The sequence below is a fragment of the Protopterus annectens genome, chromosome 8.part0 (assembly GCF_019279795.1).
Source record: "Protopterus annectens isolate FY-2018-M chromosome 8.part0, PAN1.0, whole genome shotgun sequence".
NCBI classification, from domain to species: domain Eukaryota; kingdom Metazoa; phylum Chordata; order Ceratodontiformes; family Protopteridae; genus Protopterus; species Protopterus annectens.
Window position 1 is genome coordinate 444,961,548 of NC_056741.1, and position 72,089 is coordinate 445,033,636.

Genomic DNA, 72,089 nt, shown 5'->3' on the forward strand with positions numbered 1-72,089 from the left:
TTGGCAAGTCTAATGATGGCAGCATCCTAGAAATATAGCAGGAGAAATGAAAACACCCAGTAAAGCATATAGCGCGTTGTGTTAATGCGTATCTCTGTAGTATCATAACATAGGTAGGGGTTTGAATCCTGCAATTGCTGTGTGTGTGTGTGGGGGGGGGGTATATGTGTGTGTGTGATTTCTTGTGAGGTGAGAGGAGTGCCCTTTTTGGAGACTAGGATAGCACATGAAAAGAGGTAGATTCTTCCTTGGCAAGTCTGATGATGTCAGCATCCTAGAAATATAGCACGAGAAATGAAAACACCCAGTAAAGCATATAGAGCATCATGTTAATGCGTATCTCTGTAGTATCATAATATAGTTAGGTAGGGGTTTGAATCCTGCAATCACTGAGTGTATATATGTGGGGGGGGGGGTATGTGTGTGTGTGATTTCCTTTGAGAGGAATGCCCTTTTTGGAGCCTGTGAAAACACATTCAAAGAGGTAATCTCCTCTTTGGCATGTCTGATGATCTCAGTATCCCAGAAATACAGCAGTGGAAATGAAAACTTCCAGTAAAACATATAGCGCGTTGTGTTAATGCGAATCTCTCTAGTATCATAACATAGTTAGGTAGGGGTTTGAATCCTGCAATTGTTGTGTGCGTGTGTGTGACACTGTTGGTTAATGTGTTGTGGGTTTTGCTTTTACAACTGTATGACATATCAGTAAAACAACAGTATGTGCATTGCATACTTCCAGTATCTGTGTGGCACATACATATATGTACACATGACCACAATTGTTATCTGTGTGGCAAATACATATATGTACATGTGACCTCAGTGAGTTCATAGGTGTGAAGCCTGCTTTCTACACGAATACATCTGTTACCATTGACAGTCTGTGCTGCTGCTTCTCAGACCTTAGGTCACATATGTATGTATGTGTCAAGGCCAGCCAATGTAATGATCTGTGGCCTAGGTCATCTGTGTCACACACACCCGTGACAGTTTCTATAGAATAGTGTGAGTGAGGGTTCATGCCTGGGATATATGTCAGACATGTTCAAACACAACACAGTCTGTCAGTAATGGCCATTCATTACAGGTGTACAAAACCTCCATGGATATGCATACAGACCCCTTCATGCTTATGTGATGCACTGAGGGACACCAGCATACCTTTGGAAATGTGAATACCAAAGGACAGATGACATAACATGTGGCTGTATGTACACGTTGGTACCCCTGCTACAAATTGTGGGCTACTAACAATGTGGTACTGTCAGGATACTATGTATTGTAAATGTGGATGACTATGCTATAGTTGGCTTATAGCTTTATAGCATGTGTTGGTCAACAGGTATCTGTCTGTATGATACCCTTGTGGAGGATAAGTGTCTCATCTGGAGAATGCATTGTAGGCCACTGCATGCATTACCAGATCTGGATGGAGATATCCCTAGTATGTTTGTTTGTACCTGGGATGTCTACATGCCAAACAGGAGTGGTCCCAGGAATGTGTGGCAGCCAATACCACTGGTTACTGGTATAGTACCGGAAGGACTCAAATGCTACTGTGTATTCTACATCTGTGTGTCAGTTGTCAAGACATCAGCTAACGATTGGGTAAAGTCAGGCTGTTGAGGTTATGTATACTACCAGTATGCAAAACAATGACTGATATAAACAGTATCACCCACAGCATAGTTTCAAACCATGTCATACACACATGTGTACCCAAGTCGTAACATATGTGTAGTAAAATGCATACTGGCCACCAATAGGAAATATAAAGTGTTAACACTGTGTAATACAGGGCATGCCACCCTTCCCATGTGTCCACTATGCACATACATGCAGATGGTGCACCTCCACCATGTTCACAAATGTACACCTGCAAATCTGTACTGCACACATCACCCACGTACCATCCACTCACCAACACATGCTGCCAGTACCGCACACGTCAGCCAAGTGGCACATGGGCGGACAATACAGTATTGGAATTAACACTGGTGTAAACAGTACTACATTGATAATCATAGCTTTAATGCATCATGCCTGCTCAGATATACCTACAAGGATATCAGTACACCTTGCTGTTGACAACATGCTAACATTGTTACACTGCTATTAGGTCACCCTGTGCATCAGCACCATGTAAGCCTGTTCCTGCATCATTGTCACAGATGACAGGGGGTGGCACAGTTTCATCATATGCACAGGGTGTGTTCTGCCAGAGCCCGACAATGACCCATCCAGTTGACATGTGTGTGTGTGTGTGTGTGTGTGTGTGTGTGTGTGTGTGTGAAGGACAACAGTACAGTATGGGTCAATGTTGGTGTAATGTGTGTGTGTATGTGTTAGCCCTAGGGGTTTGGTTTATGTGTGTGTGTCTGCATGCACAGAGTTCCACCTTGTGGCTGCCACATATGGGTGATTGTGGGACAGCCACGGACTGTACCTGCCAGGCTGTACAGATCACTGTCTCCGGCCACGGACAAAGTACCTGTGCCTGCCAGGGGTGCCACGGACAGTATCGGGTACCACGCCAGACTGGGTACTATAGTCAGAGGCAGAGGGATGTCGACTGGACCCATGTCCCTGCTGGGACTGGCCAGAGCCACGTGCACGTGGTTGTCTAGGACGGTCTATTGACAGGCCAGCCCCAACATTGCTGGGGCTGGTACTGCCACTACGGGAGTGGCTGGGACTTGTGTGTCGTCCGTGACGAGTGCCAGCTGATGATGTTGCTGGCATACGTCCACATTGACGTCTCAGCCGTCCTGCACTGTCCTGGCACATAGACATTACATTGCGGAGGACATCTAGTGTCTCCCCCCCAACGTCTATCAATGACTTCGGTGTAATTACGGATGGCAACGGCAAGGTCACAGATACTGTCATTGATAGCGGTGTTGTGAGCCCTCTGTGCCCTTAGTCCCTGCCCGGTGTACTGTTCCATACATGCCTGTGCCTGCATTACAGACCAGAACATAGCTGAGGTTGTGAGACCTGTGGGGGCACGTCTTCCAGGGGCATTATGACCAGCAGTGCTCCCACGAGCACCCCTGGACATATGCCTATGTGGTACCATTCCAGGTGTGTGGGTATGGCTGCTGTGTGGGGTTGCATGTGCCATAGATACCACACTATCCTGGTCGATGCCTACTGTATGCTGTTCCTCTGCTAAGGCCATTGGTGTTGAGGGATGTATCGGCAGTATGAATGTGAGCATAGATGGGGTGGACAGCTGTGTACTGTCGATTGGTGGACCAACGACAGACCCTGACAACCCTGCCTGTGCCACTACACATGTGTCATCATGCCCACTATTTGTGGCAGTGACCTCAGGTTCCCTGCTGCACTCTTCCAATACCTCAGCACCTATGAAAGGAAGACAGGAAACACACTTCACAATCTGTACAGGATGTTAGCGCACATGCACACATGAACACATGCACACATACACTACTCAGTCAAGTTGACACACACACACACACACACACACACACACACACACACACACACACACACACACCAACAGCAATACGGAACATATCCATTAGTGGTTGATGGTGCAGTACAGTATCACAAGCCAAAGAGTCCTATCACATGTGTCAGCATGCAGGATGTGTGTTGCTTAACAGCATGCAGTGCGAGTGTGGAGAGTCCTTGTTGATAACAGTATACATGTCTTTGATGCATGTGTGTTGTTCAATGATTGGCCTCACCTTGGAACACAACATGTACATGGACACAACATTGCTGTGCAAGTCTGGAATGCTTTCCAATGCCCTGTGCACCATCACTCATAGGTATACATACCATGGCCGGATGCACACAACTGTCAGGTGTATAGCAATGAATGCTATGTGCAGTACTGTAGTTACTGCAACTGGATGTAGTGTAGTACCATGAGCCATCATCAGGCAGCATCATGTGGTCACTCAAGGCCACTAATGTATGTCACACTGGCAACTATCTTGCTGTACCTGACCTGCACCACTTTGGCTACATTAACCATTTCACAGACAGTTGTTACATGGGTATGTAAGGTGTTCAATAGGCAGCATTGCCTCACATGAATGTGTTGTGTGTTGAAGCATGTCACACCACCCCATGATAGTCCTCTACCCCCAGCTATAATATGTGTGCTGTGTTGTTGACATTTGGGATACTGGAGTATGACCTTACAGCAGGTGTCTACATATGCCATGTGTATCAAATTAACACTAACTGCATATGACAAAGTGGTGTATGTTGTGTGCATGTGTATTGACTCTGCCTATACAGTCTCCACTACAGTGTACCACAATTGGTTGGGATGCTCTGTGTATTGCATGTGTTTGAGGTGGATACCCATGTTACTGGGATGTGCATAGTCCCACAGAGAACATGCAGAGCATGCATTACGTGTAGGTGTTTTACATGTATATCTGGCCTACAACTCTCCTATGACATGCACATGTTATATGCTGTATTAAATGTAGAACACTCACCAGCATGGGTCTGCTGTCTTGCTATCACACCAGAGGGACCTACAAGGATATGAGACAGTTTGTCATTGTCAACAACTATGGCATTGCTGCTGTGTGTTTGCAATTCCACAGTAGTACAAGAGGTGACAGTCACAGGCATACAAATTATGTTCCAAATTATCAGTATTGCATGACACCAGGCTCCACATCTTCTGAATACACAGTACACATCTGGTAAATGCATGTTCTAACAATTGATCTAACAGTAGTCTACAGATATGCCATGTTACCTGCACGCTCTGCATCTACGTGCTGGGTGACTCTGGCCTCCATGATAACGCATGTATGTTGTACTGGTTGGCCAGGAACCACCACGCTGAGGAGCAGCTCTTCCACTCTGGTGAGGGAAGGGATTTGTTGATGCACTACCACCTGTGGCAAGCTGTTGTCTGTGGACATCGGAGGCATGCTGCTGGACATGTCTGATTAAATCACTGCAGTGATGGCGTACCTGCTCATAAGTCCGGTTATGCATGCCTACATCATTCACCCGATGGATAACATCCTGCCACAGTGCAGTGCGTCCATGCTGGTCCTGGCTAGATCTGGAGAACAGCAGGTTGTAATGCTGTACCAGGGCATCAAAGATGACCTACTCCTCAGGGGAATAGGCAGGCTTCCTGTTGTGATACATATTCCTGTAAGACAATAAAACAGTAATTGTGAGCAAGTCATGTGGCACACTTAACATGCTAAAGTACAAACATCAGTGAAATGCCATATATAGCAACCTATTGGCTGTCAGTAGATACACACCTTTAATACCACATAGGACTGCTCAGCCCACAACTGCCTGACAGTGCCTGGCACATACTATATTCCAAAACATGTTCTGCACAGCAACAAAGTGGAACCAGTATGTAAGACTATACAACAGTACATGGCACACTCTATGTGACACAATGCACCACCTAGCCACAGGGGGTGTGTATGAAGCTAATGCATGCAGACATTTGTCATCCATTGAAATGAATGTTAAGTACAGTTTAAGTACTGTCCGTACACAGTGCTACTTGTTGATAGCAAACCCCTCAGTAACAAATGTGCACATTCATCACTATAGGTGGTATACTGCTGTAATACAGTACACGTTACTAGATATGCACATATATCCTGTGACGCACATACCACCAAGGCCATGTTACAGGCATACCCACACACACATCAGACATACCTACAGGACACAAAGGTATGGCAACCCAGATCAGTTTTACCTGTGTAACATACAGTACTGTGTGTCAGCACCTACAAAACCTCATGCCTGAGGTTTGTAATGTGTGAGGACTACAGGTAACAAACAAAACAGTGTGTCCAAGCAATGTGGTTATAAACCATACTGTGCTGTTTAGGCCTACAGCTTCAGGTAGTGCTACTGTTCATACAGGATTTGTATTCACTAGTGTTACCAATCAATAAGCATACATGTACTGCTTAAGCCTACAATGGCACACTCCGGTCAACACCATGGGACTACATCACACCGTATGCCTTACTGCTTTTCCTGCCTAGCAATAGCATACTTATCCTTTGCTGGGATTTGAGCTACAACACTACATACCATGATATACACAGTTTCCCACTTGGCTGTCACACATATACACAACTTTGACACATTCGCCTACACATTCACCATCACACCCAGTCAACTTCACATAGCAAGTAATGCAACAAGTAAATGCGTGTGTGCACTGGATCCTAGGTAGCTAATAGGCTATTATCCATAGGGCCTATGGAAGCCTAGCCATATGGTACCCTGCCCTTCCACACCCATGTAATGTAGGTTCATGTGCCCCTGTCATGCAGAGCCACAGTGGTGACTCCCGGGTTGTGTTTCCTATCTCACACCCACTCATCATGATTATTCATGACAACTGCTAATGAGGACCTTCATTTGCTATTGATAGGTGGTTAGTTCCAGAGTATGGTATGTGTCTGAGATGATAATGTACCACTCCATCATGTTCTGCTTTTTCACATTACAGGGTTTAGATCAGTACAGTGTGTAGCTTGTATGGAGTTTAATCTGTATATATGGAGCATGTCCAACACCTGTGGGTTTGGCATAGCTTTGTATGTTAGGCAGAGGTTGCCTCTGGGTAGGTGGTATGTGACACAGTGTAGCTGTGGTTTTGTAAGACAGTCTGCATAGGGCATCTGTTTGAGTCTGGTAATACTCTTTGTGAGGTATGTGTCTGGTGTCTACTGTCGCTGTGGATGTCTTCTGAGGTACATACCGACAGGGCCAATGTACTCTATGATGGGTGTTATGAATGATGAGTACAGTGGAACACTGACCTCTTATTCCATGGATGACACACCTTTTCTGATGACATGTGGACCGTACTCAGTTTACATGACTAGTGTGGCACTGTGATTATCAATAGGGACACTACTGTCCACCTTTGTCCCGTAGTCTCTCATCACACTTTCGGTGTTGAGTAGACCACCACCTATGTGGTAGTTCATGGGTACAGGGTTTTTAACAAGAGGAATGGCAATACGTTTGCAACATTGAGCTTGGGCGTACATATGAACATCCATTGGTGTACATATAGATATACATATAGGCACATATACAGTCCACCTTTCATGGTAGGAATATCAATTTTGCAAAGGTTGAGAGGGATGCAGTTATGTAATGATATTGCACAATCCTGTGCAGAATGCATGGAAGGTAGTCTCAGCCCATGTACCTTTAGCAGGACCCCCTATCTGGAAGAATAAAACCTGAGGAATCATACCCACGGTGTGTAAACACCACATGTCATATGCCAGCACTGTATGCTGTCTTGTTTTCCACACACTACCACCTACATATGAAAATGCACATAACATCCTGCAACAACATATAATTGTCCACCCTTCACAAACAGTTGCAGTATGTCCCTTGCTTTATGCACATGTTCAGATGCTAATTTATCAGACACATACATATCTCTCCATATGTGTGTGCCATACACACACAGGGTCCACAGTGTTGTAAGTCCGTACACCTCACGGATGACTTGTTGGGCCTTGCTTCAACATGGACAGTTGTCACATGTGTGCATACAGTAATAGTACAGGGAGTATATATAGCTGCAAATGCTAACATTACTATACTAGCCTGGTACAGCAATTGCCAATGCTAAGCTACAAATTATGTTACTAGCATGCATGTCATACTGTGTCACATCCAAGTTTATATAGGTGTTTGCACTACTCCCCCAAACTGCCATTATACACAGTACTGTACAGACCATAGATAACATGTTCAGATGTTCGACATATAATGCTGAGATACATATGTCACAGTTATGTCCCACTGCACACAGCTACACACTAATTTGTCCATGGCAGTAGTTATGCATGGCATCACTGCATACATACCTATTGCTGCCACTTATGCATGTTTCTGAGTATGTACAGTACTATTCATAAACATCTACTACTTGCCGGTAACTACATATCTGTTACATACCTGTTACTCACTGTCAGGTCCGTCTGTGTATGCTTTTCAAGGTTTTGTTTTATTTATTAAGTAAAGTTTTTTACTTATTTGTTATTATTGGTTATTAATTAAGTTTTTTTTTTCTTAATTAATATATTTCGGTTTTACAGGAGTAAATATATTTACTTAAGTAAGGTTTCTTTATTAAGTAATAAAGTTTGTCAGTAGTTGCTGACATGTGCAATGTAATGATTGCATGTGGGGATAGCAAGTACAATCTGCTTTTATGGGTATCTGGGCATGTGCATGTGATGCCCTCTGCACCAATTGGTGCCCAGTATTTGGTAAATGCATACAGCCTGCTGTGTGGTAATTGCAGTACTCACTGTCATAGCAACCCAATGCTATAAATTGCTAAGGTATGTAGGCGTAGCCCTTTCAGATTTCCAGAGTGGGGCCCATGCTTGTTTGTTGTGGACACTGTTGTGTAAGTCAGAAGGTTGGTATACTTCTTATATCTGAAGCTAGAGGTGTAGACAGTGATGTACATGTTGTACTCAGGCCTGACTGTTGCCACTTGCAGTACAGAGCTATCAGTGTAGAGTTTAACTCACCCCTACAAATGCTTACAGAACATTTATGTGACTATGTAGTTTCTTTTCTACTCATATAATTAACTGCCATACAAACGTAGTTATTGAGAAGTATTCTTTTAGCACATGAACTTTTTGTGAACTGTTATACTGTGAATATTAATGTACTCACTTCTGCAGAGTTTGTGTTTTTATTGTTGACATTAGCACAGGGTTCACAGGACAACTGGACAATTCCAGTACTGTGTATGCCCACCTACATCCTTGGTAGACCCTAAACACACAAGTGTATTTAAAGTGTGTGGGGGGGATGCTGACATACAGAGAGCATTTTGTATTATTGTGTGAATGTTATCTTACTGGACTTAAAGGATTGGTGTGTACCTGCTGGTTTATCAAGGCAGGTGGTCTGTCTGCAGAGTTTCCAACCGTGAACCTATCCAGATGGTAGTCAAATATTATACTGTTATTCTTTGTCTGTGCAACCCACAGGTGTTTTCATCACTAGTACAATGGCATTGTTACAGTCAGTTGCTACCAGTACATGGCTACATCCTTTGGTATTTCTGTGGTGTACTCCTACATAAGGGTATGCTTGTGGAAGTCCTACCACAGCTGTTTGCAGAGTGTGTAACAGCAGGATAGCTGCTATGCCTGTGTGTTTGTGCCTCTGCCAGGCCTATGAAACACTCAGATACATCTTTGCATGGAGTCAGGGATAGGTAGTTAAATGTGAAGTACACCTTACACATAATAGAGACAGTAAAAGTCTAGACTTGTGTGAAGCAGTGCATATGGATTCATACTCCTTTTATGAAGTACAAGCAGTGTCTACTGTTATTATTGTCAGTATTCATTTTGTAATACCCCACCTTTCTGACTGACGTCAGTACTTTTTAGAGGGATTCAGAGGGACACAGCTTAAATATCTTTCACAATCAGGGACATCCCTGTAAAGTAGTAACAGTTAGGTAGTATGGCCTCTGCCCTAATCAGATTTGCCACTGTTTGTCCTGCTATGATACTGTGTGGGGGTTGTAAAGTGCCTCTGTAACTTTATTTGCTGGTAGAATGGCTGCTTCTCATATCACACTCATGTAATGCATTTCACAACAATTGCTGGTAAAGATCCACAAAACAAGCTTTGTGTTATGGCCTTCCTATTTTTCCTTTACATTCAGTCATTGAAATGCATGATGTAGTTATTTGAGTGCCAGATTATTGTATATCTGCTGTGGCTTAGTGGTAATTCATGCAATCTATTGTGTCAATGGTCTGAGGTTCACGACTGGCAGAGGTATTTTCTTTTGCTGCTGAGCAGAACAAGGGCCCTGACATAGAGTGACTAAGGCACTTTTAAGCAGTTGTAAGCGGGTTTGCTCAACGCTTAGCTAAGCGCACACATGAGCACACTCACTTAAACCCGCTTACTACTGCTTAAAAGTGCTTACTCCCGCTAACCCCCGTGCTAATTTCTTTGAAAGAAAAGAAAATGGGGAGATAGGAAAGTGGTGAAAAAGGGGGCACAAAGAGGGAAAGACAGTAGGAAAACAAGCTTGGGATGTTTAGGACGGGTGTAAGGAAGGTCCATAGCTGCCCATTTCTTTACCAGCAACAGCTGTGCATATGCAATACATTTGGAGTGACATTTGAAACCTTCCACCCCTGGGAGAGGGGTGAGGAAAACAAAGTATGTTGTACTGCCAATTATAATTATCAGTTTACATGTCCAGCAGACATGTGTGCAAAATGGACAGCTATGTATGGGGCATAATTTTTTTGTGGGCACAGATTGCCCTTTTTTTTTTTTTCAGGTGAGAGTGGAAAGTGAGGTAGAGGATGTAGGTGTGTTTGGGGAGGTAGGTTGGGGAGGTAAACAGACAAGACAAACAAGACACATACAGGGGCGGTGTATGACACATGGGGTGGGTGAACACAATTGACGGGGACGGATATTTGGAAATCGCAAGCCCATGAGCCCACAGATGGTAACAGTGGAACTGAGATCCCCACCCATGGGCAGTCACCACTCCACCTTCACAGCCCTGAGGGTGGCTGTGCTGGGGGCTGCGTAGGATGGGCAGGCTCACCCGTGAGACGTGCCACTCTCGCTTCGAGCTGGCGTAGGGGATCAGTGACTGAATGCTGGATCTCTCTATGCACCACAACCCAGACCCTTCGAAGGGTGACAGGTGGCCCTTCTCCACCTATGCTTGCATGGGGGGGGACGAGCCCCATCCCCTGCAGCACTTCCACCTGAAGGTGGCACAGGACCAACGGAGGAGGGAAGCCCGGGCTGGGCACCAGACCTGCTGGTGCCAGGTGCACTCGCCAGCTGAGGAGGGACAGGTGGGTCCGCTGGGACCGGCCTTCCCATATGTTCTGTGATTAGGTGTGTTTAATTACAACATAAAGAACAGCATTCCAAATTAGTTGTAACAGCATGCAGTAATATTCCCGTTAACCCAACACACCAAAGTTCCAACAGTTGAACAGCAAGCATAACACATGCATATATTGAACAACAGTGGGCATTCCAACAGCATGCAGGGATGATTGGTAGCAACAGGCCACCATGATTGTGGTATTTGAACAGGGCACCTGCATCAAAGTGAATGCAGATATTTATAGAACAATAGGACATATGTCCCAACAAATGTTTGATATTACCCATACCCATTGAGGTGTGGAATTGCATGGTTTATGCACATACAGTAGGGTGTAGAAAGAAACCTCAATTAACATCTTATAAGTACTTTTAGTCTACACTACATTCCTAATGACTGCAGGTGTATATCCCCTACATGTATTATTACACTTGCCAACATGTATTAGGTTGTGTAATGGGTTTGGCTAGTTCATTATATACCTGACCTATATCTGACATACTAACTGTCCAAGATGCAGATGTTACTGCTACATATTTCTTGGTTTTATTTATATTTCTTTTAACTACATATCTGGATGTGTTCACATGGCATTTTCAGTTCAGTTTGTACAGAACCCTGCATTTCTTGTAGTACACTCACATTTCTGGGGAACAAATTAACAAGCTACTCGTGTGCCAGATTTACTTATGCATGCCAGCCAGTAACTGACTGTTGAGGACTGTATATATGCTTCACAGTTACTAGCACTTCTATCACCCACTTTAGATGGGACTGCCCAACTGTGGGTTGCCAGCACTTATTAAAACAGTACTATTTGTATAATGCAAGGGTACAACAACATTTCAAAGTAAGTGACACAGACACACTCCAGGTTTTATACCTTTATTAATTACGTTACACACTTTTGCAAAGTCTTTCTCCTTTATGTGATATTACAGTGCATATGGAAGACATATTCAAGATATATTATACCTTTATTAATAGGTTAGAACACTCTTTTTCTGGCTCGCTCACTTATTTTATATGACAGTACCTGCAGAGATATTATTCCGGACATATTTTACCTTTCTTAATGGGTTACTACACTCTTTTTCTGGCTTTCTGACTTCTTTTACATAACAGTACATGCAGATGACTTATTCAGGGTATTTTATGGCTGTATTATTGGACTACAACACTTTCTTTCAGGCTCTCTCCCCTATTTTATATAACAATACATGCAGAATAATCACTAACCTGCCTGGTGGCACAGCCTTAGCAACCTATCTGCATAGGGTTGCTGATTCGCAGCACGGTCACCTGCAGCTGTGAAGTAAATGAAGGGATATTGAGACATACCTATCCATTATACAAAATCAATTATCATTTCTTACATACTGCATTCCATGGCTACCTACTCAGTTGTGGGGCATCTTGCATCCCACGGGCCTCCTGTATCCATTGGTTCAGTAGGTCCTGCTTCCGTCTCTTCAGGTCTGCATGGTGGTGACAGACTTGCTCACCAGTCCGAGGAACACCTGTGACGCTGGTGAGGTCATGAGCTAACCGGTTCCAAGCCTCTGCCTTGTACTCCGTCCCTTGGAACTGGCCCTGCAGGAGTCTTGACTCATGATGGTGGACAAGGAGCCAAACAATGTATTTCGACTCCTCGATGTCCCAACGTTACGCTCGGAAGCATGTACCCTCTCCAGCACCAGCCATTCTAACTGCAGATGGGAGCTACAATCAGTTATGGCGAGTATTCCCGCCTATGGGGCTTAAATATGCCGCATTTCCCACACTTTTTTGTGATTGGCCGTTTTTGAAAATTCTCGGCTGACTGCAGGCCTGCTTAGTAATGGTTATTCTCCCATTTATAAGTATATGTATGTTGACAGTGGCTGTTTATCCTAAGCTGTCATAGCTTAGTGGTTCAGTACTTTGATTATGGTGCACAGAGTCCTGGGTTCGAACCTTGTCATTCATTTTATTTTACTACTGTCCAGACAGGCTAGGGGGTGTGGCTGTGTTTAAGCAACTTTGCTCAAAGTTGCTCCACGTTGCCCTATGGTGCACTGGTTGGTGCGGCGCTCACCTCCATGCAAACCGATTGCTCTGGGTAAAGCACTATTTAGCTATGGGCAACACTATTGCGCTGGGTAAAGCGCTATTTAGCTATGGGCAACTCTATTGCGCTGGGTAAAGCACTATTTAGCTATGGGCAACTCTATTGCACTGGGTAAAGCGCGGGCAATTATATGTCAGGATCCTTTGTAAATATATATTTTGTTCACTGATACATAGGCCATTTCAATGGTTTTTAGTAAAAGTTTAATCATATATGTCAGGAGTTATTTCATATACTACTTGAGAACATAAATAGGAAGGTGAGTGGTGGGACTCGAACCATGAATGCCTCCTCTTTGTGCGAACACTCTACAATTACGCTATTGCTATTTGGCATAATTTGCATAAACATTCCTTCTTATGCTCTTCCATGTCGGGATTGCTAACTGCAGTTAAGCAATGGGCACATACGCGCAAATATGGGCAGCTATTTCGGGAATTAGAAAAAATAAAATGAATGTTTTACTTTTTATAACTGTGCTGGGGGTTTACAATGTCAGGGAGTGTGGTGTTGGGTACATGGACATTTGAGTGGACTCGCTCTTGTATGTTTACATTTTGCATTTCGGACACTTGCAGGGGCGTGGGCATTTAGACTGCTTGGCAGTCGGACACGATCCCTGCTTTCCTGCACGGTCCGTGTTAGACTTGCAGTTGGGTCAGCATGCCCTCATGAATATTCATGGCACGCTGACATCATACCATTCAACTGCAGCCTCTGAGTAAGACTTATTTAGTCTTACACGGAGGGTACGTGAATCTGGGGGTATGTCTCAATTGGAGCCTTCAGCGCTTACCACTACCAAGCTGGATCTGGTATCTGGCTCTATCATGGTACCTCCAGCAAGACTCCACATTAGAAAAAACCAGTGGTACCCTTAGTATGCATAGTCCCAACCTCAACATCCCCTTGACTTTTCACATTTCAGTTTTGGAGTTTGTGAAGAGGGAATTATTTTGGTGGAGATACCAAGTTTTTCAGAATTCAGGTCTTCCATTCTCCCTCTCAGCTCCAGTACAATTGGTCACGACAGACTTGTCAGACTTTGCTTGGGGAACAGTGTCTATGTGAATAAAGATGCAGGGTCTTTGGAACAGAAAAGATGGACAAAAACATATAAACATAAAAGAGATGGCACTTATAAATGCTCTCAGTTTCTCTCAATCCTCTATGATCTGTAGGACCCATTTAGGGGTTTACAGATAACACCACAGTTATGTGGTATAAAACAAGCAAAGGGAACCAGATCTTTACTCTTTGTACAGACTATGGTAGCCTGGGCTATAGTTTTTCAGCTAAATATCACTCTACAGGCATTTTGCATACCATCAGAGCAAAACTGTTTGGCAGACAAACTGAGCAGGACCAGGACAAACCCTCATGAACAGAAGTTAAATCTGAAGATCTTCCAGGAATTTCTCTGTGGGAAACACCTCAAATAGATCTTGCCTCCAATCACAATTAGTTGGTGAAATCCTGCTCCAGACTTCCATGCACGAAAGTCTGGAAAACAGATATCTTTTCTTCTCTATGGACAGGACTGTTTCTGTATGCTTTTCCACCCTTTCTACTAATATCCATGATAATGCTGAATATTCAGAGGACCCTCAAAGGTTGTTGTGGTAACTCCCTCCTTGCCCATGAAACAGTGGTTCTCTCCTCATTGGGAAATAATCAGGGGCAGTTACCACAAGCTTCCTCACACACTAGATCTGGTGTTTTTGATACTTCCCAACCCAAAACAGCTACAATCTGCCTGGATGACAGATCCTTAATACCTTTTTTGCACCTTTTTTCTGAAGATGTATCACAGGTATTGAAGGAGGCAATAAAACCTACTTCTAGAAATTCGTACATTAGTAAATAGAAAAGGTTTTCTAGTTGGTGCCAAGAAAAGAACCAGCACCCATTCAGGGCTAATGTTTCTCTGGTTCTAAATTAATGGTGTGATTTACTATCCTCTGGCCAGCCTTACTCTTCAGTCAAGATTCATTTGTCCTTCTTTTACAATGCAGACTCATGTCAGAATGTTTTTGGGGTGTTGCACACAAAGCTTCCTAGAAAACATGTGGCTCCTCCATGGGATCTTAATTTTGTATTAGAAAACCTAACTCATGCTCCATTTGAATCAGTTCATCAGGTTGACTTGAGGGTCTTAACATAAAAAAACAGTGTTACAATTTGCTCTAACCTCTGCAAGAAGTGTATCTGAGTTGGAGGCTGTTATTCTGTGCCAACCTTATCTCATCTTCCCCAAAAGTAGGGTTTCTTTAAAAACTAATCTTTAATTTATGCCTAAAATAGTATCCACGTTTACCTTGAGCCAAGCTATTCATCTTTCAGTCTTCTTTCCAAAGCCTAAAAAATAAGGGAGAAAGAATACCCCATACCATCGATGTCCACAGATAATGTATTTATTTATTTATTTATTTTCAGTTTGATGACAGGGGAGGTCCACTGGCTCAAAGAGCCCATTTTCAGTGGAGGCCCAGGGAGAAAAGCTCCATATTACATAGTAAAAATAAGCAAAAAGTAATATTATATAGTAAAACTTAGCAAAGTATAATCATAAAATAGAAGAACATACTTACATACTAGATTAGAGAACAAGTTGTACAGAGGTAGAAGATCATGTGTACATGGTTATAAAAACTAACATTTGTAAGATTGCATTAATTTATTTATTTTTATTTATTTTACATATATTGACCGGGAATGTCTGACTGAGCTGAAGCCCTTTTTCAGCAGAGACCCAGGGAGAAAAGCTCCAGTAAATAGATATAACATTTAGTCATTATTACAGGTATTATACAGGTGGAATAAGGCAATCAGCTAGCAGACTACAAGACCATTTTTGAGAGTACACAGATTACATTTTGTCATAAATACTAGTATTATATATAGAAACATGTAAAAAAACAGGTAGATAATAGTCAGAGCATTTTTAAAAGTAGTACTTAGTATAAAAGAGCAACAACATAGGAGTAGAATGTTAATTTTACAATTTAATCAAACAGGATGCAATAAAAGTATCAGAGAGAAGGGAAAGCTATTGATTAGTGGAGTGAAGCAGAGGGTTTTCAAGGTGGGTTTGAGCATTGGCAGATTCATTTCCTGTTGAAATATTCTTTTAGAGTTAGTTTAAATTGTTTGGGATGTGTGAGTGTTCGAATTTCGAGGGGAAGTTTGTTCCATATGATAGAGGTATGATAGCTGTATAGGCTACACCCTGTTTTGATTTTGGCGTATAGATTTTTAAGAGGTCTTGGGAGGAGCTTCGGAGGCTTCTTGTAGGAGTATAGTGAGAGATGATTGTGTGTAAGGCTGGACAGAAAGATGGTTGATACAGAATTGCATCTATGGTTTGGAGCTGGGAGATAAGGAGTAGGTGGGGCAACTCAAGCCACTTTAAATATCTTAGAGAGAGACAGTGGTGAGATATATAGGATAGCTGAGTTGCACATCTCGCTACATTATGGTATGCGGCCTCAAGTCTAGTGAGGAGAGAGGAGTTTAGGTTAGTAAGGATTTGTGAACAATATGTTAGGCAGGGAAGAAGGTAGACATGAGTGAGGGCTATTCTAGCTTCCTGGGTGAGAAATCTTTTATTTCTATAAAGTAGGCCTAATTTAAAGTGAGTATTCCTGATGCAGTTGTTTATGTGGAGGTCGAATTTTAGTTGATCATTGATTGTGATTCCAAGGAGTTTTGAGCTAGATTCAACTATAATAGGAGTGTTATTGAGTGACTGGATAGTAAAAGAGGATTTTATATGGTTGGATGTTTTAGGAAGAAAAAGTAGGAGCTTTGTTTTCTTAGGGTTGAGGATGAGTTTGTTGTTTGAGAGCCATGTTTCAACTGAATTAAAGGATGTTTGGGTAACTGATAAGAGTTCAGAGGGAGAGTTAGCTATTGTAATGACTGTAGAGTCATCAGCGTATTGGATAACAGCGGAAAGTGAGCAGGGGGTACAGAGCAGGTTAGTGAAGATGTTGAAAAGCAGTGGCCCTAGAATGGATCCTTGTGGGACTCCCATTTGTATTGGAAGGGGAGTAGATAAAGCAGTGTCCCATTTTACTGATTGAAATCTTTTAGGTAGCTTTCAAACCAAGCCACTGGATCAGGAGAGAAGTTAAGGTTAGACAGTTTGTTTAATAGTAGAGAGTGAGCAACAGTATCAAAGGCCTTTGAGAGATCGAGGAAGAGAAAGGAGATAAGTTTATGGTCATCTCTGGCCAGGGAAATAGTATTGAGAAAGGATAGAAGTGCAGTATATGTGCTATGCTTTGGTCGGAAACCATGTTGTGTTGGTGTAAGTAGGTTTTCCTGAGAGAGAGATGATCCATGACTTGAGTATGTATGCACTTTTCAAGAACTTTTGACAGAGGGGAGATGATGGCAATAGGTCTAAAGTTAGAGATTTCAGTGGAGTTACCACCGTTGTGGATAAGCAGGGTGTAGAAATGTTTCCAGATGGATGGTACTTTGGATTCAGAGATTGAGCGGTTTATGATGATAGAGATGGGAAGGGCAAGTGAGTGGGCAGCTGTCTGAAGAAAGTATGATGGGATGTTATCAGCAGATACTGAGAATGGTTTTAGTTTGGGGAGTAGGGTTTAAATGTATGTTGTGGAGATGGGCTTCAGGGGGAAGATTTTGGGAGGGGTAGTTGTTGAGGAAGCTTGGTTTATGGGGTTAGTTGTAGTGGAGCTATTGGAGTTAGAGTTTGGATATTGATTCAACAAAGTAAGAATTGAAGGTGTTAGCAGTTTCTTCTGGTGTCTTTTCTGGGGTAGGGTTTGGTAAGGTAGAGTTTCCAGGATGAAGTATTTGATTGATAGCATTCCAGAATTTTTTGGGGTTAGATTTTAGAGTAGAAGGGGGTTGGAATAGAATTCTTTTTTGTCTTTATTGATTAGTCTTTTGGCCAGGTTTCTTTGTTCTTTATATCTTTGTAGGTCATTTGGGTCTTTAGTTTGAAGAAAGGGGAGTTTTCTCCAGAAAGGGGAGAATAATGGTGGAAAGTACATTATTTACTATGTATACATTCATGATATTGATGTATTCAGAGAGAGGCAGTTGTAAAATAGAAAAAGTGGAGTGCATACATTACATTTTAGGTTATGGATGCATTGCTGTTCTTTGTTAAATAGCATCAAAATTTATATGTTGGCAGTAGTGAGAATATTTCCCAGAAGGGGGGGAGAGAGAAGACAGATAGTATATATTTGTAATATATACATTGAAGATATAGATGTTAGATTAATTTATATTCAGAGTGTGGCAGCTGTTTAGGAAATCAATATGGAGTAGAGTTACTTGTAGTAGAGTCATTAGCAGGTTAGGTGGGTAGAGTGCAATTGCATTTCCAATTATGGGAGAGGTGGGAATGGAGCTGGGTTTTAAAGTGTTCAAAGTTTTCAGAAATTCTTAGACAGGGAGGAAGAGAATTCCATTATTTGGCTAAGGAAAAGGATAGGAGAAGCTGACCAGCGGGACGGTTTGGTTTGTGTACAGAAATTAGAGTTTGGTGGGCAGATCTTAGAGTTCTGTGAGGGGGTTTATGATTGTAAGATGTTTGTTAGTGCTGGGCATTTAGTTGGTTTAAAAATTAGTTTGTGGGCTGTAGTCAGTTGGAGGTAGTCAAGGTAGTTGGGAAATTATAGCCAATTTAGCAGGTGGAGAGATGTACAGTGGTGGGAGGAGTATTTGGATTTAGTGGCAAATTTTGAGATTTTGTTGTAACAGATTTCCAGTTTGGAAGAGATGGAGGAAGATAGGTTGGTTAGAAGGGGAGCACCATACAATAGTGATGGTAGTAAGTAGGTAGTGGTGAGTGTCTGTCTTGTAGAACGAGAGAGAAAGTGGGAGTTTCTGTACAGCATGCCAAGTTTCTGATGTGTTTTCTTTAATATTTAGCTGTATATGAGTATCAGATTTTAGGTGTTCATCAATAGTAACCCCAATAAGTTTAGCAAAAGGAACAACTTCTATGGTGGAGTTGGCATGGCTGATAATATTGAGATTGTGTTTGTTGAGAGGAAGGGATTTTGAGGGAGAGAAAAATAGAATTTTGGATTTGTTGGCATTCAGAGAGAGGTGGTTTTGAAGCATCCAGTTTTCAGTAGTTGAAAAGGCAATTTGAGTTTTTGTTTGGAGCTCTGGGAGGTTAAAAGTGGAGCAGACTAAAGTTGAGTTGTCTGCATATCGTACTATCTTAGTGTTAGGAATGGCTGCATGGAAATCATTAATAAATATATTAAAGAGTACTGGACCGAGTATGGATCCCTGGGGTACTCTGGTTGGGGTAGGTAGGAAGGCTGAGGTGCCAGTTTGTTTCACGGCCTGAGATCTGTCAGAGAGGTAGCTGCTGAACCAGATTAGGGTATTTTGAGAGAGATTACAGTTAGAAAGGTGGTTCAGGAGGTGGGTATGGGAGACTGTGTCAAATGCCTTGGAGAAATCTAGAAGGACTGTAGATACAATTTCTCCAGAGTCACGGGCGTGGTTTACTATGTCTAGGAAAGAGAGAAGAGCAGTTATTGTGCTATGGCCAGGACGGAAGCCATATTGTGTAGGGATGAGGAGTTGATTATTGGTAAGGAAAGGCATGAGCTGGAGGTGGATGCATTTTTCAAGAATTTTTGAGATTGGGGAGAGAATGGCTATAGGTCGGAAGTTTGAGATGTTATTATTTTTGCCTCCTTTGTGGAGGGGTAGGATAAAGGCTGCACACCACAGTTTGGGGACATGCAATTCCTGTATGGATCTATTAATGAGAATGCTAATGGGGATGGTGATACCGTCTGCTGCATATTTTAGAAAGAGTGAGGGGATATTGTCGGGGGCGTTGGGGCATGGCTTAAGTTTAGAGAGAAGTTTTTCTATGTATGAGGTGGAGATGGGTTTGAGATTAAATATGGGAGGACTGTTAGGCATGGAAGGTTAGGCAAAGGTTAGGGAAGAGGGTTTGAGTTGAGGGGAGGGGGTTGTGATTTGGGAAGGTCTTGGTGAGTTCTGCTATAGCACTGGTAAAGAAGGAGTTGAATAGGGTGCCTATTTCTAGGGCAGTTTTGCTGGTGTCAGGCCAAGGATTGTTTTTGGTACCTGGGTTCAGAAGAGAATTGATGGAGTTCCAGAATTGTTTGGGGTTTTTGGAATGATTAGACTGGAGTTTAGTATAGTAAGATTCTTTATCTTTTATAATTTGTTTTTTGGCTAGGTTGCAGAGTTGCTTATATTTAAGAAGGGTGTCAGGGTGCTTATTGTGATGTTAATGTTTCCAGGTCTTGTCTCTGTTGCATAAGTGTTTTAGTATCTTTAGTTAGCCATGGGGCGGAGTTGGGTTTTATTTGTTTTGTTCTTGGTGGGGCTTGGGAGTTCAGGGTATCTAAGAAGGTTGAGTTGAAAAATTCTATGGCGTTATCTAGAGGAAGAGTTTTTAGATTGTCCCAGTTTGTTAGTTTGAGGGTATTGGAGAAAGTTGTAGGGTTAAAGTTTGTAAGGTTTAGAGTATGGCTATATTGGTGTAGGTGAGGGGTGGAGGGGGTTGCTCGATGGATGAAGGCTGGCAAGTGGTCACTCATGGAGTCTGATAAGATGCCTTTGTGTGAGATTTTATTTGGTTGGGAGACTAGGATCCAGTCAAGAGTGGAGCCTGGGGTTGGTTGTTTTTATTGGGTCTGGTAATGGCATTTGTAAGTTGAGTGAAATTGAATAGATTGATAGATATGGAGGGATTATTGGTATTAATTTTGTTCCAGTCAATGTTCACATCCCCTAATATGTATGTCTCAAGCTTAATATTAGTTGTGGCCCATAGCAGAATTTCTTCAAGTGTAGTGGTATTGTTTCCAGGGGGGATATAGAGGGCCATAACACAAATGCTTTTATAGTTATTCATTTTGAGTATTCCTATGACTAGTTAGTTCAGCATTGTTGAACTGAGGAATGGGGTTTTGGTAGGGAATGATGGAGAGTAAGCTAGAGTAAATTAAGGCTACTCTTCCTTCTTTCCTATTTTGGCGGTCATATCTGAGTGCTTGAAACCCAGGGGGTAGGATTTCAGAGTCAGTAATGTGGGGTTTTAGCCATGGGAACTATCTTGATGGAATCTACCTTACAGTAAATGTTTGCATAGAAGACCAAGCTACTGTTTCTAGAATACTTCTAAAATCCAACCATTTCCAAAAAGCCACAGATAAATCCAAGGCCCTGGTAGAATAAGCCTTGACCATGCCTGGAACGGTTTTGCTGTGGTGGGTATAGCAGAAGGTAATAGCATGAGACAACCCTTTGGAAATGATCTGCATTGACACAGGTTGTCTTTTTTTCCTTACCTTCACAGGAAATGAACAGCTGATCAAAATTCCTAAAAGATTTATTCAGAGCTACACAGTTAAGGCTGCTATATATAGCACAAGCAGAAACCTATAATTCAAAGTGGAAAGGGATGATGATGCAATGGGGGGACGTTCTAGAAACAGGGATAAACTAAAATTTTGGATGCAAATCCTTAAGGAGAATAACAATAACCATGCAGAATATTATATTCATAAACTAGAAAGTATTTTAAGAACTAAGCCAGCATGGGAATGGAGAAAAGAGATTCTTTCAATAGGCACAACTGCAATTAGGAATACACACAACAGGCAAGTGGGAGCTGGAATTTATTGGAGAAAATTGTCAAAAGAACCCAAGGTATTGGGAGCAAATAATCAGAGATGGAAAGGTAATAGAATGGAAAGAGGCCAAGAATTTATTTGGACTGCAAGTTAGAGATTGCCTTCCTTATCAAGGATTGATATCAAAGTATAGGTAAAGAGAAAGAAATAGGGGGATCCTAGGCGGGAGACCAGCACTGGTATAGTTTTTAATATAATATAGAACAGAAGCTGATGTTAAAAAAGGCATAATTAGTAAAGCATATAAAACATTGCATAATAACTATAACAATCAATCAGAGGAGGTTAGAAAGAACTGGAAAGAGAGATCAGATAAGCAGTTCACAAAGAAACAATGGGGGATATAAGTATGTCAGCCAAATATGCAGCAAAGTCAAGAAGATTTAGGGCCCTTGCTTGGAAGTGTTTACATAGGTATTGTTATACCCTAAGTAGACTCCAGGTAAATAGCAAGTGTTGGAGGTGTGATGGGGAGAAAGAGGTAATGAGGAACATATTTTCTGGGAGTGTAATGAGTTGGCATACTTTACATATTCCCTGCAGACTACTCTGTCAGAGATACTGGGTGACCAAATTGGTGTAACTAAGGACATTATTTTTTTAACAAGAAACATCTTTATTAAATGATCACTTATGACATAGGCAATCATACTTTTATATAAATGAAAAAAACATATTGATATGATTTTAGTTTCAAACATTATACATCACAAACATATTGACTTAATTGTAGTTGCAAACATTATACATCACTTATAATGTATCCAGTCATTGCCAGACAAATATTACATAGCTCATTCAGACGCTGCCTTCTTTTAAACCTCATTCCTCCTCTGCATGTATTGTTCCCACAATTCCAATTTTTTTCTTTGTAATTTGCTCCTACCCTTTTGTAAAGATCCCAATTCCAGTTGTTTTTTTCTGTTACTATATTCAATGCTTCTAGTAATGTTAGTTTAGACTTTGATTTACATTTGCTAGTAATTGCTTTTTTGGCAGCCGCCATAATTAGATTCAGCAAAGCATTACTATGTCTTGGCAATTCTGATTCTGTATCATAGCTCTAAAAATAATTTGCTCACCCATTATTAAATATTAAAGTTTGCCAATTCATTACACTCCAAAAAATATGTTCCCAATTACCTCTCTTTCTTCCCCATCACACCTCCAACATTTGCAGTCTACCTGAGGAAAATATTCTTTGGAGTCTACTTGGAGTTTAAAATACATATGCAAACACTTCCAAGCAAAGATCTTAAATCTTCTAGACTTTGTTGCATATTTGGGAGACATGCACATATCCCCCATTGTTTCTTTGTGAATTGCTTATCCAATCTTTTTTCCCAATTCTATAAAACTCCCAGGATTGATTCTTACAGTCATCATGCAATGCTTTGTATGCTCTAATTATACATTTTTTTAACAACAGCTTCTGTTCTAGATTCTATTAAAAATTCTACCAGTGCTAGTCTTTCACTTAGGATCCCCCTATTTCTCTCTTTGCCTATCCTCTGATATCAATCCTTGATAGGGAAGGCAATGTTTATCCTGAAGTCTTCCTATTCTATTACCTTTCCCTCTCTAATTATTTGCTCCCAATACCTTGGCTCTTTTACTAGTTTTCTCCAATAAATTCCAGCCCCTTCTTCCCTATTTTCTGTATCCCTAATTGCAGTCATCCCTATTGGCAGAATCTCCTTTCTCCATTCCTATGTTGGCTTAGTTCTTAAAATACTTTCTGCTACTTTATGAATATAATATTCTGCATGGTTATTATTATTCTCCTTAAGGATCTGCATCCAAAATCCCAGTCTCTCCTTGTTTCTTGAGCTTCCCCCGTTTCATCATTATCAATCCTTTACACTTTGAGTTATATGTTTCTGCTTGTGCTATGCATAGGAGCCTTAACTAAGTAGCTCTGAAATACTCCTTCAAATCAGGAGTCCCACACCTCCCTGTTCAATTGGAAGAATCAGTTTGTCCCACTTGACTGTTGCCATTTTCTCCTCCCGGGTAAAATCCTTCAGCTCTTTATTAATTGCTGACCATAACATCTCCTCTGGTTTATAATAATATACCTGACCTGTGTATAAAACTAAAGGGACTAAAACATTTTAACTGCCTGTATCTTGCTATCCATTATATCTATATCTATATATATATATATATATATATATATATATATATATATATATATATATATATATATATATAAATATATATATATGGTTTACTATTGTTTGTGCGAATGACATTCTATCGGCTGCAATGTGCCGAAAAACGGAATGTCGAATGCACAAGCACTTTTGCACCAGATAGTCGACTCCACTTATGCGAATGCACAACTGCATTTGCATAAGTGAAAATCGACTATCTGCACGGAGATCGCGGTACAGTGGGGAGTGGAAATTCATCTACATCCCCACTGTAGTACGATCTTGGAGTTAGAATATATAAGTTGGGGGTGTGTGGGGGCAAAGCCTCCCCACATGGGGGTGCAGGGGGTCTTGCCTCCCTGCAAAAACATGATAGCTGTATAGGAGTTTGATTTACATCAGCTCCTATATAGCTATCACGTGGTGGTTTCGACAACAATGTCGAGTCAAATGCGTCGAGCATTGGGTTTGACATTGTGAAAGGCATTTTTTTTTTACTTTCGGTATTACCATTTGTTTATTTGAATGGAAAATGTTTTTCCGTTCAAATAAACAATAGTAAACCTATATATATATATATATATATATATATATATATATATATATACATATATAAAACAGTTTTTGTTATTATCTTTTATTTAGTATGTTGCCACATATCCTTAGCTGCCACACCAGATTCTGGTTTATTCCATACTACTACTTCATTTTATCATGCCCCCCATAAATATGGATATTTCTGAATCAAATGGTATATGGGGACATGATTTACAGCTATTCCGTTAATTTTAGATTCATTCATTTTGTATCCTGAAAAGATCTGAAACTGCTTCAAAAATGTTCCACAGCACTGAAATGTCCTTTTCTGGATTTATCAGGTATAAAATAATATCATCTGCAAACACAGCCAGCTTTTCTTGACTACCATACCAATTATATCCTTGAATTTCTGAGTCACTTACTTTCTTTGCTAGTGGTTCTAAATATAGTGCAAATAACAAAGGAGAAAGAGTACACCCCTGCCTGGTTCCACTGCTCAAACAGAAATTATCAGAGAGGAACCCACCTACTTCAGTTTTTGCTTTCAATCATATATCCTCCTAATCAACATTATAATTTTATCAGGGAAATGCAAATGCTTCCACTGCCCTGCTCATAAACTACCAGCTTAATCTGTCAAATGCTTTCTTTGCATCGGGACCCACCAACATCAGTGGTATTTTCTTACATTCAGCTTCCATCTGGATCATCAATATTCTGTTAATGTTGTCAAATGTTTGCTTCCCCTCCACAAAACCACATTTATTTTTATTTTATTTTATTTATTTTATTTGCCATTTTTTAACCAGATTGGTCTGGCTGGGCTGGTACCCTTTTTTAGCAGTGACCCAAGGAGAAAACTCCATTACAGTAAATCATTTTTACAAAGCATTTACACATATAATCAAAACAGCCTTTGAACATAACAATTAAGAAAAGTACCATAATAGCATAGAATGTTTTACAATTTTATAATAGCATAGAATTTTTTTTACAATTGATAAAGTATTTACATATAAAATCAAAATAGCATTTAAACATACAATCAAGAGGAGGTAAATGCTGCAAGAATAGATTACATTTTTTAAACATAGAATATACTATTGTATGCTTTACAAACACAGGATGAATGTTGAAAATCAGTACATTGGAAAGGTAAATTATTAACCTATGTGCAAGTTTGTTGAGGCGTGCAGGTGTCAAATGTGTCATATCTGTCAATCTTGCCATCACTACTGCTATTTCTTAAGCCGTTATAGACATAAACACTTTATAATCATGGTTTAGGATTGAAATGGGCCTGTATGAAGCTGGATCTGATGGGTCTTTACCCTCTTTAGGTATTACAGCTACCAATGCTTTCTTCCAGGATGTTGGTGTTTCTCCTCCTCTTAAAATACTGTTAAACAAAACCTTCCAGATCTTTATCATTTTTCCCTCATAGCTTCCTAACTTCGACAGGAATACCATCTATTCATGGGGACATTTCTGTTGATTGGTTATACATCACCATTTTTTATCTTATTTCCTCCTATCCTAACTATTAGTACTTGAGCCTCATTTACTTCTGACGTTGGCATAGTGAATTATTCCATAAACATTTTCATTTGTACCTTTTCTTGATCTCCATGTTTCTCTGCTTTATACATATTTATCTGAAATATTTGTAATACCTCTACTGGATCTATTGTTATCTTCCTTGTTATAGGCTCCAAAATCTTGGTGACAACCCTTTCTGCTTACTGTTGCATAAGTCATTGCGCTAAAAGTTTTTGTGCTCTTGCATTATTATACAAAAAAAAAGTTACTTAACAGCAATCTTTCTAAACTCATGCATATTATCAAGGTATTCCTTTATTTTCTGCTTAGCATTCTGCAATTACTCCTCTTCTTGTTCTGTGAGATTCCCCCTATTCTGCAATACTTTAACTTTTGTCAGTCCCTCTAAATAATTCTTGTTACTATTTAATCATATCTTTCTTTCTTTTATTTCCATCCTATTTTTAAACTCCACTTTAATTTTATCCCACTCACTGGCTATATTGTCAGAAGAAATTTCTGTCCTCTCTAATAACTCCTGAATATTTTCTACTACCCATTCCTTAAATTTCTCTCATTTCAACAGATAGGTGGGGATGCGTCACTGTCTCATTTTTATTTCATTCCCCTGCATTTTTATTTTAGTTATTATTGGCACGTTATCCAAAATAGTTATTGGATGTGTATCAAAACTTTCAATTAAATGCACATGTTCCTTTGAAATATAAGTTCTGTGTAGCCTAGCCCAGTTTTCGTATCTTGGGGAATAATATGTAACTTTACTCTGAACTCCTACTACTGAATTCACAATGTTCATGCCAAATATTTTCATAAATTTCTTTAAAAGTCTACCCTCCTTTGTTATACTTTTTCTTCTGGGCTCCCAAGACACATCTTCCTTGCTGCAAACCAAATTCCAGTCCCCACCTATAAGTAATAGTCCCTGCTGAAATTATTATTTCTCCCAGATTTTTCTTAAGCTCCATTATAGCAGTTTTAGGTGGAATAGAAATACATGTCAGTGTAATACTTCTCCCTTGCCAGTAGCCCCTTAGTACTACATATCTACCATTATTATCTTTTTTATCCTCTTTTAATATTATTGGAGCTCCTCTTGCAATTAATGTCAGTACTCATGGTTTCCTTTCATCCAGGTATTCTGCTGAATAACTGTCCTGAAAACCTTTCTTTATTAGATTCACATATTCAGTTCTTTCCAAATGTTTCTCCTGTAGAATACCTATTTGCACTCTACATTTTTACTATAGTTCACTACTCATTCATTTTTGTATATATCTGTGAGACCATTAACATTTAAAGATAATACAAAAAGGGTCATTATGTTAAATAGTTATTATTCCCATATTTTATTTGTAACAACTTTTTTAAGTATCCAGTTTCAGCTTTTGTGTTACATGCACACACTAATGTTTGTCTGGTTGACCTTTTATACATTTGTTTCTTGTCATATCTACTTGAGCCAATGTCACATCTTACAAAACATTTTTGTTTTATTGAAAGCCCTCAGGAAAATAACACCCCAATACACTCCAACAGCCTATTGGCATAATATTAACACACTATGTATATCTTCAAATATTGAAGTTTTACCTTCCTAATAGGAACAATTGTCCCAAACTGACAGCCATACTTACAGACTTGGGCTGGTCTAAATAGAAGATTATCCATGCTAAGATGTACGGTACAATATGTGATTCTACTAAGTGCTTTCTGGTTTTGCTTTATCCTTATTGCTCTCCCAGAAAGAGAAAACAGTTGAATGCTTTCAGAAAACATTATCTTCTAGCCATTGAAAGAAAGCCATTAAAAAAAAAGTATTCTATTTTTATTGCTCTTTATCATATTGTCTCCATGGAGACATGAGAACCAGATACAGAATTGCTTCTACACGTATTTATTTATTTGCTAAATAAAGGAGAGCTTTATTATATTCAGTGTTCTGTTTTATGTATTTGCTTTCTCTTAAAACTTGTTACTAGATAAACCCAAAGATCTTGATCCAGTCACTGACCTATGCAAGAATGAGAAAAAGCACATCATTTTTTCTTGTGTCATACTCTTCACCAGACTTTTCTTCTTTTTTACATTGCAGTGCCTACATTTCTTAAACCTGAACAAAGAGAAAGAGAAAATAATGGAAAAAAACAGGGGCATCTGTTTACTTTAGTGTCCCCATTACACTTGAAAATAACTGAGAAAACTTTACTCTAGCATGCAGATATCATGGACTATTCAAATATTACTGCTAAGAACAAATGTTTTCTTTTACTTACAGTTAACTCTTTCCTTTCTCTTCCCCTCACATAAGCGTTCCAAGAAACATTAATGACATGAAGTAGGGCATATTCTTTCGAGTCCCCTGCAAGTTTAACAAAGTCAAAAAAGTCCAATATTTCCAGGTTTTCTTCTTCTGTCATGCTTTACAAATATAATCAATGCTTTATAATCCCACATTTATTTGTCAATTTCTGAGTTGTTGGTTTTATTCCTGTTTATCTCCATCTCCCAAATCCAGTCTCTGCTTCCATTCCAACATACTTTCAGTTCATCTAGTAAAGTCTTGTGGGTTTTTTTCTGTCTCTCAAGCTTATTCCCTTGAAACACTGGAAAATGTTTCACTGGCACAGTCTCTGTGTGGTCTTTATTACCAGAAGAACAAGAAGCAGAGTCTCATTTTGTTTCACAGCTCACTTTTTGTTGGACAAACTTTTGTTTTCCTCCTTAGCATGTTCTACATCAAAAAAACACTTCAAGGCTGGTCAAACAGGACAATGCACTTATGCATCTCCATGTTCAAATTACTGTAGGCAAAATCCAATACCACTTCCTTGCAAGCTATAAGTCCCCCTCTATGGCCCAGGAAACCCATACCATGTATTTAAACATGTTTGAAACACTAACCATGTAACCCAATACCATATTCATGGATAACTTTAATTACCCCACTTTTAACTGGGAATTCTGTAGGACACCAAATGTACATGCAAAGTGTTTCCTGGATTTTGTAAACACAAACTCCCTGGGCCAGATAGTCAGTACACCAACCAGGGATGCAACCATACCGGATCTGGTCCGCACTAATATGGGAGAGTGCTACATACCCCCTACTGTAATGTCTTCCTTGGTAAGGTCAGACCACAAAATGGTCTCCTTTGAAGTAAAAATAAAACCTGGGCCCCCAGCTAAACCTGGGATATTCAGGAACTACTCTAAGGCTAACCTCCTGCTATTAAGTGATAACCTGGCAAAATTTCAAGCCCCCATAAACCTGGGAACACTGCTGCCTATGCTGAACTGTTCACAAAAACACTGTACATGTATGTTAATATCTGCATAGAGGCAACTGTACTCACCAGGAAGAAGTACAGAAATAACTAAAAAAACAAGCCACCCTGGTGAAATCACAAAATCAATAGGCTGTATAACAGAAGGAAGAAAATCATAGCAAAAACTAGGAGGTGCAGCACCCAGAGGATGAAGGCACTTTCATCAAACAACTCAGAAGACAAATAAAGTCTACCAAATCCAAATTTGAGGTAAGGTTAGCCTCCCTGGCCAAGAACAACCACAAAACATTATTTAGCTGTGCCTGCAACCTCAAAGGCAATACACAATTGTGTACAGAGCTCATTGTAAATGGACCCACCTATACTAAGCCAGAAGACATAGCAAACCTCCTAGCTGATAAGTTCAGCTTCAACTTTACCCCTCTCTCCCCCTCAACCTTCCCTCAGGAAATATAACTCTCCCTACTATTACTAGGGAATGTGTCCTTAATGCTCTCTGTAAGACCAAGAACACTGCATCAATGGGCCCAGACAATATCCCAGGATGCCTTCTAAATAGCATGAAACATGACATATCTGGGCCTCTGGAATTACTATTTAACTGTAGCCTCCCACAGGCTGTGTGCCTCATGAATAGAGAATGGCAACAGTCATACCTCTGCACAAAGGTGGGCCATCTACAGACCCTGGAAACTACAGACCCATAAGTCTCACTAGTCTTATATGTAAAGGAATGGAAACAAATTATCATGGAGATGATCAGTAGTGATATACTAAACCTCCAGACACTAGATCCAAGCCAGTTTGGTTTCATCAAGGGCAGATCGTGCCTACTCAACCTGGTGGACTTATTTGAGAAGTTAACCAAAGCAATGGATGAGGAAAAAATGGTTCACACTGCCTACCTTGATCTGGTCAAGGCATTTGATGCAATACCCACTTGGGTATTGTTGACAAACTCAAGAGGTTAGGTACAAACTCATATGTCACCTGGTGGATAGCCAACTGGCTCACAGACAGGACCCAGGAAGTTAGAATTGGGGAGTCCATCTGTATAAAAAGGCCAGTCACAAGTGCAGTCCCTCAGGGATCAGTCTTTAGACTGCTCCTTTTTGGCATTTACTTCTCAGAAGTCAAGGCCAATGTCATTGGTCTCTGGCTGACTAAATGTGCAGAAGATTGCAAATTAGGAGCTGTCATTGAGTCCCACACTGACACAAATGTTCTCCAGGAGGGGTTGACACAGACAAACAGCTGGTGTCAGAGCCATGGACTAAAAGTAAGTGTCAAGAAATGCATAATAGTATCCTTTGGGAAGTCATCCATCCCTGGTAACTCTCATATTGACAACACACCCCTTAGAGTTGACCCAGTAGTCAGGGACTTCGGGGCACATATAGATAATAATCTAGCCTTTGACCATCACGTGTCTACAGTAATGAGGACATAATTTTATGTTGTGCAACTTATAAACAGAGGTATGGTATCTAAGTTCAAGGAAGTTATTGTTCCACTGTATTCAGCATTCATCAGACCTATCATTGAGTACAATGCCCCCTTCGGTATGTATCTAACCAGGCATCCAACAATTGGAACATCTACATAGGTTCTTCACTAAAAGACTACAAGGCATAAGTAAAATGTCCTATGTAGACTGCCTCAAGGTCCTACCCCTGTATTCTGCCTTCTACAGGCTTTTGAAGGATGTTCTATGCCTGGCATACAGGGCATTGTCAGACCCTACTCTGATGGACCTCCTGCATATCCAGAAAACAAACAGCACCAGAATTGACCATTCTAAAGACTTAAACCTTGCCTGTGATATAAATAGGACCTGCTGGAGAGACATGTATGTATCCCAAAGACAACCCCATCTATGGAACAAGCTTCCCAGAGTTCAATCCTAACCCAATTTAAGTGCAACTTGGAAAATTGGATGGGGAACCGGAAATTCATTCCAGGTTTGGCACCTATTTCTCTAATGAACACAGGCAGCCTGTAAATGGTCCATCTCCCAGGCTCCTGCTTACACTTATCAAGGGTATAAGAACTTATCAGAGATTTGGGATGCATGACTAGGCTTAAAAAGGCCCTTGTGGTTGTTAGCCTAGTAAACACCTATGAACTTATAAAAATGATTTTGTCCCTCCAGGAAAGAATATTCTGAAGATAGCTGGATATAGCAGTTTGAATGTCACACCTACGTCTGAACATTCTCTGATTAGTGGTATAAATGTATTCATCTTCTGCTTGGTATACAGCGAGTAATCATTTTCCACAAACTCTACTGTCTCCCACTATTAGTACTTTGTCCTTCTGTCTCAGTTTTGTCAGAATCAACTTCTTCTACTGGTAGAATTGCATCTTTACTATTAAAGGTCTAGCTTGCTTTCTCATGACCAGGTTTGGAGCATGCACATGATGTGCCCTTTCAATTAACAACTCTTATTGTCAAATACCAATCCAGTTGTTTACTTATGCTTTCATAAAATTAATATAATTTGTTCTTCCAGCTTCTCTGGTACAGCAGAAAATCTCAGGTTTTCCCTGCATGCTCTGTCTTCTAATGCTGTTATTTTTTGAAACATCTCTTCTTAAGCATTCTCATATTCAGCCAGCCTCTCCTTCATTTCAGCCTCTGATTTTTGCAATTTGATCAACTCATCTGAATATCTGTTTAAAGCTTCTTCCATTTTTTCCAGCCTTTTTTATTTGAGTTGATATATATATTTATTTATTTTTATTTTACATTTGTTAACTGGGAGAGTCCGACTGGATATAAATCCATTTTCAGTGGAGGCCCGGGGAGAAAAGCTCCAACAGATACGTTTTTATAGTTAATAGACAATACAGACAGTACATTAAATGCTAGTAAAAGGCAGGTTACACAAATGTTAGCATATGACAATCATATGGTACTTACTTTGAGATACAGTAGAGCAAAACGGAAGGGAGTACATTGAACAACATTCATGAGATACATTTCTTTCACCTCTAGAGAAGCTGGAAGTACAATTAGTCCTGCAGTGTAAAGTTAAGACAACACTACTGATTTTATGAACATTATATGTCTGTAGCTAAAATGAGTCTGGTTGATAATAGCACTATAGTGTGTACTAGCCAGGGGTCAGACAGGAGCATAGTCTGTTATTCATGAAGTGATTTGTAAGTAGTTTCTTGAATTGGGTTGATGAGTTGTTGCCTGTTTTATGGGGATGAAGGGGGTTCCAGATTTTAGAAATATAGTGGCTGTAGATGGATTTTTCTGCCTCATTGTTAAATTTGGTAATCTTAAGGAGGTTTTGGATGCTAGATCTTAAGGTTCTGGTGGTGGTGTAGGGTTGAAGTAGTTGTTGTAGCACGGGGGTGTTGTCAGAGTAATGTAATAATTTGTGTGCAAGTGATAGTTGATTGAATTGAAGTATCAGCTGGAGTTCTAACCAAATGAGTTTTTTGAGGCATTCACAGTGATGTGTTCTAAAGGAAGAATCTGTAGCAAATCTAGCTATCTTATTATAACAGCTGTCAAGTTTGTTTAGGTCAGTTTTGCGGAGACTGGTAAGCACAGGGGAGGCATAGAGTAAGGTGGATAATAGGTGTGTGCTGGCTGTTGTTATTTTGGAGTGGTTGGAGAGACATTGTTTGTTTCAATAGAGTAGATGAAGTTTTTTATGAACTCTTTTTATGGTTAGGGAAATGTGTAGGTCAAATCTAAGGTGACTGTCAATTTCCATGCCTAGCAATTTGGTGTGATTGGTAGAGGTAATGGTGGCATTGTTATATGAGGAGATTATAAAGCTATCTGGGGGTATGGATCTGTGGTAGTGAAAGAGGAATAATTTTGTTTTAGCTGGGTTAAGAATGAGGTTTTGATTGGTGATCCAAGTTTCGGCTAGGGAAAAGCATTCTTGTGTTTGGGAGAGGAGGAGGTCTAGTGTCTTGGCTGTGCATATTATGGTGGTATCATCTGCATATTGCACTATTGAGGCTTTGGGAATGTTGGATGGGAGTTGAATAGTAAATAGGGAGAAGAGCAAGGGACCCAGGCTGGAGCCTTGGGGAACCCCTAGGAAGACAGGCAATAAGGGAGAGAGTTGGTTTTGCCATATTACAGCTTGCTGCCGACCACCTAGATAGCTCTTAAACCAAGAAATAGCAGAGATACTAAGGTTTAGGGAGGATAGTGAGTGAAGGAGCTTTGCGTGGTTGACCATGTCAAAAGCTTTGGATAAATCTAAGAATGTAGCAGATATGAGCAGTCCATTATTTCTGTAATTATTGACGGTATTAGTAAATGAGTTAAGTGTGGTGGGGGTGCTGTGGAAGGGTCTAAAGCCATGCTGCTGTGTGGATAGTAGTTTGTTTTCTAGGAAGTACTTCATCAATTGCATGTGTACTACTCTCTTGAGAAGTTTTGATAAGGGGGGGTATATCTTTAGGGTGATAGTTATTGAGTTCAAGAGAGCTACCTCCTTTGTGCAGTGGAATTATATATGAGATATTTTCCCAAGCTGGTGTACTTTACACTCAGAGATGGATTTGTTTATTAGGATATGTTATAGCCTCTGCGCCTAGTTGCAGGTATTCAGTGGGTACTTTATCAGTGGCTAGGGTGGTCGGTTTGAGTTTTAGGAGTAGTTTTTGTACAGTCTTGGTAGGTACTAGGTTGAAGCTGAAGTTGAGGCCATTGATTAATATTTCTGGTGGAGAGAGTGTTGTTAAAGTGGGGTTGTTGGGGTTAGGTTGGTTATTTGCAAGGGCTTGGATCATTTCTGTAAAGAATTTGTTGAACTGTGTGTGTGTGTGTGTGTGTGTGTGTGTGTGTGTGTGTGTGTGTGTGTGTGTGTGTGTGTGTGTGTGTGTGTGTCTGTGTGTCTGTGTGTGTGTGTCTGTCTGTGTGTGTGTCTGTGTGTGTGTGAAGTTTGTCCAGGCTTTGTTTCTATTTTTGAGGAATGTTTTAGTATCTAAAGTTAGCCAGGAGGCATGTTTGGTTTTAATTCCAGTGGTTCTGGGGGGGGGGGGGTGATGGTTAAGTATATTTGTAAAGGTTGTATTGAAGTACAGTACTGCTTCATCGAGGTCTACATTTTTAGGGGGGGTCCAGTTACACCTTTTTAGGTCATTGTTAAAGTTAGATAGGTTAAAATGCTTTTTGTTCCTAATTTCTCACACAGTTACTTGGGTCAGTTGGGGTGTTTTACTTCTTAGTAGAAATGTAGCTTGGTGGTCACTGAGGGTGTCTGGTAGACACCCTGGTAGGGATATTTGTGAAGGATGGGATACAAGTATCCAGTCCAGTATGGATTGATGTTTGGTTCTTTTGTCCATTCTAGTGGGGGAAGTTATAAGTTGGGTTAGTCCATGTAGGTTGATGTGGGAGAGTGGGTTTTGAATGGAGCAGTTGTTCCAGTCAATGTTAAGGTCAGCTAATAGGATTTCTTGGGGGAGGGAGTTAGATATCCATTCTAGCAGAATTTCTGTAATGGAAATATTGTTGCCTGGAGGGATATAGAACTGTATATTTTGGTTAAGTTTTAGTTTAGTGAGGGTGAGTTCAACGTTTTCTAGGTCTGGGGTTGTGATGTCTAGTTATTCTAGGCTGAGGTGATTTTTGTAAAGTATGGCTACTCCCCCACCCCTTTTTTTGGTAGGAGCAAGTTACATAGAAAAAATATGGGAATTGTGAGAACAATACGTGCAGAGGAGGAACGAGGCTTAAAAGAGGGCAGGATTTAAATGATCTATGTAATGTTTGACTGATAATGACTGGATAGATTATAAATGATGTATAATGTTTGCAACTAAAATTATGACAATATGGTTTGTGGGGATGTTCTTCGTTCCACATTGCTGCAGTCCTTACTATTGGGTAGTCCGCTGTCCAGTCGGCCCGAATACCAGAGTATATGGCTGACGTCGGTCAGGGCGCATTAGACTGACGTCAGTACGTCAGGGTACTAATGCGCATGACCGACGTCATATCCTCAGTCTTTTTTGCCGCATGGTCCGATGCAGAAGCAGTTTTGCGAGTGCAGGTTGGCGTTCTGAAATATTTCCGAAACCGGAGTTTCAGACCGAATCAGAGTTGGCTAAGTACCCCGTTGGGGAACATTTTGGTTTTTTCTTGCCTCAGTATTTAACCGGATGTCAGAAAAAGTGAATAACTGTATTTCTTGTGGGAAACAGATACCTCATAGGGATTACCATACCTTGTGTATACCTTGTTTAGGGCCTGAGCACGACGTTGTTGGATGCCGCTCTTGTGCTAGGTTTAACAAACGCACTATTAAGAGGAGGTTAGACTGTGCCAGGTTAGTGTTTGGAAAGCGTTGCAATTATAAAATGCCGTCGGATGCTCCGACGCCCGCTTCCAAGAAGCGCAAGGACAAAACAGCGAAGCCTAGGGTTGATGAACCGGCAGTCCCGGACGTCGGTTCTTTAGAAGGCTCAGTGGAGCCAGAGGTATTGCCAGGAGTTTCTTTGGAGTCTCAGGCAGAGTCTTTACTGTTACAGGATGTGCCTTCTCAGGAGGTAGGCCAGGCTGAGGGGGCTTCTCAGGTAACTGTTCTTCCCTCTCTTCCCAAGGTAGTTAGAGCCTCTCCTTCTGTTGCCAAAACTTCTTTGAGAGGTAGGCCAAGTTTAGCTTCAGTGGGGGCTTCTCCTAGCACTTCAGGTTCTGTGCCTAAGAAACATATGCTTAAAATGGCAGAAGATTTGATTACTATGATTAAAGGTTCTATGCCCCCTCCTGATAAGAGGCCTAGGGTGGAACCTGAGTTTGAGTGTTTGGAACAGTATTCAGAGGCTTCAGAGTCTTCTGCGGAAGATTTGCAGGAGTTTCCACCTTATTCTGATTCTGATGTGGATGATTCCACTCCTACAGCTTCTCCTCCTGAGGATTTCTCATTTTCAGAGACTCTGCATTCCATGGGAGAACACTTTAAATGGGAAGGCCAAGATTACTCTGATTCCAGGAAAAGGCTTAGGGAATTCTTATTTTTACCCCAACATAGGCCCTTAGCTATACCTCCTGTGTTGTATGTGGTGGAAGATGTTTTTGCAGAGGCTTCCCTGAACCCTGACTCTTTGCCTCCTGCTCCTGTTAAACCTGATAGGTACTATAGGGTGCCCGAAGCTCATAAGTATTTGTTTAAGAGTCCTAGGGCGGATCCAGAAACTGTTTCTCAGGGGCCTAAAGGTGTTAAGGCCTCTGTGGTTAAAAATCCTGTTCCCACTGATAAAGAGGCAAGGGCTTTGGATAGGTGGGGAAAGAAAGTGTATACTTCTTCCACTCTAGCCATTAGAGCGTTGAATTGTCAGTTTCACATGCTAAAATATCAAAATTATCTCCTTTCACAATTGAAATCTAAGGTGGATGCTTTAGCGGAAGGTATTGAGTGTAAAGAGTTGCTGGATTTAGTTCATGTGTCTGAACAAGTAGGTAAGCATTCTTTGCAATGTGGTTTTGATGCTGTACAGGCCTCTTCGAGGGTGGCTGCTACTAGTTCTGTTCTTCGCAGGCATGCCTGGTTGAGGGATCAGAATTTAGCTGAGCATGTTAAGATAAGGATTTTGGATGCTCCTTTACAGTCTGATGTGTTGTTTGGTTCGCCTGTGGAAGCAGTTTTAAAGAAAATGGAGGACAAAGCTAAGTCTATGCAAACTGTTAAAGATTTTTTGCAGGTGCAGCCGAAGTTTAGTAGAAATTGGCCTGCTAAGGGGTGGACATATCCTGCTTATGACTCCCAGTCTAGGGGTAGGTCTAGACGTGGTAGGGGCAGAGCTCAAAGTTCTTTTAGGCCTAGAACAGGGAGCTCACCTGCTCAGACTTCTGGTGAAGGCAGGGGTCAGTCCTTTCGTAAACAGACCCAATGACCTGCCTTTTCAGCTGCCAGAAGATTCTCGTCTGGCAGCTCCTTTGGGAGGAAGACTGTCTCTTTTCAAAGAAAATTGGGATTTAATTACTCAAGACAGATGGGTGTTGGATATCATTCACCACGGTTACAGGTTTTATTTCCATACATTGCCCCCTTTCAAAGGCATGCCAGACGTTCCTCCTCCACAAAGAAAAGAGGCTCACAAGCAAATTTCTCAGTTACTCCAGATGGGGGCCATTCAGCCAGTCCCTGTATCAGAAAGGGGCCTAGGATTTTATTCTCGCCTGTTCCTAGTACCAAAGAAGGGGAACACGTGGAGACCAATTTTGGATTTATCTCTCCTCAACACTTATCTGGACATTCCAAAGTTCAAGATGTTGACGTTACAACAGCTTTTACCTCTGCTGGGCAAAGATCACTGGATGGTAACTTTAGATCTCAAGGAGGCTTATCTTCATGTGCCTATAAGGCTAAGTTGCAGGAAGTATCTGCGGTTTCGAGCTGGAAATTCTCATTATCAGTTCTCTGCATTGCCCTTTGGCTTATCTACTGCGCCCAGAGTATTCACAAAGGTTCTGGCTCCAGTGATAGCTTACTTCAGGCTACAAGGAATTCAAATCTATCCTTACTTGGACGACTGCCTGATTCTGGCTCAAGAAAAGGAAGACCTTCTACAGCATCTGGAATATGTTATAGCAGTGCTAAGATGCCTAGGGTATTCTGTGAACGAAATAAAGTCCAGTCTAGTACCCTCTCAAGACATGTGCTTTCTGGGTGTGAGACTGAATACAGCAGCCCAGATGGCCTTTTAACCCCGGACAAACAAAAGAGTCTATCACATTACTTCCATCAACTATCTCATCAGTCCGTGCTGACTGCAAGGACAGTCCTTCAAGCATTAGGGTTCATGGCATCTTGTATTCTGGTGCTTCCCAATGCCAAACTGCATATGAGGAAGCTACAATGGTATCTCAAAAATGTATGGACACAGCACTGCCAGGATTTGGACACTGTCATTCAAATAATACCTTGCCTTCAAAAAGAATTTTTGTGGTGGGCTCAGGAATGTCACCTAAACAAGGGACTCTCTGTGACCCGGCCAGAGGCGAGTCAGATTTTAACGACAGATGCCTCGGACATTGCTTGGGGAGCTCATCTAAATGGAAAGTGGATACAAGACAAGTGGCCTGCCAGACTACAGCATCTACATATCAACATGAAGGAGATGTTAGCAGTCCAGTTTGCATTAATGGCTTTCAAGGAGTTACTTCTTCCAGGGCAGGTGTTGATTCTAACAGACAACACAACTGTCATGTGGTACATCAACAAACAAGGGGGAACACATTCTTACCCATTGTGCAGGCAAGCAATGATTTTATGGGAGACTGCGCTCAGCTTGCAACTAACTCTTCAGGCAAGGTTTCTGCCGGGAGCACAGAACTCCTTAGCAGATGTGTTAAGCAGACAAATCATGGATCCCCAAGAGTGGAAACTGGATCTTCATGTATTTCAAAGGTTGACAGTGTCCTGGGAACTCCAGACATAGATCTGTTCGCTTCTCCACTAAACCACCAGCTGCCAAAGTTTTGCACAAAGAGGTTACATCACACAGCTTGGAAAGTGGATGCTCTCTCTTTCAGTTGGGAAAATCTTCATGTGTATGCGTTTCCACCTCTTCCTCTTCTTCCAAAGGTGCTTCTAAAGGTCAGACAAGACAAGCCAAGGATGATTTTAATAGCTCCAGATTGGCCTCGGCAGCACTGGTACCCATTACTGAGGAGTCTCGTAAAGAAGCCTCCATGGCCTTTACCCTTGATTCCGCACCTGTTGTCTCAGAGAGAAGGCCACCTGCTCAATGTCAAGCTTCGCTCTCTTCATCTAACAGCATGGCATATTCTGTTTTGAGAGACAGCCGGTCTCAACTTCCTCAACAAGTTTTAAATGTGATTATGGAAGCTAGAAGACCTAGTACAAGGAAAGTGTACGCAGAAAAATGGAAGAGATTTTTATTTTGGAGTGCAGCAAGGAATTTGGATATTTCTGAGCCTAATTTGAGTGTGGCTCTTCAATATCTTACTGAGTTATTGGACAAAGGTTTGTCCTTCTCTTCCATTAAGATTCATGCTGCAGCAATTTCAGCTCACTATGATTGTGACCCACCATTGTTTTCGCATCTTTGTTCAAGCAGTTTCTCAGAGGGGCAAAGAATATAAGACCCCCACGTAGAGCTCCTACTCCTGCTTGGGATCTCAATTTTGTGTTGGAAAAACTTACTCTACAACCTTTTGAGCCTCATGGTACTGCTGATTTGAAATATTTGTCATGGAAGACTGCTTTTTTGTTGGCTATTACTTCTGCAAGAAGGGTTTCTGAGTTGCAGGCCCTTATGGCAGTAGAGCCCTTTCTGATTTTCCATAAGGATAGGGTATCATTACGTACTAATCCTTCCTTTATGCCTAAGGTGGTTTCTAGTGTGGCTTTAAACCAAACTATTCATTTGCCCACTTTCTATGCAGATCCCCAAAATAAAGGGGAAAAGATTTTGCACACTTTAGATGTACATAGGCAGTTGCGTTATTATTTAAACAGGACTAAGGACTTCAGGCAGTCTCAGCAGTTGTTTGTTTCTTTTGCTTTGAGTTCTCAGGGCAAGCCTGTGTCTAAGCAAACTATTTCTAAGTGGATTGGGTTTTGCGTTTCATTTTGTTATTCCCATCATGGCAAGGAGATTCCAGCTGGGATTAGGCCTCATTCCACTAGGGCTACTGCCACTTCAACAGCATTTCTAAGGGGGGTGGCAACTAAGGATATTTTGGAGGCAGCTACATGGAGTTCAGTGCATACTTTCTCTAAGCATTATCACCTTCCTCTCTACTCTAAGTCTAGGGCTGGTTTTGCCACAGCTATTTTGCAAGGCATGTTGTCAGCTCCTGCTTCTTTATGATTTGCCAGCCTCCCTTACCTCTGCTTTGAGATTCTACCCAATAGTAAGGACTGCAGCAATGTGGAACGAAGAACATAGTACAGTTTTGTACCTACCATAAATGTAGATGTTCGAGGATCCACATTGCTGCAGTCCAATTTACCCTCCCTCCTTCCCCTCTGTGCTTAGGGGTGGTTGTGTAGGTGAGGTTATATGTTGATATTTTTGTATATATTTCTGTATATATTGTACATATTTTTGGTGCAGGTATTTTGGGCCTTGTCTTTTTAGGGTCTTCTGACATCTGGGGCAAGAAAAGACTGAGGATATGACGTCGGTCATGCGCATTAGTACCCTGACGTACTGACGTCAGTCTAATGCGCCCTGACCGACGTCAGCCATATACTCTGGTATTCGGGCCGACTGGACAGCGGACTACCCAATAGTAAGGACTGCAGCAATGTGGATCCTCGAACATCTACATTTATGGTAGGTACAAAACTGTACTTTTCTATTAGATGACCGAAGACACATTCTTTCGAATGCATCTTGGTCGAACTTGAAAAGACGAAAAGGCAAAATGACGAAGTGGCATAAAAGCAAATTGTTTCCCTAGGGTGTCCATTACTTTGTTGTTTTCATCACTGTAGTGCGATCTCGGAACTGGTATATTTAAGTAGGGGGTTGTGGGGGATGAAGCCCCCCCCCCACACTTTATGTTATGTTTTAATTGTTTTTTTTTTTTTTGGAACAGCGATTTGTTTCTCTTGGAAAAAAAATCGCTGTTCTAAGTGTTCAAGTTTGTAAGCTTTCGCTTACATGGGGTCGATAAATCATTGTTTGCTTTTCTAAATGTTAGATGATTTAATATAGACCTGGTTTGTGATGTACAATGTTTGCAACTAAAATTATGTCAATATGGTTTGTTTTCATTTATATAAATGTATGATTACCTATGTCATACATGATAAGTTAATAAAGATGTTTCTTGTTTAACAAAAAAGAAAAATCCTGAAAGATTGTGTTCCTTCTCCAGGGGTGGAGCAGGCTTTGCTTTTGACCATTCTCAGGAGCTTTTGAACCCTCTTCTTTCATCTTCCCAGCCAGTTAAAGCTATGGTATTCTACTCATATAGATAAGGCTACTGCAGTAGCAATCAAATGATGAACATACTATATTTGTGTAAGTCAATCATCAATTCCAACGCTTTGGATCAGCTTATCCACACCCCCACCAGAGGCAGCAATATCCTAGACCTGGTCATCACCAACATGGGTGACCAGTGTTCCACACCAGAGGTCAGCTCCTTGTTGGACAGATCCGACCACAAGCTAATCACCCTAGACATCCACATCCCGCTCCTACCCCCCATTAGGAAAACAACTGTAAAAAAATTCTCCAAAGCCAACTTCACGCTTCTTAAGACAGAAGTGGCAAACTTCATGACACCCATGCAGATGGACAATAGAGGTACAACTGCTGAATCCTACATAAATGCACTTTATAAGCACTTGCACGAGTGCATGGATCGTGCTATCCCTGACAGAACCAAGATGCTATCCTCCAAAAAAAGGAAGCCAATCTGGTGGTCTTCTGCCATAAACAAACTCTACAACAGAAGAAAGAAACTGTTGCAAAAAAGAGTAAAATCCCACGATTGGAGGAACTCCCTGGTCAGCCTCAGTAAGAAGCTGAGATCCCTCATAAAATCCTCCAAAGCTAGTTATGAAAACAAAATTGCCACTGATTCTAAAGACAGCCACAAAGCATTTTATAGCTATGTCAAAAATCTCAATGGCAACACTCAGATCTGCTCTGAGTTACAGCACAATGACACTAAATATACAGAACCAACTGATATTGCCAACATCCTGGCAGATAGGTTCAGTACTAACTTTACCCCCCTCTCACCCCCTAAAGGGCCCATCTTTATACCGGAAGAATGCAAAGTTCCTGTAATCACGGCTGCACAGGTAAAAACTTCACTCTCCAAAGCCAAGAACACAGCATCCATGGGACCTGACAACATCCCAGGCTGCCTTCTACATGAACTACAGAATGAACTGGCACCCCACCAAAGTACCATGTTCAATCATAGCCTCATCTCAGGCTTTGTGCCCATTGAATGGCGCACAGCGACAGTTATCCCACTCCACAAAGGGGGGGCCACAACAGACCCTGGGAACTACCACCCCATTAGCCTGACGAGCCTCGTCTGCAAGGCCATGGAACTTATCATCATGGAACTCATAAACAAAGACATTGGAGATCTCCAAACCCTGGACCCCACACAGTTTGGGTTTATAAAAGGCAGATCGTGTCTCCTAAACCTGACAGACGTCTTTGAAGTAGTCACCAAAGCCATAGATGAGGGTAAGGTGGTTCACACAGCCTATCTAGATCTCGCCAAGGCATTCAACACCACCCCCCACTTTGGAATTATAGATATACTCACTAAACTAGGTATAAATCCCTATGTCTCAAAGAACCCACACTGTGAAAGTAGCAGACTCCAAATCAGACTTCAAACCAGTGACAAGTGGAGTATCACAGGGTTCAGTCCTGGGTCCTCTCCTGTTTGGTATCTACTTCTCTGAAGTACAGGCTAACACAGAAGGTCTTTGGCTAACTAAATTCACAGATGACTGCAAACTAGGAGCCATAATTGAAACTCCTAACGATGTGGACATCCTACAAAAGGGCCTCACTGAGACAGATGCCTGGTGTCAAAGACATGGTCTCAAGCTCAATGTCAAAAAGTGCATCGTCATCCACTTTGGTAAAAATTCTGTACCCATGAACTACCACATAGGCAGTAGTCTACTTAACACCGAAAGTGTGATAAGAGATCTTGGAACACAGGTGGACAGTAGTCTCTCCTTTGATAATCACATCACCAAAGTGGTCAGGAAATCCTTCTACGTGGCACACCTCATCACAAAAGGTTTCTCATCCAGAGAAAAAGAGGTCATTGTTCCCCTCTACTCATCACTCATTGGACCCATTATAGAGTACACTGCCCCTTTTGGTATGTACCTCACAAGACATGTACAACAACTGGAAAGGCCGCAAAAATATCTCACAAAGAGAATTACTGGCCTCAAACAGATGTCTTACGCAGACCGTCTCAAAAAACTCCAGCTTTACTCCGTCGCATATCGCCTACTCAGAGGCAATCTCTACCTAACATACAAAGCTATGTCAAACCCAAAGCTGTTGGACATGCTCCACTTAAAGAAATCCCAATCCCTCCGAGCTACACGCTCTAGGGACCTAAACCTTGTCACCACAATAAACAGAACATGCTGGAGGGATAGATTCCTGTCCCAGAGACTTACCATACTCTGGAACAGACTACCTATAAATGTCAAACAGAGCTCCTCATTAGCACTCTTCAAGAAAAATCTTGATGATTGGATGGGTAATAGGAAATTCACCCCAGGGATCACTTCTGTGGTTCTGCTTGACAGGGGCACAGGAAAATAATTTTCTTGGGTGGAGAAAGCCAGGGTACATTTTTGGCTAGGCTTGTATAGACCCTAGGGCCAATAGCCTAGTACCTACCTATGAACCTATAAACTTATTATAACAGTATATGTTTGAATGATTGCTGTTGCAGTGGTTGCTCCCTCGTTCTACCCCCCTTATATTTTTGTACAGCTTTTACACCAGTGTTTGATCCTCTGTTATTTTCTTAGCATTGACCTTCTCTGGGCTTTTAGCCCTCTTCTCTCTGTTGGCATGAAATCTCTGAAGGCCGTGGTCCCAAACCTTTTAGTCAGCTGTATGAAAACCAATGATTGGTGCCAAAGTAATGGTCTTAAACTCAATGTAAAAAAAATGCAATCTAATCTTTTCAATTTTTCATCTCATCCTCACATGTGGGTTCTGGATCCAATCCATCAGATCAAACTCGGCTGTTACTAAGCTCATGGCAACCAAATAGGCTTTTGGATACCTCCCCCTTACCCACATTGCATCTCTCCCTGTTACCTCAGATCATGTTTGCTGCTTCGCAAAGATGTGGTCCTTCCATTGAACTCTTGGAGTGTCAGGTTAATTTTATAAGTTTTTTGTCTTTCTAATTGCCTAACTTAACTCATTCTTCTATTTTTATCATTTTTCTATCTCCCCTTGTTCTCAAACTGCATTTTTATCACGTGACTTTCTCTCCCTCCCTCTTTGTTCCTTCAGTAATCATGTTTTAATAAGTTATTCCTTTCCCTTAATAATGTTTATGGGATACATGCAAATTACTTTTTAAGGATATCAGGTGTTTCAGCTAAATGACAAATCTGAATGTCAGTGATTTTTTCTTTTACTTTTAAGTCTGTTTATGGACAATTACAGGCCAATAAAGTCAAACCCTCTAGTTGTGAACATTCACATTTCTGCCTACTTATAACATCATTCACAAAGCATAAGAGTAATATTTGACATTTGGAAACACAGGGTTGTTGTACCCAACTGATATCTATAAACATTGGGGTGTCTACAAAATATTCCAACTAACAAACTAAAAGAATGAGTAAAAAGGTCACACAGGAAAACCAGTTGGTTAAAAAACACAAAAAGAAAACTCTAGCAAAGCTAAACTTTCCACTGTGTGATACCTTAAACCACTTGTATCAGAGGCAACTTGGGCTATATGCAAATTACCCTTTAAGGACATCAGGTGTTTCTGCTAAATGGCAATTCTGAATGTCCATTACTTTTTCTTTTACTTTTAAGTCTATATATGGACAATATCGCACAGTGGAAAGTCTAGCTTGACCATTTTACTCATTGTTTTAGCTTATTAACTTTTAGGGAACCATAACTACTATTAGTAGCTTGTTTCCCTTTTTTGTCAAAAAAAGAAAGTCTCCCTTTATTCACCTCTTTTCTGCTGTCTTAGTAGTGTATTTGTGATTGCTGTTGCTTGTTATCCAATTTTTTTGTGATACCATGATGAGTAAACAGGATAAGCCTGCTGGGTTTAAAAAAATGCACAAAATACGGACATAAAATACCCTTTAGCATCTCGCACTCCTTGTGTTTTTACTGTCTAGGGCCTCTCCACTTACAGGAAGATGGTACCATATGTCATTCTTTTAACCACAGAGTGTTGGTGAAAAGAAAAAGAAGCTCATTTTAAGGGGAATCCTTCCCTCAGCTTTTGAAGAGACTATTTCTGGAAGTCAATCTAAGTCCTTGACTCCCAAGTCAAAATCGGCTTAATCAAGCCCTGCTTCTTCCCTGTCTTTCAAAAGCAGTGATAAGGGAAAGCAGAGACCTTCTTTGGCTAGGTCAGATTTGTTGGAGCCAAAAGCTAAGACTCCAAAAAGTATTGAAACTATGTCTCAACCAGAGCCTTCAGCGCTGACCACTACCAAGCTGGATCTGGTATCTGGGTCTATCTCTTAAGGATAAATTGAATCTGTTGGTATTGGATCCTAACAAAAGTCCCTTCAAGCCGATTATAGCTCTCCTGAGGACAAGGTACTCTCCTACCATTAATCCACTTCCTTCTAGAGTACCATCTCCCTTTCTGTCTAGGCCAAACTTCCTGTCTGCATCCTCTTCCTGTTCAGTCAGGAGCCTTACTGAGGATGACGTGGAGTGTTTGGTACAAAAGATCCTATGGGCACAGGGCATTACTAAGTCTCCGTTGGCCTTGACCTACACAGTTCCAGAGCTATCCAAGTCTACTACTCCCCCTCTGAATCCTCCACTGACTTTGCAGCAAGCTTCGGAGCCATCAAATCTGATACACCTGGTGCCTTTCAGGTCGGATCTGAAGACATCTCTCTCTTTGGATCTGGTCTTTGCTCTGAGCTCATTGGCTTTTTCAGAGTTGGAGAACTCCCGGAGGCATAGTGAACTACGTAGTCCTCAGATATGCTTGACTCCCAGGCTGTTGAAGCAGTCGATGGGTCTCAGGGCTTCTGCACAGGTGAGCTCAGCTCTGGCTTCTACCCCAGGTGGGCTGTCTTCTGGGCTGGAATCCTCTTTCAATCAGGAACAGTCAGCTTTTGGGGCTTTAGAGAGGGTTATAGCTGCCACTGAATCTAAAAGGTTATCTGCCCCGTTGGTTCCTCAGTCTCATCATGATTCCCTGCAAACCTCTTCCCAACCAGGATGTTCCACTGGGACAGCGGGACCTCAGACACCAGGATACCCAGTGGGGTACCACTGTCTCTTCTGATACCTCCCCAGAGGGCCCCACTGAGGAGGTCCCTCAGAAGAGATTTTGCAAGAGGAAGCATTTGGACTCCATGGAAGATTCTGTCACTGAAGACACTAACCTCGATGAAGGAGAAGGAGCCCCACAGTCACCTCCTGAGCATGTTTTCTTCAGGGAGATTCTGGAAATGCTGAAACAGAGAGGTGGCTGGCAGTCCAGTAATCCTTTACCTGAGGAGTCAGTGTACCCAATAGTCTTTGGTTCTCATCCATCTTTCTCCTGGGTGCTCCACCTACCGATGAGCTCACAGGTCTTATCACTTAGTGGGCTTGGGAGACCCTGGACTTCATTGAGTCTGTTCCCTGGAGACCTAACAAAATAATTACTGCCCCATCCAATAAGACCTTCTGGACAAAAGGAGTTGCAGTAGATGCCATGGCTGTGGCAGCAGCGACCAAAAAGGAACTTTTGGAGGAGAGTTCCACTATCCACCCTCCTAATAAGGGTCCCAGGATGATGGATAGATGTGGGAAGTGAGTTTTCTCTTTAGCAACGTTTGCCCTATGATCGCTGAACTATCTTTCCCATTTTACAAGGTTACAAAGGGATCTGATCAAGGAGTTACCAGATATCCTTGAAGGAGCAGTAGCTGAGGGGGCACAGATAAAGGTAGCTTCCCAGCTAGAGACCCTATTCTCTGTAGCTATATATTCCATGAGGCTCATTGTACATGCAGCCGAAGGAACAAGTAGGGAGGTAGGTTCTGGTATCTCTATGAGCAGACATGCCTGGATGCACCTATGTGATTTTGCAGAGCCTTTTAAGTCTTCATTTGTCAATGCCCTGTTTAATGACACTTCCCTTTTTGGCCCCAAAGTCAAAGATAAGCTGTCCAGGTGTGAAAAGGAAGGTAAGACTCTGTCTGCCATGGGAATACATTTCTCCACCCCTCAGAGACTCTATCCAAAAGATCAGAGAAGAAGCGGAAAAATGTGGTTCAAAAAGTCTTAGGGTTCTTACCAGGACACACTTGGAAATTTTCCCCCAGAGACAGAGGGGGGAATAATAATAATAGAAGACACCACCCTCGAGGCAGAGGAGTCCCACAGAACCAGGGTTTATTTGAACCCTTTTTCAGGAAACCCTTCCAGTGCTCCTGAAAGGAGTCCTGGTTGTCCACCCCTGGAGGTAATCAGGGAATCGATTATCCCTGCACTGGAGAGCCTGGCAAAACATAACTTACAATTTGTGGGTGCACAAAATACGGACATAAAATACCCTTTAGCATCTCGCACTCCTTGTGTTTTTACTGTCTAGGGCCTCTCCACTTACAGGAAGATGGTACCATATGTCATTCTTTTAACCACAGAGTGTTGGTGAAAAGAAAAAGAAGCTCATTTTAAGGGGAATCCTTCCCTCAGCTTTTGAAGAGACTATTTCTGGAAGTCAATCTAAGTCCTTGACTCCCAAGTCAAAATCGGCTTAATCAAGCCCTGCTTCTTCCCTGTCTTTCAAAAGCAGTGATAAGGGAAAGCAGAGACCTTCTTTGGCTAGGTCAGATTTGTTGGAACCAAAAGCTAAGACTCCAAAAAGTATTGAAACTATGTCTCAACCGGAGCCTTCAGCGCTGACCACTACCAAGCTGGATCTGGTATCTGGGTCTATCTCTTAAGGATAAATTGAATCCGTTGGTATTGGATCCTAACAAAAGTCCCTTCAAGCCGATTATAGCTCTCCTGAGGACAAGGTACTCTCCTACCATTAATCCACTTCCTTCTAGAGTACCATCTCCCTTTCTGTCTAGGCCAAACTTCCTGTCTGCATCCTCTTCCTGTTCAGTCAGGAGCCTTACTGAGGATGACGTGGAGTGTTTGGTACAAAAGATCCTATGGGCACAGGGCATTACTAAGTCTCCGTTGGCCTTGACCTACACAGTTCCAGAGCTATCCAAGTCTACTACTCCCCCTCTGAATCCTCCACTGACTTTGCAGCAAGCTTCGGAGCCATCAAATCTGATACACCTGGTGCCTTTCAGGTCGGATCTGAAGACATCTCTCTCTTTGGATCTGGTCTTTGCTCTGAGCTCATTGGCTTTTTCAGAGTTGGAGAACTCCCTGAGGCATAGTGAACTACGTAGTCCTCAGATATGCTTGACTCCCAGGCTGTTGAAGCAGTCGATGGGTCTCAGGGCTTCTGCACAGGTGAGCTCAGCTCTGGCTTCTACCCCAGGTGGGCTGTCTTCTGGGCTGGAATCCTCTTTCAATCAGGAACAGTCAGCTTTTGGGGCTCTAAGGAGGGTTATAGCTGCCACTGAATCTAAAAGGTTATCTGCCCCGTTGGTTCCTCAGTCTCATCATGATTCCCTGCAAACCTCTTCCCAACCAGGATGTTCCACTGGGACAGCGGGACCTCAGACACCAGGATACCCAGTGGGGTACCACTGTCTCTTCTGATACCTCCCCAGAGTGCCCCACTGAGGAGGTCCCTCAGAAGAGATTTTGCAAGAGGAAGCATTTGGACTCCATGGAAGATTCTGTCACTGAAGACACTAACCTCGATGAAGGAGAAGGAGCCCCACAGTCACCTCCTGAGCATGTTTTCTTCAGGGAGATTCTGGAAATGCTGAAACAGAGAGGTGGCTGGCAGTCCAGTAATCCTTTACCTGAGGAGTCAGTGTACCCAATAGTCTTTGGTTCTCATCCATCTTTCTCCTGGGTGCTCCACCTACCGATGAGCTCACAGGTCTTATCACTTAGTGGGCTTGGGAGACCCTGGACTTCATTGAGTCTGTTCCCTGGAGACCTAACAAAATAATTACTGCCCCATCCAATAAGACCTTCTGGACAAAAGGAGTTGCAGTAGATGCCATGGCTGTGGCAGCAGCGACCAAAAAGGAACTTTTGGAGGAGAGTTCCACTATCCACCCTCCTAATAAGGGTCCCAGGATGATGGATAGATGTGGGAAGTGAGTTTTCTCTTTAGCAACGTTTGCCCTATGATCGCTGAACTATCTTTCCCATTTTACAAGGTTACAAAGGGATCTGATCAAGGAGTTACCAGATATCCTTGAAGGAGCAGTAGCTGAGGGGGCACAGATAAAGGTAGCTTCCCAGCTAGAGACCCTATTCTCTGTAGCTAACTATTCCATGAGGCTCATTGTACATGCAGCCGAAGGAACAAGTAGGGAGGTAGGTTCTGGTATCTCTATGAGCAGACATGCCTGGATGCACCTATGTGATTTTGCAGAGCCTTTTAAGTCTTCATTTGTCAATGCCCTGTTTAATGACACTTCCCTTTTTGGCCCCAAAGTCAAAGATAAGCTGTCCAGGTGTGAAAAGGAAGGTAAGACTCTGTCTGCCATGGGAATACATTTCTCCACCCCTCAGAGACTCTATCCAAAAGATCAGAGAAGAAGCGGAAAAATGTGGTTCAAAAAGTCTTAGGGTTCTTACCAGGACACACTTGGAAATTTTCCCCCAGAGGCAGAGGGGGGAATAATAATAATAGAAGACACCACCCTCGAGGCAGAGAAGTCCCACAGAACCAGGGTTTATTTGAACCCTTTTTCAGGAAACCCTTCCAGTGCTCCTGAAAGGAGTCCTGGTTGTCCACCCCTGGAGGTAATCAGGGAATCGATTATCCCTGCACTGGAGAGCCTGGCAAAACATAACTTACAATTTGTGGGTGCAGAGGATAATATCCAGGGGTTATCAAATTCCCTTCACTCAATCCCCCCTCAAACCAATGAATCCCAGATGTTCCACCCAGTCAAAGGGATCAGGCAGTTATTCAAATTCAAAAACTGCTAGAAAAAAGGGTCATCCAAGAGGTCCCCAAGACCAGAGAGGATTCAGAACTAACTCAAGATTATGTTTTAGTTCCAAAGAAAACAGGGGACTGGAGACTGATTCTGGATCTCAGCAGATTAAAAAAGTCAGTTTGATGCAGCAAGTTCCAAATGGTTACAGTTCAGTCCATACTTCCTTTCCTGGAAAAGGACGATTGGATGTACTCAGTAAATCTTTGGGATGTGTACTACCATATAAAAATGGACAGGTGTTCCAGAACATACTTACACTTGCGGTTGGGAGCCAGTCATTACCAGTTCAGAGCGCTGCCCTTTGGTCTCATTGCTACCTCCAGAGTGTTCACCAAATACATGGCAGTGGTTGTGACTCACCTGAGATGACAAGGATTCTGCGTGTTTCCTTATTTAGATGACTGGCTCATAACTGCCCCGACCAGGCATCTACTGCTAAGCACAAGAGACTCTGCTTGATGAATCTGCACAGAATTAGGGATAACAATAAATTACCAAAAAATCACATCTGGAACCTTCACAAACACTAGAATTCATTGGGGCAGTATTGGATACTACTCAAATGATTGCAAGACCACCCCCTTCCAGAGTGTTGACAATCAGGTGTCAAATGCACAGACTAATTTGAAACAGGAAGGTAGCTACTCATCATGTTCTTCAAACCTTAGGATCAATGGTGGTGGCAATAGTGTTAGTTCCATTAGCCATGTTTTACATGAGGACAGTACAGTTGCTTTTGGCTGCCCAATGGTAAATTATCTATCATTCAGTGTCTCAAAAGATTTTCATAACAAACACATGCAAAAGGTACCTCTTATGGTGGATTTGGGCACAACAGTTGACAGAAGGTTGACTTTTTGTTCCCTTCAACCACACGCTATGGTAACCACGGATGCTTCCCAGATAGGGGGGCATTATCTGGGGAAGACAGTCCAAGGAACCTGGTCGGCAGATAACGTGAACCTGCACATCAGTGTGCTGGAGATGAGGGTAGTGCTTCTAGAATTGCAAGCATTCCAGAATGCCCTTCCTCTTGGGAAGTAGCAATTCAGTAAGACAATATGTCAGTGGTCTGGTACATAAACAAACAAGGGGGAACCAGATCATACCCTCTGTTGAGAAGCCCTCATAGTGTGGCAATAGGCAATCTCATCCAACCTCTTTCTCATAGCAATGCACATTCTAGGAAAGTCCAACATGATAGCAGACAAGTTGAGCAGATCCATTCACATGCCTCACAAGTGATCCCTCAATCAGAAAGTAGCAGAGGACATTTTCTGCAGATGGGGCTAGCCTTGCTGTGACCTTTTTGCTTCTCCCTTAAAAAACAAATTCAGCAACTACTTGGCCCTGATCCCTCCATCAGGGGAATCCCCAAGGGATGCTCTCATATACAACTGGCCTCCCGGTCTACTATATGCATTTCCCCCAAATTTCTTGATCCTCAGATTCATTCAGAAAGTGAGCAGGTTGAAGAGAACACTAATCCTCATTGCCCATACTGACCTCGACAAATATGGTTTCACTTTCTCTGGCATCGTCTACAGAAGGAACTCTGGATCCTGGAACCCATTCCAGAACTGATGTCATACCCAACAGGAATGGCTTATCCCAACCTTCACAACCTCAGGCTGACAGCTTGGTTTCTCCAGTTCCATTAATTGCCAGATAATCCATGCTCTCCTCGCCAGTCTGACATATTTTGATGTCATATCATAAATCTTCTACTCAGAAACTTTATAAGAGTAAATGGAAGAGGTTTGTAATTTGGGGTCAACAGCACAATATAGATCCCCTTACTCTTTCTCTCTCTTAGAATGCATAGCCCAGTTTTTTAATTAAGGAGCAGCTGCCTCTACAATTAAAGCACAATTGGCAGCTATTTCAGACCTTCATACTGGGGATGGTAACTTAGCACTTATTTCCCACAAACTCTGCAAAGCCTTTTTGAAACGGACCCTATTATTAAGATCTCCTCACGAGGACCACTTTCCTCCATGGGACCTCAGTTTAGTACTATGTTTTATTGTTCAGCCCCCCTTTGAACCAGCAGCAACTTGTGATATTAATTTTCTTTAATTTAATTAATTTTCTCTCTTGGAAAACTGTTTTTCTAGTGGCTGTTACATCTGCAAGAAGGATATCAGATATTCGGGTTCTATCTTCATAATCTCTATACTTGATTTTCTATGAAGAATGAGTATCTCTGCATACCATATCCTCCTTTCTACCCAAAGTTGTCTCACAAACCAGTATTAATCAGGCCATACATTTACCTGTTTTCTTTCCTAACTTCAGCAACAAGAGTGAATATTTTCTCCATTTGCTGAATGTGCACAGACAGTTGTAGTTGTAATTCTATTTACACAGAACTAAAGAGTTTAGAAAAGTAAATCATTTGTTCATTGCAGGCTCTAGGAAGTATCTACCAGTCTCCAAGGTTACCTTATCAAGATGGCTTTTGGATTGTATTTATTTTATTTACACCTCAAAAGGTATGAATCCTTCGAAACCTATTCGAGCTCATTCCACTAGGGCTATGGCCACATCTGCTGTTTTTCAGATTAATGCCTCCATGGACAAGATTTATGCAGTGGGCACATGGTCTAATCATCATACCTTTATCTCTCACTATAAGTTGGATTTGTTCTTCCTTTGGCTCGATGGTTCTGAGAAACATCCTTCCATGAGTCCACCCAGGATATAGGAATCTGGGAACTCTGTCCCATATGTGAGGATGAGATGAAAAACTGACAATATCAGATAAAGAAGTTATGTACTCATCATAATGTTCCACCTGTATTGTTGATTTTTTCATCTCTCCTCACATCTCCTCCCTCCAGCCCCCTGCTTATGGTTTTCCTGGTTGAACGAGAAACAAGTCTTCTGTGGGATACTTTGCTTATCTCTAATGCCTCAGAAGTGTCTCCTCAACATTTTTCACAATTAAGTTCTCTTTCTGCATTTTTCCTAGTAATAATTTTTTGCAAACAAAATCTAACAGGGAGAGATGAATTGTGGGTAAGTGTAGGTATCCAAGAGGTTATTTGGTTGCCACAAGCTTAGTAAAGGTAGAGTCATATCAATGGATCAGATCCAGAACCATATGTGAGGAGAGATGAAAACGTGACAATGCAGATGAAACATTATGGTGAGTGCATAATTTATTTTTATCGTCCCCTTTGGCAAAAGTGATCTCTCTGCAGATTACCATATTAATAATAACACTCGAAGCTCTAAATCAGTGATGAGATATTTGGGTACACAGGTTGACAGCAACCTTACTTTTGATCACCATGTCACCACAGTGGTAACGAAGGCCTTCTACATTGCTCACCTCATATGCAAGGGCATAACTTCCAGAACAAAAGAGGTTATAACCCCCCTTGTATTCTTCCCTTATCAGGCCAATAACAGAGTACAATGCTTCCATTGGTATGTACCTAAACAGGCAGCTGTAGAAATTGGAGAGACCTCAAAGGTTCCTCATAAAGAAAATTCAGGGTCTTCAGCACATGTCTTACATGGACAGACTGAAATCACTGTCACTATACTCTGTATCATATAGACTACTCAGAGGCGACCTGTGCCTTGCATATAGAGCAACCTTTGATCCTGGTTAATGGAAATGCTGCACAATCATAAGTCAAATGGTATATGATTCACTTACTCTAGCAACCTTAACCTAACATGTAGCATCAACAGGACTTGCTGGAGAGAGAGATATGTCTCCCAGAGGTTACCTCTCCTCTGGAATAACTTCCAATACAGGTTAAACAGAGCCCCTTGTTAACCCTTTTTAAGCATAACTTGGATGATTGAATAGGAAACCACAAATTCACCCCAGGGGTTTCACCTGTGTCCATCTTGAGTAGGGGCAGTTGGTGCTTATTTAGATCTACTTATAACATAGGGCATATCCATAGACCCTTAAGGGAACAAGGGTTGAACTTGGCTAGGCTTGTAAGGATCCTAGGGCCATTAACCTAGTAACCTCCTACGAACATATAATGGTTTGAGCTCAGGTAAGATGCCCTAAAAGCTTTGGAAGCTGGCTGGCTGTTATATCCTTAGCAGGATATAACCCACGTAGCTAAAGCTAGTGCAGTAGTGATCATTTGACCATCTACTTTAATGTAATTTTACTTGAACAACTGTACATTATATAATCTCCACCACATTTTCAATGTAATAGGAAATTGTGGAATAATACCTGCCTTTCCACAAAATGTTGCAATAGCTAATTAGAACCAAAGCAAGCAGCTTAGGTTTGACTGATTCCAGTAGCTGTAGCAACCAACCCATTTGACTAATACCACAAACGTAGCAGCAAGTGGTTGTCATTCCAGGTATGCTGACAATTCTGTTACATATCTACCACTTACATTATGTTAGAAAACTACTGTGCAATTATGTGGCTAATGGAACCAAAGCAAGCAAGCATCTCATGTCTTAACTATGACCCTAGTAGCTGTGGCAGTAACCCCTTACCCCACTTTACTATTATCTTTCACACAAAAATGGTGTCAATCCAGCTGTTTTTCACAGTTGTTGTTTGTCTTTCGGCTTTTCCCGGTTAGGGGTCACCACAGCGGAACTCCGGTCCGCTAACGATTGGCAGTTGGTTTTTATGGTGTTGAGTTGCCAGCCTGATGCTCAACCTTCAACGAAGGCACGCCCATTCAACGCATGTCTTTCTAACACCCACTCGACAGCGGGGAGGACATGCAGACACTACAAAGAAGGCACTCCCAACCCAAGCTGAGAATCGAACGGGAGAACCTCTTGCTGTGAGGCAACAATGCTACCGCTGCATCACCGCAGAAGTACATTCTGTTAAATTATCTACATTATATGAACTAAGTGGACTGAAGGTTTGTGGGCAAGTGTGCCCTTCCACAACTCAATGCTCAATGTTTCAATGGAAAATGGGAGCCAAAGAAATTATTTTGTTTTGAATTTCCAAGATGGCTGCACACTGATTAACAGCTTAACTTCAGCTCTCCCAGTGTGAAAAAAGAAACTGAAAGTCAAGGGCTAGGAACTTTGCCACTTTTAGTTCATTCAGTTGCTGGATAGTAAGTACACTGCCTGGATGCCAGCAAAGAAGAAATTAAGAGAACCTGAAAGAAAATCAACTAGAAAAGGTGAAGAGAAAATGCTGACTGGGAAGAATCCTGCAGCTGAGTAGCAAAAAGCAGTTCAAGCTCCAGCTTTGGTGCAAGACATGGCTTCTTGTAATCTAGTGAAATAAATAATTCAAATGTGCTTAGAGGTGACTAAAATAAATGAAACACTGAAGAAGCATATCTACTCAAATAACAAAAGGCTGAAAAATTGGAAGAAGCCTTAAACCAAAAAAAAAAAAAAAACACTAAATAAATATATATATCGCCTATGTGGGATGCTGTGCCCCCCCACACCCCCCTACTTAAATATACCAACTCTGAGATCACACTACAGTGAAGGAAACAGCACAACCCGGATGGCCAGCCCAGCGATTTCTTTCCCTGGGAAAAAAATTTGCTGTTCTGGCTGTTCGCTATTTTGCCAGTTCAACACTTAGTGTTCGACCTAACAGCGTTCGATCATCTGATCATTTGTTGAACTAAAGTAGACCCATAACCAAGATAGGAGGAGATGAGATAAAATAGTGATGTATAACCAATCTCAGCTACGTTTCCAGGAATAGATTGATTCTTGTGAAAGTTTGGAAGGTAGGAGGGAAGAAACTGATAAAGATCTGTAAGATTTTTTTTAACATTATTTTACAAGGTGGGGAAGCACCAACATCTTGGAAGAAAGCTGTCAGTCCATTTGATTTGTGGATTTTCATTAGGTCTCATTTTCATCAGTTTATTCCTGAGATTTGTTAAAAAAGCAGATATTCTGCATCAAACATTGAAGGGGCAAGGTGTATTTCCTTTGCCTCATCCTTGAAGCAGTTTGGATTGATAACACTTTCCAGTATAACACTTGCACTAGTGGACCTTTTCAGTCTAGTTCATTTTCAGACCTTTTTCAAATGAGTCATTGTTTTGCATGTTGCAGAGTATCTGGCATTCATTTCCTTCATTAAATTAAATCTTCTGCATCTTCTTACCTGTATGTACATTATTCTTATGTAGGCTACACATGGCTGGTGTCAATTGCCTTCATTTTCTGCAGAATGCACTTTTTACATTATTTTTAATCCCAAACTGCTAAAAATACAGTCATGTGATTCATGTTTCCGAAGCAAACATTTCTGTACTGTTACACATTGAATAATTGCCTTGCATGGGTGGAGTAGTATATCTGGCAATATGCATTCATTATTATATCTTTGTGTGCTGCAGAGTATTCATTGCAGAGATTAATGCTACATGCTATGCAGTCATGAGATGGTGTTATGCATATTTTTTAAGAGCCAACCACAGCACTACTTCTTCTTCATTTCCAATGGTACTTTCTTTCTCTTCACAGAAGAATTTCCTGTGAATTAGAACACAGAAGTGTCAAAGCAGTGCGTGACAACCTTTCCTGGAATTCCAACTAACCATAACAGGAGATGTTCTAATGATCACTGCCTTACCTTATATTGGTTGAATCCTTCTAAGGATTCAACAGCTGTCCAGATTCCAAAGCTTTCAGGGCAGCTTCCACGCAGACAAACTGTTAGATTGAGCTGCGCTAACTAAAAGTCACATTTGGCACAAAGCTCTTCAGATCTTTCATGCCAACAGAAAGAGAAAGGCTACAGTCCTAAGAGGACAATGCTAGGAATATAACAACAAAAAGTTCACACTCTGGCATGAAAACATACAATAAATAAGGGGGATGGAAGGATGGAGTAGCTACTGCATCAGTGGTCATGCAGACATCTACTGATATGAGAAGTCTACTTACATATCTATACAATGTTCTCCATTTGATCACTGGTGCAGAACCCTTAGCTATATGAGTAGATGACCATAGCTTAGTCTGACTGGGAAGTAGAAGGATGAGGGTTCAGCAGGCCCTGAAGAATGGTCCTAGCAAAGCCTGTGCTAGACCTGTAGAATGATTCTAGTTTATAGTGCTTTGTGGAAGTATGCACGGTGGACCATGTTGCTGCTTCTAGAATATTTGTAGAATCCAACTCTTTCCAAAAAGCCACCGATGAAGACAAAGTCCTAGTAGATTTAACCTTGACCATGCCTGGAATAGTTTTGTCGTGGGGGAATAAAAATGTAATATGAAACAACCATTTTGCAGTAGTCTGTTTTGATACAGGTTGTCCCTTTTCTTACCTTCACAAGGAATAAACAACCTATCAGAAGCTCTGAAAGATTTTGTTTTATGAAGACAGTACCTGAGTTGTCTGTGGACATCCAATTCATGAACTATCCTTTCTCCCACATTTTTAGGTTCTGAAATGAAGTCACAGAGATGGATAGCTTTGCTTATGGTAAACTTAGATATCTCTTTAGGTATAAATAAAGGGTTAGTTCTTAAAGAAACCCTACCTTTGTATAAAAACACTTAAGACTGCTTCACCATGACAGGGTACAACTCAGATATTCTTCTTGCAGAGGTCAGAGCAATTAGTGCACCTGATAAGCTGGTTTAAATGTAGTAAGAATTATTTTTTATAACACAAAATTAAGATCCCAAGGAGTATCCACCTGCTTATTTGGAGACTTCTAATGCAACACCTCGTTCAAACACATTTTCACATGAGGTTGCATGGGCAGACATGCTGAAATGGCTGACAAGTGAACCTTGACTGAGGAGTAAGACATCCAAAAACACTGTAGAACCAGAGAAACACTAGTCTTCAAAGGGTGCTGGTTCTTTTGCTGGCACCAACTAGAAAACCCTTTCTATTTACCAATAAATTATTTTCTCATAGTAGGTAGCATTTGGTGGCTCCTTTAATACCTGCTGTTCTTTCTCATAAAAAAGGTGCCCGAAGAGTAAAAAAAAAAAAAAATTAAGTGCCAGGCAGTCAGTTATACTTACTATGGTTAGGAGCATAATAATTAAATAAAACAGGAATTACACCTCATTCAGTACTTTACATCTGTTTCACCATGTTATGAACATGCATGCTTTCATCTTTCTTTTTGAAATGAACAGTAATGTTACTGTTATGGTTTTAATTCCTATAGCCATAGGACAGGCTAAAAGTGCCAAGGAATAATCTGCCATCACCTTTATTACCACTGTACAAGGCACAGCTGAAAAGCACGAACTGTGCTGCAATGCTGCAAGGTTCAGAAATAAGTATATTGGTATTTTAAGACTGTGCGGTTGGGTGGACATTCGAAAGACATGCGTAAATGGGCATGCCTTCGTTGAAGGTTGAACGTCGAGCTGGTACCTCTACGTTCGTGAAAATCTACTGCCAATCATTAGCGGACTGGAGTTCCGCTGTGGCGACCCCTAACTGGGAAAAGCCGAAAGACAACAACAACATGTCCATATGCAGTCACAACTGTATTCACTAGAGGGCAAACTACAATGGCATGAAGACTTGTTAGTTCAGACTGTTAAGACCGACATGGAACAATGTCATTTAATTATAATGAAAATGCACTAAAGTTTCCCATAAAGACATTTCTCTTAGTTTCCAATAAGGCAAGCACTTATCATTTCATACTGCATAATCAGAATGCCGCTCTTCAGACTTTCTCAACCTGTCAACATTTATGCAGGGCATCTTTACTTTTACATCAGTACTAGAGTCCAGTTAGATCTTGTTTTTGTTATGTAAAATCTTTTAGTTTTTACGTAGACTCAAACTCACCCTTCTTCCATCCACCCGCTTTGCAATTTAAGAAGAACATCCCTGTCCTTCCCCATAATTTAAGATCATGCAACACAACCAACAGAGTTTTATAAGTTCATAGGTTCACAGTTATATACTACTGTAGATTAACAACCACCAGGGCCTTTATAAGCCTAGCCATGCAATCCACTTATTATGGGTGTTTATTAGGAGGGGGTATGTTAGTTAGGAAGCTTCTAGAGGTTATATGGCAGTGGGTGTTAGTTTGGGCTTTCCTGTCATTTCATGTAAGTCTTTAGTTAACATGTTTCAGTTGTCTCCACCCCAAATTACACTGAATGGTGCTAGTTATTTAAGGATTGTGACCTTTTCATTATGCCCTTAGTTGGTATACATTTGTAAAAAAAATGTCCCCAAAATTTAACATAGAAATCCCATGAATGCACCTTGTTATTACCAGCAAAAGATAATGCTGCAGCAGTTTAGAATATTGGCAAAGTGTACATCTTCACCTGAATGGAGAACAAACATTCTCTAGCAAGGTGTCGTGTGTTGATGTGCAGGTAACAGCTAGTAAAAAAAAAAAAAAAGTTTGCTGCTGTTTTAGAAGGAAGTGGTAGTACACAAAAATCACAAAAGCTGGTAGGCCAAAAAAGAGCCATAAAGATGACAAAGTCGACTATTGAGGATAAGAAAGACATTATATATTGTTACTATTATGAAAGAAGCCCAGAATTTCCAGACAGAAAGTATACAAAAAGGCTGAGAGAGAGAAATTAGAGGAAAGAAAAATACTTGCACAAGAAAAGCTTCAAATTTGTCTTCATCAATACAGCAGATTTACAAAAAACAGTATATAGTCCAAGAAACCCTGGGCCATGTGGAAAAAGAAGCGACTGAGGAAGTGTGGAAATATAAAGAACAAAAGTCAAGAGGTTTTTGAAAGGTATAAAAAAAAATATGGACATGGGAAAGAAAGAGATATCTGATATGGTGCAATATTTACACAAAGGAAAAAGTTAAATTAATCAACACAAAAAAGCAGCCCCAAATATATTTGAAGAGAAATACAGGCAAAGGCATCCAGATATGGAAAATTTCAAAATACAAAAAATAAGATCACAAAGAGGGAATGTAGAACAGAAGATTAGTAAAGTAAAAGTTAAAAAATAGAACTTGAAGTTATGGAATACCTGCAAAGTAAAGGATTTAGTGTAGAAAGACTAACACAGGTTATATCACAGCATGATAGAATGAGTGGGTCTATATTAGATAGACGAATGCTTAAATGTTCGAATCTCTAAATCTTTAAAAATTAAAAAAATACAACAGTGTAAAAAAAAACTAAAGGGTGTAAGCAGGGGGGCAAACCCCCTGCACCCACCTAAACCCCCTACTTAAATATACCAACTACAAGATCAGCCTACAGTGTACGGAATGGGAAATTTCCCATTTCCGCACTGTAGTGCACTGAAGCGCGATCTCGGAGTTGGTATATTTAAGTAGCAGGGGTGTGGGGGGTGGAAGGGGGCTTGACCCCCCCTGCTAAAACCCTTTCATTTTACTTTTTTTTTAAATTTTGTTTTATTACATTTTTGAACACTTAACTGTTCGATCTCTAAAGGTCGAACTTTAGAGATTCGAACATTTACGCGTTCGCCTATATAATATAGACCCGAATGAGTCCTCCCAGTAAGGAGAAACAGGAGGAGCAGGAGATGTCTGAAGAAGAAATATGGACAAGGTAAAAGAAAAATAGATTTAATATGGTGCAATATTTATGCAAAAGAGAAGGCAAAACTCATCAGTACAAACAGAACAGTACCAAAGATATTTTAAGAGAAATAGAGGCAAAGGCACCTGAATATGGAAAATCTTAAAATACAAAAAAATATGAAAACAAAGAGGAAAAGTACAAAAGAGGATTAGTAATGGAGAAGTTAAAGAAACTGAAATTGAGGTTATAGATTACCTGCAAAGTGAAAGCTTTAGTGTCGAATCTCCTCTGATAACATTACAGCAGTATAGAGCAATGGATCCCCAAATTAAGGAGAAACCAGTGTAGAGCGAAGCACTGATCAGTTGCCATATGAAGATACTTTGACTTACATAAGAAACCAGTACAAATTTTCAGCTGGAGTTGCACAGCAAGGGAAGGAACTGGAAACTGACAAGTCTGATGCAGTCATTGTTGTGGAGTGATAGGCCAGTGAGCTTCCATATGAAAGAGCAGCAGATGACATAGGATGAAACTGAAGAGAATGTGACACAGGAAGATGCTCTGGAACTTTCTGTAGAATGCCTGCAGGAAATGGAGAACAAGAATGTGCCTTCAGTTTAGAAGAAAATGATCTAAGAGAGGAGTTGCTTGATTTACTAGAGATGGACAGACATATTAAGATCAATGAAATAAATAATCTACACAAAGTGAATAAACCCCAAAAAAGTTAGAAGTTTGATAACACAAATACACACAACTAGGACTGTTCAAAGAGATTCATGTAATATAACAGAAGTAAATGGGACATATTACTGTGCAGCTAAATTATTAAAAGATAAAGTCTTACCACAAAAACAGAGAGCAGTAAGGGAAAGGAAGAGGGGAATCAAATGCCATCATAAAAGTATCGAGTAGAGAAAACTATAAACCAATTAAGACAAAAAGTGTCACTGTTAGAAGAGTACAGAAGAGGGACTAGATCAACAAAAATACTCAGAAAGATTGACATGATAAAAATGATGCGCAGTATCAGAACAGATCAGGATCTGTCATGTACTATCTCAAAAAATAAACTCAAAACAACAGCACAAGCAGAAAAACTTAGAAGATATGCAGATAAATATAAAGGAAAAGTACAAAATAAGGAATTTATTGATGACTCAAAAAAGTTTTATAGAGAATTGGGAAACAAGGCAAAAGGAACTGAAATACCACCAAAGAATGAAGAAATAGATAGATTTTGGAGAAATATCTATGAAGATCCTGTGGAACATAACAAGATGCTAAATGGATAGAAGTAAAAGAAATACTACAAAATTCAAATGTACAGGATATGAAATGGGATGGCTAAAAGTATTATCATCTTTATATGAAGATTTACCCATGAGTAAAAACTATTTATATGGCCACTCCGAACAGACACCAACCTGGTTAATAACAGGAAAAACAATACTCCTACTTAATAGTGAATCTGCAAGCTATCCTAAAAACTATATACAAATAACTTGTCTTCCAAAGACATATAAATTATACACTGGAATTAATGCTGACAGAGTTTATAGTAATTAGAAGAAAACTCAATTATGCCAATAGAACAAAAAGGTAATAAAAGAAAAGTCATACGGAACAAAGGATAATTTGTTGTTAAACAAAGTCATAATGGAGACCTGTAAAAAGGTGAAGAATGTAAGTATGGCATGGACTGACTACAAAAAAGCATTTGATAGTATTCCAAATTCATGGATAAAAGATTTCTTAAAAATGTATAAGGTACACCCTACACTGATCAATTACATTACAGCGACCATGAAGCAGTGTCAAACCACTTTGCAGTTAAGCCATGATAAAGGATATATTATTATTCCAGGGATAAAAATTCAAAGGGAAATATTCCAGGGTGACTCTGTCACTGCTGCTCTTTTGTCACGCCCTTAACCCATTAAGCTGTCTACTTAGCAGATTAGATCACGGCTACAAACTGGCTACCAGTAAAACAACAAAGTGTAAAGACTTCTCATCTCCTTTTTGTGGATGATTTAAAACTGCATAGTTAATCAGATGAGGAACTGATAGCATAAATGCAAGTGGTCAAAACTTTTTCAGATGTTATAAGAATGTCATTTAGTCTTGATAAATGTGCAAAAGCAACCTTTAAAGCAAGAAGCTGCAGCACCAAGAAAACATCAGTTCGGGAAAGGAATGTAATATAAAATAAATATGAGTAAGAGGGAGTGTGTATACATATTTGGGAAATACTGAAGGATCAGAAATAAAACTTGAAAAAATACAACTAAAACTTGGTAAGGAATATTTTAGAAGACTAAAATTAATATTGACAACAGCATTAACATCTAGGAATAAAGTCCAAGCTATAAACCAATTTGCTCTTCCTGTCCTAAGTTACAATTTTGGAGTGACTGTCCCTAAAATGTGTTGGATCGGTTGAACAGGAAAACAAGAAGGATGTTTCATTCTCATCAAATAATGTATAAAAAATCAGTGTATACCAAGAATATATATTCCCCATTCTGAAGGAGGTATGGGCCTCCTAGAAATTGATTGCATGTACAGATCATTAATCGTGGGACTTCATACATATATATATATATATATATATATATATATATATATATATATATATATATGCTCAAAAAAAAAGAATATAAGGTGAAGAATCAGATGAGAAGGTAAGAAATGTGGAAATTGCATAAATACAGTTGCAGGTATAGAAAACTCTTGGAACAACCTCATGTTGATAAACAAATGAACACTAGTAAGAATTGTTCATATTAATTCATGCAATATAACAGAAGTAATAATAGAAGTAACTAGGATATATTATTGTGCAGCTAAATTAATGACAGATAAAGTCTTACCACAAAAACAGCGTCTCACATTCATTGATAAAAGAGTGTTTACAAATGTAAGCACCTTACACTGATTGATTACATTACATCAGCCATGAAACAGTGGCAAACCACTTTGCAGGTAAGCCATGATAATGGGCAAATTATTATTCCAGGGATGAAAATTCAAAGGGGGATATTCCAGGGTGACTCTGACACCACTGCTCTTTTTGTCTTGCCTTAACCCATTAAGCTGTCTACTTAACAGATTTGGTCATGGCTACACTTTGGCTCCCAGAAAACAACAAAGTCTAAAGACTTTTCTTCTTCTTTTGTGGATGATTTATAACTATATAGTTCATTAGATGAGGAATTGAAAGCACAACTACAAGTGATCAAAACTTTCTCAGATGATATAAGAATGTCATTTAGTCTTGATAAATGTGCTAAAGCAGTAAAGCTGCAGCACCAAGAAAATATCAGTCTGGGACATGAATGTGTGATAAAAGGACTTGAGCAAGAGGGAATGTATAATATTTGGGAAATTATGAAGGATCAACAATAAAACATGAACAAATGAGAATAAAACTTAGGAATATTTTAGAAGAATAAAATTAATATTGAAAACAGCTCTGACATCTACGAACAAACTCCAAGCTATAAACCAATTTGCTCTTCCTATCCTAACTTTCAGTTTTGGAGTGAATGACTGGCCCTAAATGGTATTTAATCAGTTGGACAGGAAATAAGAAAAAATGGTTCATGCTTATCAAAGGATTTATAAAAATCAGTGCATACCAAGACTTTTTATTCCCCATTCTGAAGGAGGTATGGGCCTCCTTGAAATTAATTACATGTATAAATCTGCAATCGTAGGACTGCATACATTTCTGCTAACCCCCCAGTATCCAAACATAGATGACCTTCCCTGCTTAGTTTAATAGAAGCATTTCGGTGTCGAGCAGGAATGGAGCTCAAACCAGAAGTAGATAAAAATCAGGTAGCAACTGAATGTGGCAAAAAACAAAATAAAGAATATGAGGAGAAGGATCAGATGAGAAGGCAAGAAATGTGGAAAATGCATAAATACAGTTGCAAGTATAGAAACCTCTTGGAACAACCTCATGTCGATCAGGATCAAACACAAGAATGGTTAAGGAGAGATAAATTTAAACCAAAAGATGAAAGATTAATATTGGCAGCCCAAAATAGTGGACTTCATACACATTAGTTTACAAAGTCCATTGAACATGTGGAAGAAACAGACAAATGTAGGTTTTGTAAAACAACTGGGAGTAGTCGCACATCTTGTTGCTGGCTGTGATATACTAATGGCAGAAGGACTGTATACTGAAAGGCATAATAATGTGGCAAGACTGTTGCATTGGAGATTGTACAAATATTATAATACTGAAGTAGCTGAGAAGCATGGGAAACATGAGCCACAAAGCATTACAGAAAATGATGAAGTTTATATCACACAGGATTACAGATTATGAACAGCAAAAAAATGTGAGAAAACCAGATATAGTAGTCCATGAAAAGAAGACAAAAGTATCATTGATCATTGAAATTGCAACACCCAGTGACTACAGTGTTTTATGTACACAGAGACACAAAGTCATAAAGTACCAGGGTTTACAGGCAGAAATGAGGGCAGTGTCGAAGAAGGATACCCTGACAGTTCCAACAGTAGTAGGAGCAATGGGTCTTATAAAAAAAGAATTCATAATCATACTTAGATATCTTACCGATACATGTAACTCAGTATGAGTTGCAGGAGTCGATTCCGGGAACACTGCGGATGCTGTGAGCAGCACTTCTGTCTAACATCAACAACTGAAACAATACTAATTTCATGAACTTTAAATCATTCTTTGACTTAGGAATGGGATCCATTCCTATCATTGTGTTAGATATCCAAAAGACTTGTTAAAATTAAAAAGAGAGGAGGCAATGAAGAGCAATGCAGAAAAATGAGGAACAGTTAAGAGGCAGTGGCTGGAGGGTTTCAATGTTTGCATTATATTTTTTTAATTCATTTTATCACACTGAGACAGCTGAGATGTATTTACTCAACAAAAGTGACTGGTGTGTGTGCGTGTGCGTGCGTGTGTGCGTGCGTGCGTGTGTGTGTGTGTGTGTGTGTGTATTTCTGTGTAAGTGTTTCTATGTATATGTGTGCGAGTCTGTGCTTCTGAATGTGTGTGGATGTTTGTATAGAAATTAAATACTTACATAGCTTATAGTTTGGATGGAAAATATTTCCTCAAATGGCAATTACATATGCTACAGCAAATTTGAAACATTACATGGAGGAACTATGGTTCTTCAAAAATATAAAAAAAATATATAGCAATAAAATAAATTCAAAATAATTTACCAGATAGCCCATTCTCTTAGCGCAATGTTGCCCTTCAGGTCAGGCGGTATCTGGGAATTAATGCCCTTCTGGGGAGGGGGTAAGGCCCTCCACTTGTGTTATCAGGCCTCACAGCACCCCTTGTGTACATTAATTCTTTGATAAAGCTCACTGTGTCAGGCATTACTGCTTCCATAACAGATCTTCATTCTGTATCTTCACAGAAGTCTCTAATGTTGGGGGATGGACTACTCCTTTTTTGTTAATGAAATTCTATTTGCTAGCGATTCAGTAACATTCCTCCACAAATGCCTTATTTTACTGTTCTGCACAGCTAAGTGGCTCTTCCAGCTGTTCTCCATTATGGAGTACATCCCATCTTTAACCATGCAGGAAACACCTTTATTCATCTGATTTAGTATATCTGCACTCAAAATACCTATTTTGAAAATGCTAGCATGTGAAATTCAAAGTCAGTTTTTGTTCAACTATCCCCACCAGCACTGTTTAAACATAAACTACTATTAGGTCACTCCAACTGAAATTAAGGCCATGATAAATGGGGGGTAAACCTTTGTCTTCTACCATTTTCAGGTGGTGATATTTCTGATCCTCATCACAAATACATTACTAAATGTGCTAACTCAAGAAGCATCAGTATTCATTATACCTTCAAGAAAATATCCCTCAACTGCCAAGAGTAAATATAATCCTATAACTCTTTTTATACAGTGGTCAAGTCACAAAACAGTATGTCCGGGGCAGATTTTAGGTGAACTGCTGCCCTAGGTGAAGGTTTTCATGGCAATCCTCTCCCCACTGCCCCTAGATTATTTTTTTCTTCCTTTCCACGTAGTTTGTCTTACTTTTCAGTTTTCTTTTTCTGCTTCATTCATTTAGCACATCATAACTAAGCATGACTGTACATTAATAACAGCGGAGGAAGTACATGCATTAAGTCAGGGGATTGTGTGGGGGTGTAGATGCTCTAATGTGCATTTCAGAGTTTTTTAAACAATCTTTTCATCAAATGATGGCCTGTACAAAATCATGATTAAAGAAAAAAATGCAGTCTTATTCTTCAACTTTGCTTTTTCCTGTATCCTTTCAGCACACTCTAACTGACCAAGATTACACAATAATAATTGTGGAGCAAATATCTGAATTAAGCTGGGTGACTGTGTGTGTGTGTGTGTGTGTGTGTGTGGGTGGGGGGGGCACTAAGTACCCAGAAGTCATGGGGTTGTAGGTGCTGTAAGGTGCACTTTAGAGCTTTTTTCCAACCTTCTTGATCCAGTGATCAATCAATGTTTTTTTTCTCATTTTATTCCATGTATCCAAGGCATTATGCTCAAGTTCACAATAAGTTGAGAAGGCAGGTGCTTGCAAGGATACATATATAATATGTGGAAATATTGTCTACCTCCCTATCCTCCCCTAAAAAAAAGTTAATCACCTTCTGTGTGTCCCCTATTGTGCTAGAGTGGGATGAAAATTAACGCACAAATAGCCACAGTTATATATTTTATGTTGCTGCTGTCATATGTTTATACAGCATGCCTCCTCTTTTTCCCTTATTCCCAAAAGACAGCCACTATCTGTATACTGCTCTGATGTCAAACTGGGATAAAACTGAGAAAAACAAACCAAATATAACATATTTCAACCTATTGTTACTGGACATACAAAAACAGCATGCTTCCTTTACTCTCCCCGACAAAAATAGCCACCTGTATATGCATCTAATGTATGACCATGAGGACAGTGAAAACATAATGGTTATAGTAACATTTCCAGTTAGTTACTCCTGGAAAGTACACTGCTTCTATACAAGCTGTAGTGACCCTCTGTGCATAACTCTAACGTTTGTCATGAAAGTTAAAGAAATAATAACTGCCCTCCCTCCAGCCCAATACAAGACACAGTGAGCTGTGCAAACCACTAAGCTGTCAGGAGGAAAATTAAAGAAATAATGATATCAACCCCAGCTCCTAACATAAGCTACAGCAACCTCCTATGCACACCTCTGAGTATGGCAGAGTTTAGACTAAGTGGGATTCAAGGCAGAGGCAACTACTAAGCCTGTGTCAGAATCCAGTTATACAGCCTTGGGGTATAGGGGTTACGAGGCCCCCAGAGGCTCTGAAGCTCTAGATGTTCTATGATGAATTTTATGTCTTTGTTTTTTGAGATGACTGTTTAAATTGAACAAATGACAAAAAGTGTCAGTTACTTTCATCCACACAACCCCCATCAAGCAGTTATAGCCACTTCTGTGTACAATTCAGACATCTGATTATGATAAAAGAGGATGGCCATGTAATGTATTTCACCTGTGCTCCACACAAACAGTTGCCACACATTAATGTACTCCAAGTTGCTTCATACAAATCACGTTAGTCCTGCAAAGCCAGAATAATTAGTAAACAATAGTCAGCAAGTCATTCTCCTTCATAAATAGTCCCATCAGTTATACAACCATTGTGTGTATCTGTTGTCTAGTTAAGTAGTTGCTCTTACTTCACACAAATGCACACTAGTCCTGCAAAGCCAGATAGTAACTTTTAAACTGAGCAACTGATAAGAGGGTTAGTCACTTTCATCCAGGCAACCCCCACCCAGCAGTTATAGCCACTTCTGTGTACAATTTAGATGTCTGATTGTAATAAAAGAGGATGGCCATGTAATGTATTTCACCATTGCTCTACACATACAATTGTCACACATTAAAATATTCCAAGTTGCTTCACACAAATCACTAAGCCACATTAATAAGCAAGCAACTAGTATCTAGTCATTTTTCTCCACAGACAACCCCAGGAGTTATAGCTATGTTGTCTATGCAAACCTCAGGGATGATGTGTCGCACAGATTGTTTTATATATACTGTCCTGGTCCTGCAAAACCTGCCCAGCATACCTCTTAACTGTGCAGGGGGCCCCGACAAAATGATTTTATTTCCTCTTTGTTTCTTTTTTCTTTTTCAGGTTGGGTTTGTAATGAGTTGAACTTGGCAAGTTGAGTCCTTGTTCAGATGGAAGTTGATGACATGTAGGTGAAGTGGAATACATTTCAACAAACGTTACAAAAAATGTTATAAAATTCTAAGTACTGCAACCTGCCATATTGGTATAGAGGAATAAAACCCTTACTATTGCCCAGTTGATCCTAGTATGAATAGTGGCACAGACACTTGATGGTACAGGCAGAGAGGATGGGCCTGCCTATCTTGGGAGAGAGGCATGAGGATTCCCACACATCTCACACTGCTGTTCTAATGATAGAGCTTTAACTGAAAAGAGAATGCTCATCATGATTTGGGAAGCTGGTGCAGGGAAGATGTGAACATAGGCACTCAAGATGGTGGGGGTAGCCCTTGGAGTTTAGGTAGGAAACAAATATGCCATTACAGGGGCATAGGTTATTCTTGTGGTGAAACAAGTAGTCAGATCACAACCATTGGAGGTGTTAGGCCATTACTTTAAAAAAATGTTGTCATTGCTGAGATGTTCAAATCACCCACATGGTTGCCCAGATAATGACCCCCCCCCCCCAAGACAAAATAATATCTGATTGAGGGGAGGCTTGATGGCTTGCAGCAGGCACGGGGAAAATTGTGCAAAACAAATAATTAAAACACTGCAAATATTACTTACAATTGACACATACACTTATACTGCTGATCAATCTTCAGGAGGCTTTAATAGGCAAGAGGGGGCTGGAATTTACTGCAGAAAATTGGCAAAGGAACCAAGATATTTGAAGCAAATAATTAGAAAGGGAGATGTAATAGAATGGAAAGTGCCCAATTCAATTCAATTCAATTCATTTGAACTGCAGGCTAGAGACTGCCTCCCCTATCAAAGATTGATATCAGAATATAGGCAAAAGAAAGGAATATGGGGATTTTAAGAGAAAGACCAGAACTGGTGGAGTTTTTAGTAGAATTTAGAACAGAAGCTGCTGTTAAAAAGGAATAATTAAGTGGATATATAAAAGATTGCATGACAATTATTTGAATCAGTCATAGGAGGTTAGAAAGGATTGGGAAGATAAATTTGATAAGCAATTCATAAAGAAACAATGGGAGTATATATGTATGTCTCTCAAATATGCATCAAAGTCTAGAAGATTTAGGATCTTTGCTTGGAAGTGTTTGCGTAGGTATTTTTGCACACCAAGCAGACTCCAAAGAATTTTCCTCAGATAGATTGCAAATGTTGGAGGTGTAATGGGGAAAAAAGAGGTAATTGGGAACATATTTTTGGGAGTGTTGACAAACTTTAAAAATCCCCCCAGACTTCTGTGTCAGAAATACTGAGTAAACAAAATTGGTATAATTAAGGAAATTATTTTTTTTGAGCTGTGATACAGACTCGGAATTGTCTAAACATAGTAAGGCCTTGCTGAGTTTAATTACAATGGCTTCCAAAAAAGCAGTTACTAGAAAATGGAAATTAAAGGCTAAGCCAACCATACTAGACGTAGTGAATATAGTAACAGAGATAAAATAACTAGAAGTGTAGTCTTTACAAAACAGTAGGAGCAAATTACATAGAAAAAAGGGACTTGTGGGAACAACAATATATTTGAGGAGAAATTAAGTTTTAGGGAAGGCAGGAACTGAATGAGCTATGTAATGTTTGACTGACAATGACTGTATAGAAGTTTATAACTGATGTATAATGTTTGCAACTGAAAATATGTCTGATTTGTTTTCATTTATATAAATGCAAACTGCCTATGTTTTAAGTGTTAATTCAGTAAAGATTTTTCTTGTTTGAAAAAAAAAAAGTCTTCAGGAGGCCTTCTGTTCCAAACAAATTAGAGCAGAATTAAAATCCAGTATATTTTTACAATATTCTTTTCCTGCCTGTTATACATACCCTGAAAATGCCCAGCTACAGAACCAAATATTGATCTCCAAACAAATACAGACTAGAATCCATAGCATAGAAAACATTTTCAAAATAGCAGTCCACCACTTTGTGCATCCACAAATCACACCAGATCAAAATCTCTGAAAAGCTACATTTGCCCATACACCTTGGTTTAAACTGAGACCAGTGTCTAATAACTAAAATATTGTTCTATGTCTCATACTGCAGTTATCTGAGAGGTCAGATTTTGACACAAAACAATGTATAGATAAGAAAATCTTTATTGCTGTGTAGCAACTGATTGCATAGGAGACATTACTTTTTTTTTTACAGTGAGAGATTGTACCCAATCCAAATACTAAAAAAGAAACACTAAAAATATAATTAAAATTGTGAAAGAACACACCCAATCTGAAAACTTTAAAAAACAAAAGTATAATCTCATCAGGTGAGTGGCCAACTGGCTCACTGACCCTCAAGGTCAAAATAGGCACCTCCACCTCCAGTAGTAGACCTGTCTCTAATGGAGTTCCCAGGGATCTGTCCTGATATCCCTACTATTTGTCATCTACTTCTTGGAGGTCCAGGCAATGAAAAAAGGCCTGTGGTTGACTAAGTTTTCGGAGAACTGCAAGTTGGGTGCTCTAACTGACTCCTCAAATGATGTTAACATACCGCAAGAGGGTCTCACAGCAACTAATGACTGGTGCCAAAGTCATGGCCGCAAGCTAAACACAAAAAAAGTATAATCATACTATTCAGCAAAAACACGGCCCCTACTGATTACCACATGAACGGCAACCCCCTAAACACATAACCTGTGGTGAGAGACCTAAGGTACTCAGGTTGATAACAATCTCACATTCCACCATCATGTAGTGGCAGTGGTAAAAAAAAACTCTTACTTTGTTCATCTCATAAGTAATGGCATTGTATCCAGAAAAAAAGAGGTTAGTACCTCTCAATACTCCTCCCTCATTAGACCAATAATTGAGTATAATGCTCCATTTGATATGTACCTCTCCAAACATCTGCACCAACAGGAAAGGCCAAAGAAATACCTCACAAAGAGAATCCATGGCCTCCAACACCTGTCCTGTGCTGACCGGCTGAAATCACTATCATTCTGCTTGGTATCATACAGGTTGCTCAGAGGTGAGCTGTGTCTCACCTACAAGGCAATCTTGGACCCTGCTATACTAGAGATGCTCCATATCTGTAAGTCTAACTCCTCACGCATTACCCATTCAAAAAGCCTGAATCTAATATGTGACATCAACAAAACCTGCTGGAGAGACAGTTTGGTCTCCTAGAGGCTGCTCTGTCTCTGGAATAGACTTCCCATACACGTCAAACAGCGTACCTCATTGACCCTCTTCAGCACAACCTTGATGAGTGGATGGGAAACCACAAATTTGTCCCAGGGGAGACAGGTGCTGACTGAGGTTTCCTTTTGGGGATAAACTCTTG